This window comes from Lactuca virosa, chromosome 5 (assembly GCF_052849685.1).
Source record: "Lactuca virosa cultivar CGN04683 chromosome 5, Lactuca_virosa_CGN04683_v6, whole genome shotgun sequence".
NCBI classification, from domain to species: domain Eukaryota; kingdom Viridiplantae; phylum Streptophyta; class Magnoliopsida; order Asterales; family Asteraceae; genus Lactuca; species Lactuca virosa.
The window spans coordinates 313,963,073-314,035,161 of record NC_136430.1 but is presented as its reverse complement, the minus strand read 5'-3'; the positions used below and the strand labels follow the sequence as shown (position 1 = coordinate 314,035,161).

At 36.9% G+C, this 72,089-nt stretch overlaps 1 protein-coding gene and 1 long non-coding RNA gene across 2 annotated transcripts; both read left to right on the top strand.

Moving 5' to 3' along the window:
• Positions 1 to 32,036: 32,036 nt before the first annotated feature.
• Positions 32,037 to 33,144, top strand: LOC145117044 (glycosyltransferase BC10-like). Its single transcript, XM_079053356.1, has one exon. The coding sequence runs from the start codon at positions 32,037 to 32,039 to the stop codon at positions 33,126 to 33,128; it is 1,092 nt and encodes a 363-aa protein (XP_078909482.1). The 3' UTR covers positions 33,129 to 33,144.
• A 5,756-nt stretch (positions 33,145 to 38,900) lies between these two features.
• LOC145116925 (uncharacterized) lies at positions 38,901 to 40,942 on the top strand. Its single transcript, XR_013712385.1, has 2 exons — positions 38,901 to 39,015; positions 40,024 to 40,942. It is a non-coding gene; the product is annotated as an uncharacterized LOC145116925 (long non-coding RNA).
• The last annotated feature ends 31,147 nt before the right edge of the window (positions 40,943 to 72,089 follow it).

Sequence of the window (72,089 nt, the reverse complement as noted above, 5' to 3'; positions counted from 1 at the left end):
TACTCTGGTTTTCAACTAGAAGGGCTCGGAATGATTGCAGAGCACACACCACATGTTTCCGTTTTCCGTGAATTACTCTGATTTGTCAATGTTTTGTTAAAACTTAAATACTCTGGTTTTTATGGGATGGACATGTATTAACGATCTATTTAAAATAATAATAATAATAATAATAATAATAATAATAATAATAATAATCGTCGGGCGTTACATACATATTAATACCCGCTTAGTGTATCCATATTAGGAGGATGTTATATCTATCTTATCCTAATATTTGTTACTTAAAGATGAGAATGGAACATGTTGAAGAAATCAAAGCACACATGGGTCATACTCATAATAATCTGTATCTAATCCAGATCCAGCAGGCTGGGTTTGCTTATTTTAAGCTCACAAAAGGATCGGCCCATTTTCTTATTATTTCTCTGTTTTGTAATTTTGTTTGCTTAGTTGCCATTAAAACTTGAAAGTTTGGTTTCCATTATCCCCTATTTCCTTTTTTTCATACCAAAAAAAGTTGATCAACTAAATTAATTCAATAAATAAATTCTTCTTTAACTTAACATGAGTTATTTCAATACCATTAGAAAATAAATAAATAACAATCAAACACATGATACATGTGAAATTATACGGTTTAAGAATATGTATCAATGGTTTATCCTCAATGGTGGATTTAGTATATATCTCGGGGTAGCCCGGGATACCCCTTAAAAAAAATTTAGTGATGTAATTTTTTCTGGAATTTTTTTTTCTTATAGTATATTACGTGATTTTTTTATGTCGGGATACCCCTTTACTTGTCGGGGATACCCATTTACTTTGATCATGGATCCGCCACTGTTTATCATATACTCTTCTCGTGACCATTTTAGAAACTTTTGAATATTCTTTACTTGTCGGGCACGAATTCTTGTTTTACACTGAAAAAATGCTCAAAATCCGATCCCTTTGATTCATTTATGCCTCTTAAGAAACATTAACGAAAGAACTGATCCAACTATCCTCATTCTTTATACCATCTTACTTCATGTTTTATGTTAAAAAGTGAACTATGTCGTATAACTTTTTATCCCATTTTTGCTTGATTCTATTTCTATGGCGCTTATGCCACTTTGTGCACATTTCTTTTCATTTAGAGCAAATGATTATATATTCTTTCTCTAAAGATATCACATGGTTTTTTCTCATTTTGAAAAGCTTGAGAAAGAGCCTTTTTTATCTTCACACTAATATTGAAACAACAAATGTAATTCGTATCCATCAACTACATGAGTGTAGGTTGATTACAACATGTTTTCTTTCATAATCTTCATACAACTTTAATTGACGACATTACCCTTCACTACATTGTAGTAACGACCTAGAAATGGAAATGTATTTGCAACAGCTTGCTACCAAAATTCACTTGCATTAGACCATCTGTTATACCCACCACTAACCACTATAGTGGTGGGTGCCACATCATCACCATACTCTCTACCACAAACCATGGGATACCTACCACTAAACAAACCACTCCACCTTATTTTTTTATTTAAATTTAATTCAAAAATACATTAGAACACAATAAAACATATCTTTTATTTAAATTTAATTCAAAAACACAATAAAACATATTTTTTTTAAATTAGTTTTTTATTCAATGAAGCAAAGATTACATTAATTTAAAACACACAACATAAAATAAAAAAATACATAAAAATGCAACCACAAACAACTTAAACTAGTTTTTAAACATTATTTTAAATGACTAAATTTTGGGGACTCTCTCAATTTTCGTAAAACTTTGACGTGTTTAAACGATGTGTGTTTCGTGTCTTCATATTGGTGCATGGCCACAACAAACGGGTCGCCTTCGTCTACGTTGTTTATAACAAAGTTATAAATCCCATTGAATTCAAGACATTTAACTTTCATGTCGCGAAACTTCGAACAAATTTCATCAAGACTACGACTTTGGCAACCCATTAAATCATGGAAAACGTTTCTAACTTTTACCCAAAATTTAGAAGGCATTTCTGGGTCTTCTGAAACACCTACCCATGCTAATGCTAAGTCCTCTTCTTCATTTTTTTGACCAATTCATCTTTTTAGGAGCCATTGGTTTTGAATTTATCATGCAAAAGAAGTGTGATTGTGAGAAGAGAAAAGAATTGTGTGAGTAAAATGAGAGAATAAGTGTGGTATATAGAAGATGTTTAATGGTGTTTGAAAGGTAAAACTAAATAATAATAATAATAATAATAATAATAATAATAATAATAATAATAAAGAACATTTTAAACCCTAAAATATGACCGTTACTCAACAGCCAATCAAATTAATCGTTTCAATTCGTTGTCCGGAACATGAAGGCCCACAACCACGACCCACCATGAGCCACCGGGATGGTGTGCACGATCGTGGTTCGTGGCCACCTAGACCATGAACTCCTCCGTTGCAACCATACCGGATGGCTTTAGGTTCATCATTCATGTGCCTCGTTATGGCTTTTATTGTCTCGATTTCAAACAAATGTATGATACAATCATGCATGTTAACTATGCACTTAATTATATTGTGTTGTTTAATTATTAATGTTAAATTAAAGTAATATGACTAATAAAAATCAACAGAAATATACTATTTACTAAAACGATAGTATATCGTAACAATTCATATCACCTCTATAGTAGAGGCTCTATTGTAGTTTCAACTGTAACAATTATTATTATTATTATTATTTTATCTGAGTATTATTTAATTATCAATAGCATCAAAATTTTGAAGTTAAACTAAATATTTGTATTTGCTTTTTACTGTTTCAAAAGACTAAAGCTTTACAATATTAATTATACATAGATTTATAAACTTAAATACTTAAATTGCTGTAATGAAAAACAAATATATATATATATATATATATATATATATATATATATATATATATATATATATATATATATATATATATATATATATATATATATATAGACACTCTAATTAAATTTTCAAATATTTTTATTGACAAAACTGCAATTTTGGTCCCTAGGGTTAGCAAAAATATGTGGATGGAGTCCAAAAATTTTCCAACTTGCACCACTAGTCCAAAATCAGAAGTTTTTTGTGGTTTTAGTCCCTCAAAAAGTTGAAAGGACTATTTCGCCCTTTTAATTTCTTTTTTAATTTTTTGTATTTGTTTTAAGACCCTTTTAATTTAAAAATAATACAAAAAACAAGGATTGGCCCACCTTACCCTCACCCACTGTATCCCTACCCCTCCCATCTCTCTCTCTCTCTCTCTCTCTCTCTCTCTCTCTCTCTCTCTCTCTCTCTTCATCTTCTTCTTCCTTACTGCTCTATTTCACACCCTTCTCACAGTTTTTTTAACTAAGCCATACTAGTTACAGAGAAAAGCTCAAACACACCTGAAACATAGAAGCTCAAACACGCTAGAAATAGAGAAGCTCAAACACACATACACACATAGTGTAAGAACTTCATCACGAAAGTGTTTGAAGGATTAGAGAGAGGGATCTAACCTAGAAATATAAATCCCATGAAAATTTGGAATGGAGAAAACAAAACATTGATGTTGATTACAAATCAAAGAAAATATGGAACGAAACAAAAATGGAGGAGATGTTACTCAACGGTACCCACCATCCTCAAGTGAGAGCGAATAGTAACCATAGGAGGAAAAACTCCTACTGTATGACAGTGTTGATGTATGCTTGGCTGATGGGTTTTTTCAATTTGAAGTCTGATGAGAAGAACCCGGTAATGAATTTGGATAATTGATCTTATCTTCCACTTAAGGTGAAGAAGAAGAAGAAAATGGAGGTAAGGTTGGATAATAGATTTTCTGGGTTGTTCATCCATTTTTCAAGTTTGTGTTGAACAAATTGGAGCCCTAATAATATGTCAAGGATGAACAAAGGGACTTGAATCAAATGTATCGATCCTCATATTGCATAAATTGTATCGCATCGGGAATAACTGAGGTTCCAGAACCCTTTTGTGGCTGTGAGGTTTCTTTGATTTAAGGAACATAGAATGAATCTGGGATGAAAGCAAGAACACGATCATAGGATGAATCAGGTATGAAGCTTTAGTTTGAAGCTAAGTCGTGAAATTATCTTATCATTCAGAGGTGAATATATGGTGGAGATGGTGAAATTTGGAGGTTCTAGGTTTTCTTGGGGATGTGTGTGTGTGTGAGAGAGAGAGAGAGAGAGAGAGAGAGAGAGAGAGAAAGAGAAAAGAGAGGGAAGAGGGAAGAGGGTAACCGGGTAGTGGGTTTGGGAGGTTTGTTGTTTCTTTTTTATTTTTAAATTATAAAAATGGTAAAAGAAATAAAAAATGTAAAAAAACAAATTAAAAGGGTAATAATAGTCTTTTTATGTTTGATAGGGACCATAACCACAAAAAAAATCTGATTTTGGACCAATGGTGCAAGTTGAAAAGATTTTAGACTCCATCCACATTTTTTGGCAAACCACAGGGACCAAATTTGCAGTTTTGTCTATTTTTATTGGTTGAAATTGTATTATTTTCCGAAAAAACTGACTATATATAGTTAACTAGGCGAATTCTCGCGCGTTGTGCGAGAATAAAATTATATAGTTAAAATAATAACTTTTACCAAATTATTATTTAATTCTATTTTGAAACAAAATGTTAGTAGTAAAGCAAACATATAGTTAACATATTAATTTTATTAAACATTATAGTTTAATTTTTAAGTCATTGTGATATATACAACTATTTGATAATTTTATAAATCGTTTAAAATTGTGTAAATTATATATCAAATGAATGATAATATAACGGGTAACAAAACGTATGAACAAAATATGAACTGCAACTTTTAGTAACATAAAAATAGAAAAACATCTATTATAACATTTGTATTAAAAAGGATATATATACAACGAATAATAAAAAATATGAAAAATAAACACTATAACTTTTAATAACATAAAAACACTAAAACATCTATTATAACATTTATATTAACTCTTCATATTTAAATCACAAATCTCTTCAAATACATTAATGTTTTTAATAAGCAAAACTTTACAACCTTATAAAAGAAAGGAAAATAAGAAGTTATTAGTGATTACTAATTAATAATCATAATTTAAAAACTTTTGAGTTGTAACTAATAAATATACATATATTAGAAAACTCTTGAGTTGTATTGTGAGTTTCAAATGAATGCGGTACTTGAAAATGTGTATTTATTATTATTATTATTATTATTATTATTATTATTATTATTATATTCGTCTAAATAATTGGTTTTGATGCATCATTTTAATCCCTTCAATTATTAAACATAAAGATATTTAATTATAAATTTATAACATACATAGGTGCATATACATGTTAAACAAATCACATATAATATATATATATTTTCGTAAATGTCATGTAATTTTTGTCGTAGTAATATGGATAAATTACTTTCATATGAAGAACATATCATGATAAGTCTATCATAATTACATATCAAATGTTAAAAATTATGTTATCTTTTAAATATTGTCTTTTAAATATGTTGTGTAGGATAACCCAACAAAAAAATAATAGAAAATAAACATAATAAAAAAAACTACAATCAAATAAATAAAAGCATTGGGTGGTTGAATATATAAATAAAGATGTTACATAAACATACATTTAAATCAAAAGAAAAAACTAATATTCGTCAACTTTGCTCAAACAAAAAAAACCTATATCCGTTTTCTGAATCTTTTTTCTTCATTTAACACCATTCAACCATAGAAACTTGATGACAATTCTTCACTAACCTGCAATCAAAATATTTTTCTTTAAAAAGAAGAATCAAAGATATTTCAAGCAAAACATTGATGTTTGGAGAGTCACATTCAAGATTGAGTAATACACACAAATCACATATAACGATTAAATGAGAAACTGAATATAAAGAAAGAATAGAAAAGCTTCATTTGTTTTGGTTGAAAGATATTCCAAGCAAAACATTGATGTTATGACATCCTTCTTACATGTAAGATTTTATATAACACAAAAGACACAAAAGATTGACATTTTTATAGTAAACTTTTCACTAAATGCTAATTAAACATAATATAAGTTATAAAACTTTTGAGTATTAAATCATAATTAAGAAAAACTTTTGAGTTGCATTAGTTAAAAAAAGGGGGTTTCAAATGAATGTGGTTTGAGGAAGTTAAAAAATAAGGGTTTCAAATGCATGAGATTCAAGAAAAAATGCTAGCTTTATAAGTATGTATGATTATAGGTTGACTTTTTATAAATGTGTCAATGAGATGTCTAAGGGGTGTCTTATTAGCAGCACTCATTTGATATTGTTTATTATATGATTAATTAAGACAATACCAAATTATTAATAGTAATGATGATCTCCTTTTGTTGCCTTTGACGACAAGAATATCATTACCATAAGACTAAACTGCACAAATGGTTCCTGTGGTTTGCTCAAAATTGCCACTTTGGTCCAAAAACGTTTGGACTAGCACCAGAGGTCCAAAGTTTTCATTTTGTTGCTTGTTTGGTCCAATCAATTCCGTTTTTTTCAAAATGACGGATTTACCCCTATTAATATGATTTTCTCTTTTTTCTAAATTGTTTTTCTGATTTTCAGATCTAAAAAAATAAAAAAAAAATAAAAAATAAAATTAAATCTCTCTCTCTCACTCTCTCCATTACAAACCACCACCAAAAAATATGGGTTCATCTAAATCAGAGATACCCTCGTAAAAAATTGACCACCCATCTTTTACTACCTTTCATCTTCATCACCTTCATCGACATATTTCTAAAATCCAAAATCAAACCTAAGAAATCGAGATTGAGCCCTCATACATTCAACAAAGTGATTGAAGTATCATCGGTCCTCTATGGCCCTGTCGAAGAACGATGCATAGATCCACCATCAGCCATGGTCACCCCTGTATTCTCCCTCCTCCTTCACCCTCTACCTCCTCTTTTCAGATGTCACTTCTACATTCTCCCTCCTCTGTATTTTGTGTTAGGTTAAAACCCAAATTAGATATAACACAACCCAAAGTTATGAAGTCGAAATCGTTTCAAGCCCTAATCGGAGGAGAGAGTACCGATAAGATTGTGCATCTGCTGCAAACTTGGGGGTTTTCTTGAAAACGTCATGAGTATAAAACTGGATCTTGAAAGGATGTACATGATGCATACGTTTAGGTTAGATTTTCAACATATTTCTTTCTCTTTGATTTTATGCAAATTTCTGGGTTTGTAAACTCATAACCAAATATTCGATTGTGTGGTATTTGTGTGTGTGTGTGTGTGTGTGTTTATCTTGACGTTATATAAATCTTCAGTCATATTGATAGGTTTCATATGCAATTACAGGTTCCCATTCTCGATGGATCAGCGAGGGAATGGGTGGAAGCTATCGAGCAAGTTGGGATTGCAGTTGCTATGGATTCCAATGGCAGAAATTATGAGAAACTAGCACCATATCTTACTCAACCTGTTCATGTGTCAAAAGGAGAGTCTGTAATATCAGTATTCCCTTCTAAGCAAATTATTATCAGTTACGGAATCAATTTTCCATAGGTAAACCTAAATCCCTTTATTTCCCTTTTATAAATCAATGTCTCCGATGCCGCCTTCCGACGAACAGGTTCTGTGAGATATCAAGCTCAACCAACTTCGACGGAGGTGATGAAGACGAAGATGAATAATGAGAGGGAGATGTGGTGGCGACGACGATTCCATTTTTCCGGTAGTGGTTTATAATGGAGAGAAAAAGAGTGTGTGTGTGTGTGAGAGAGAGAGAATAGAGAGAGAGAGAGAGAGAGAAGAGAGAGAGAGAGAGAGAGAGAGAGAGAGAGATTTAATTTTATTTTTTATTTTTTTCTATTTTTTTAAATATGAAAATCAGAAAAATAATTAAGAAAAAAGAGAAAATCATATTAACAAGGACAAATCCGTCATTTTGAAAATAATCAGAATTGATTGGACCAAACAAGCAACAAAATGAAAACTTTGGACCTCTGGTGCTAGTCCAAACTTTTTTGGACCAAAGTGACAATTTTGAGCAAACCACAGGGACCATTTGTACAGTTTAGTCTTACCATAATTTATGGCTCTGTAAGTAACTCATAGCAGACATCAACATTTCGAGCTAAATCATAACCGTTTTTTCCTAGAAATGATTTTACACACTACACATCATTTTTACTATGTATAAGAATTTATATTTTATAAGATTGCACATTACAATTCTTTAAAACATAAATTGTTGTGTATAAAAAAAGTATTGTATATAGATAAGTCCGCTTCCAGTTTAGGTATTGTATATATTTTAAACGATGACATGAGTTTTGTAATTTGTCTATATCTATATATATATATATATATATATATATATATATATATATATATATATATATATATATATATAGGGTCGGTCTAAACGTATATGGGGCCCGGAGCGAAAAGAAAAAAAATAGCCCCTTAAAAACAAATATAATAAAGATTCAAAAAGATATAATTTATTCTTTACTATGAACGCGTTCAATTATATATATATATATATATATATATATATATATATATATATATATATATATATATATATATATGTAGGGTCGGTCCAAACGTATATGGGGCCCGGAGCGAAAAGAAAAAAAAGTCTCCTTAAAGACAAATATAATAAAGATTCAAAAAAATATAATTTATTCTTTACTATGAACGCGTTCAATTAGCAATATCAAGCAAGCCAAATTGTTTATGTTTTGAGCTAGTTTGAGTTTGAACCAAGTTTAGGCCCTAAAAATCATTTAGGTAATAATCTTTTATATATATATATATATATATATATATATATATATATATATATACTACATAGCCATAAAGTTTGGGCCCCCTGCAGTCGTGGGCCCTGGGCAGTTGCCCGGGTTAATATATATATATATATATATATATATATATATATATATATATATATATATATATATATATATATATATATATTTGTTTACTCAGGTAATAAAGTCATCGAAAAATGTTGAGTCCACTAAATAATAGTAAGTCGTAAGAAATCGGAGATCATAAATAGGAAAATAAAAAAATGTGTGTGATCCATGCAATTTTGTGATTCACGTATAAGGGCGTGTTTGGCACGGAGCGTTTTGGAGCGTTTGAGAGCTTCTAGCTTCTAGCTTCTAGCGTTTGACAAAACGCTCCATTTTGAACAGAAAGTCTCGTTCGGCACTACAAGTTTCTAGCGTTTAGTTTAAACAAAACGCTTCAAATCCAAATGCTACTTCATGTAGCGTTTAACAAAACGCTACAAGCTACAAGCTACCCGCTACCCGCTACAAGTTACCCGCTACCAGCTAATTTTGCCGAACACGTCCTAAATGTATTTGTCTTTCAAAAGTATTTTAATAAAAATAAAAAAAATAATAATAAAAAAATAAAAAAAATGCTTTAAATTTGTAATTTAAGTATAAGTAAGTTATAAAAAATAATAATTAAAGTTGATATATAAATTTAACTAAAATACAAGTAAACATCTGCCCTAATAAATCAAAATTATTTTTGTCTAATGACATATTCTCATTGCATTTGACATATGTCATTTTCTAAGATTTTTTTTTATTCGGTTCATTTTTTTATGATTTTTATTTTTCTTAAATTTAGAATCCACATTTTAGTAAGGATTTATACATGTAAAGTATGTGTCTTGCACCTAGTAATATCAATATGTCATTATCATGTAATGTTATATCAATATAATTTCGGTCAACATGTTATCAATTAATCAAGTGAGATAGATTTTGTAATCACAATAGAGTGATATGTAGGAAATAAATTTGGTAAAATGACATCATAAATAAAGAAAAATTGAAATTACATTCTTATTTTATTGACTTAATTACTAAAAAGAAATGTTACCTCTGGTTTGTTTAAAATCATAGGTATGGTCCAACCATTGAAAAATTGACAGATTACATCCACATGGTTTAAAAATATTGCAGTGCCCTTCCCTACTTCTTTTAAAAAGACTATTTTGCCCTTTTTCTTATCTTCTTTTATCTTTTTCCAAGTTTAATTATAGAAAAATAAGAAAATTGAAAACTTCAATCCCAACCCCCACCCTTCTTCTCCCCGTTTTTCCTTCTACTCGTCTCCTCTTCTCTGTAATGACCACCACCACCGGCGATCTCAGCCTCAATTCAATCATATAAAACCTCCATCGATTACAATTTTAAGTCGATTAACCATTAACGTCCCAAATCAAATATTATGTGCAAGCTTAAGTTTCTAGTTAGTTTTGCTACAAATAGTGGTGATCAAACAAACACATCACAAAAGTAGCAATAACAACGTCAGTTGCAGCCGCCACAATAGGTCATATTTCATACTAATTTCTAACTATTTTTTGTTAACTTTCAAATTCACCATATCAGTCTGATTCTTGTCGATTAAAGATAGCTAAAAACACAATGTTTCTTGATAAAAAATGGTTTTATGTTAGATTCACAAGGAAGAACATGGAGATTATGTGAAATGTGAAAGTTTACAGATGGATTGGTTGAAGGTTGAAAAGGATCTCCAAATCTTTTGGTGACTGTGTTTAGGGAAAAGATAGAAATTCATTCTCCGGAACTAAAAATTAAATTGATCCAATGTTGAATTAAAAAACCTATTGAAATCGATCTCCAGTTCTTTGTCTTCAATGCATTAGTCACAAAAAAACATCAAAGCTTTTGACTAAATGAAAGCAACTCAGGAGAATATCTTTTAGATTGACGTGAATTCAATCTTCAATACATAACCAATTATCATAATTTATCAACTATAGAAACTGAGGGTTTTTATTTAAGAATTTTTAGTTATGATGGTGAAAATAGAAAAGGACCAAAAATCCTAGATGACACGATCAATCAAATTTCAAAAAACAAAATTAGTGGTGAACAAAAGAGAGCGAAAATTCCATCATTTTCATTAAGGGATTTGGTTGGAGAAACAACATCATTAATTGTCACCACCTCCGTAAGGTGTTGAATGGACATTGTAGGCGGTAACGACAATGTTGATAAAGTCGTAGATGTATAAGGGAGAAACGATAGACATATGGTAGCAATAAACAACATACATGAGGCGGGGAAGAACGACGATAATGGGGAATCAGAGGAAGGAATGTTTCGAGTACTTTCTATTTTGCATGAGGTGTTTTGAAGGCTTTTGGATTCTCGATGCGGTTGCGGTTTAGCTTGGAGATGGGCTTGGTGGGCTTACGAAGAGTTATTGGGCTTTACAGATCCATCAAATAAGAATTAGGCTTAAAATGTTGAAGACTTGCATGAAGTGGGCTTATGAAGATAGGTCATGAACTCTTGTTATTAGGCTTTGACTATCCATTTTGAAGCTTGAAGATGATTGGTCAAATTTGAATCATGTGAGGTGTATAAGAGACCAATGGAATCTTGAGTAGTGGGGTGGAGTAGTTGAGAAAAAGAGCCAATAGTATTTCAGGACCATTTACGAGCGTGGGGTCTCACCCGCGTAAGTTTGTGAGGGTACCTGCGCAACTACATTTTCGACAGCGTTTTGGTCATTTAGCTCATCATTTACCTTGGGGTTAGGTTTTGCAGCCAATACATCGATATGTCCACCATTGGAATGTTAGCCTATATTTTGTTAGCCTAGATGTTTATGGGCTCTTTAGCCTTTAGCACATTAGGGTTTGGTCTTAGCTAGTATTTATTCTCCTCTTTCTTGTTTTTAGCTCTTATGCTTTTCTATCTAGAACACTTGTAATTTCTCTCTTTCAATAAGAATATGGCTCTATTATCATGGTATCATAGCGGAGGTTTGATATGTTAGAATGTTTTGTAGTAGTCGGTTGTAGTTGTTCGTTTGCCATTATTGGTTCGTTTGCTGCTTCCGCTGGTTCGATTTCTGATGGTTTGATTTTTGTCGTTTGCTTTTTGTTTGATTCGATTTGTTGTTTCCGCTGGTGTGTTGTTGTTCTTCGTATCTGTTTACTTGTATATTACTATTACTGTTCTTGTTGTGGTTATCTACCTATTGCAAACATGACTGGAAAGGATGATTCCCTTCAGTCAATCAGTACTCGATTGGATGGAAAGATTACACGTATTGGAGCTACATTATGAAGAACTTCCTTCGGGGGAAGAATGTGTGGGGCTTTGTCATTGGGACTAAAGCTAAACCTTCAATGCCTTAAGCTGAAAATTGTGATTTGTTGGTTGATATTGATAGGTTTTATAGGTTATAATTAAGACATGTGGCGAAAACAACTTAACCCTTAATTTCACATGCAACCTACTTTGGATCTAAGTTTTCTCTGTTGAAAGAAATAAACAATTGAACATCATAAACCCTAAGGTAAGTCGACTATAATCAAAATTACAATGATTAGGGTTTACATAGCTCTTTGATTATTGTTGTAAACAATCAAGAATTCATGTCTTCAATTTGCTTGGAAAACCAACACCAAAAGCTTATGTGCGTAATGGTTTGTACCCAAACCCTAACAATGGAAGACTTGAGAGGAAAGAGGAGAGAGAAGCATAATTTATGCTCTTCTTGTATGAGTATAGGCTTGGATGAAGATGAGGAACCCAGGAGGTTCTATTTATAGCTGATAGGAAAACCCTAGAAACTCTAATTTGAAATAAAATAATATTATTTCAAATCCGGCTTTATCTAGTTTCATTATTATCCACATGGGACACTCTAGAAACCTTAAGAGGCTACTAAATTTCGTTCCCCCTAGGAAGGATCTAGAATCATTCTATTGTTCAACTATTGAATAATAACAGCTTAAGTCCTTGTACTTTTAATTAATCCCAAAATTAATTCCAATTAATTTCTGATTATTTATTAATTGAATAATACTATTTCTAATTAATATATTAATCTCATAATATATTAATAAACTATTTATTGCTATTTATTAATCATATAATAAATCAATAAATCAACCTTTCTCTCTAAAAGTCATTATGTCAATTACTAGTTTTAAAGGACAACCCAAAAAGGACTTTGCTTTTAATTCAAGTACATACCAATTTAGTTATTGGCTTAAACACCTAATCCAACAGTCTCCCACTTGGATAATTCTGTAACTACAATTGCAAGTATAACTTCTAAATTAATTAAACAACAAAGTGTGCTTTCCAAAGCAACTACCAAACTCTGATCTGATCATGCATTGGTCCTAAGATAAGTGGTCAAATATTCCTCCGTTCTTCAAGATATTGTATGGACATGAGACATGGATTATAGTCAATCTCTTGTCCAAATATTTGTTTCCTGATTTCCAGATTTGTGATAACTTCATTAGACTACTAATCGAACACATCAATTCAGTCTTGGCAGTTAACAGAAGTATTTTGCCGTGAATTACCCTTAGGTATCGATATCTATATATATACATAGAGATGATTACAACAATAGATCCTAATATAAAGTATCGCATCTATATCTTTACATTAGATTATATCTGATATCTAAACAATCAATTCTTATCTTGTTTACATTTCCCCCTCAATCTTAACCGTCACAAGGTTTAGATTGTATCTTAATCTTCTCAACATATCTTGAGTTTTAGGTTTAGTAAGACCATCTGCAAGTTGATCATTAGAGGATATGAACCGGACATCCAAAGATCCCATTGATACCTTTTCTCTAACAAAATGGAAATCCACTTTCTATGTGCTTCGTTCGGGCATGGAATACTGGATTAGATATTAAATAGGTAGCTCCCAAATTACCACACCACAACATAGGTGCTCGAGCTTGATGAACACCCAACTCCTTAAGTAACGACTATATCCAAGTAGCTTCTGCTATACCATTTGCTAAAACTTTATACTCGGATTCCGTGCTTGACCTAGACACAATGGGTTGCTTCCGTGAACTCCATGAGACCAAATTAGGTCCTAGAAATACTACAAAACCTCCGGTGGACCTTCGATAATCTAGATACCATGCCCAATCTACATTAGTGAACACACTCAACGATGTAGGGGGTGACTTTCGAATTCTGAGCCTGGTAGTTATTGTGCCTTTGACAAATCGTACGATTCGCTTTACCGCCTCCCAATGAACATTAGTGGGTTTAGAAAGATATTGACACACCTTATTGACAGGAAAAGCAATATCAGGCCTTGTTAATGCAAGATATTGTAAGCCACCAAACACACTTCTATATTTAAAGGTATATTCATCATTGAGAGACGTGCCAAGGTTGAGAGCAAGCTTATATGTTACTGACATGGGAGTTGAAATGCTTTTACAATTCTGCATGTTAGCTCTTTGTAACAAATCAGTGGCATACTTGTGTTGCATTAACGTGATTCCCCCTGAATTGTGAAGTACTTCAATTCCTAGAAAATATGTAATTTGACCAAGATCTTTAAGAAGAAAAGAGGAGGACAAAGCTTTGATTAATTTGTCAACAGCCAGTTGTGAGGACCCGACAATAATAATATCGTCAACATAGACAAACATGTAGATAGAAATGTCAGCTGCGCGAAGCATGAAAAGAGACGTGTCTGCTTTGGAGGAGGAAAACCCAAAATGATGCAATTTTTCACTAAGACGAGAAAACCAGGAACAAGGTGACTGTTTGAGTACATAGAGTGCTTTTTGTAGCTTGCACACAAACGTAGGATGTTGAGAATCCTCAAAACCAGGTGGTTGTTGCATGTAGACTTCTTCATCCAGCAACCCATGAAGAAATGCATTGTTTATATCTATTTGTCGAAGATGCTAGCCCCGAGACACAACTAAAGACAGAACCATTCGAATGGTTGTTGGTTTTACAACTGGACTGAAAGTATCTAGGTAATCAACACCATATTGTTGAGTGAAACCACGAGCTACCAAGCGTGCTTTATACTTGTCTATAGTACCATCCGGATGTTGTTTAAGCTTAAAAATCCATTTAAATCCAACAATATTCACACCAGCGGGACGTGGTACGAGAACCCATGTATTGTTTTGTTGAAGTGCAACAAATTCGGACTCCATGGCTATTCGCCAAGCTGGATCAGATAAAGCCAAGCGATATGACTGTATAGTTGCAGCGGTGAAGGAACGCTTTGTTGGATCATACCAGACAGTGTCATCAGTGAATTTGCAAGGAAAAACTTGTACAACACGAATTTTGGTGGTAACACCAGGAGTAGAGACAACTGTGGTACCCTGATCAATTAGATTCGTTGATGGTGCATCGACAGGTGGAGGAGTTGGTGAACTGTATGCATAAGTTGGTGTACCTACGATGGGAGATGATGGTGTCATCGGTGTTGAAGGAGTATTTGGTGTGGACACATCTGGATCGATGATGGTTGAAGTTTGCTTAGTTTGAACCGTTGTAGAAGTAGACTGTGGTGAACAGTGAATATGCACCGATAGAGAGAGTGCAGGAGAAGAATTAGCTGCAGTTGCATCAGATTTGTTAGACAATAAAAAAGATAGGTCATAATTTTGCATATGGTCATTTGTAATTGTTAGTTCTGACTGAGGAAATGAGGTGACTTTTGATGCACAAGAAGGTGTAGCATAACAATCTGAGGATGCAAAAGGGAACCGAGATTCGTCGAAAATTACATCTCGAGATGTATATTTTTCCCGTTGTTCTATCCAAGCATTTGTATCCTTTGTGCATAGAGCTATATCCAAGAAAAACACATATTTTTGACCGAAAATTAAGTTTGTGAGTATTGTATTTCCTGAGGCTTGGCCAACATGCACAACCAAAGACACGAAGAAAAGAATAATCTGGGTTGACTTGTAAAATTCGTGTGATTGGTGTAGTATTGCTTATGGTACGGCTAGGCATACGATTTATAAGGTAGCAGGCAGTCAAGAAAGCTTCGTCCCAATAATGAAGAGGAAGAGATGATTGAGTTAAAAGGGCTAGACCTATTTCAACTATGTGGCGGTGTTTACGCTCAGCCACACCGTTTTGTTGTGACTTGTGAGGGCAAGAAACACGATGAGCAATTCCAATTTGTTGAAAGTATTTGTGGAGACGATGATACTCTCCACCCCAATCAAATTGAACAGTATGAATTTTAAGATTTAATAGGCGCTCAACATGGTTCTGAAAATTATAAAAAACTTGTTTGACATCAGACTTGTGTTTGATAAGATAAATCCAAGTGTATCTACTACAATCATCCAAAAAACTAACATAATATCTAAAACCTCCACTGGACACTTGAGCCGGTCCCCAAACATCGGTGTGAACAAGCTCAAGTGGAGAAAAGGTGACACGAACATAACTATTATAAGGGAGTTGGCGACTCTTTGCACGTTGACATGCATCACAGACAAACGACTCATTATTAAAAGAACAACCTAGTTTATTTGAACTCAAAATTGATTTGACGACCGTTGGAGTGGGATGACCAAAGCGTTGATGCCATTGAGATGAAGAGACCTTGACACTTGATAAAGCTTGACGAGAGGAGCGACTGACTGGAATGGGATAAAGACATCCTTTGCTTCTACCGAGTAGAAGTGTTTTCTTCGTGGCAATGTCCTTAACAAAGAAAACATTAGGGTAGAGTTCAATAAAAACATTATTATCAGAAACAAGTCTTTGAGCAGACAAAAGATTTTTGTTAAGATGAGGAACATGAAGGACATTTTTAAGAACTAAAGGTCAAGACAAACTTGAAATTTTTGAGTGACCTATATGCGAAATTACAAACCTGCCCCATTGGCTACTTGGACTTGATCTTTCCCATGGTAACGGTCTTGCATAGTGAGTCTATCGAGATCACTGGTAAGGTGGTCTGTAGCTCCTGTATCAAGGTACCAAGAAGTATCTGGATTATAGTTTCCCATGGTCACATTGTTTCCAATTCGGTTCTCCTCATCTTGGTAGGCATGATTAAGCCTATTCCTGCAATTTAATGCACTATGGCCTGGTATACCACAAACTTGGCAACGTGGTCTAGTATTGTTCCAACCATGACCACGACCACGACCGCCACGATAGTTTCCTCGTTGGTAATTGTTGTTACTATTGTTGTAGTTGCGTCGGGGATTGTTTTTGTTGCTGTTGGATTCCTGTCGAGATACGTTGTTGGCTGAAGAAGTAAATTCAATTGTGTTTCCCACGGTTGTAGCTTGTGCTTCATGTGCAATCAGGTATGAATAAAATTCAGGAAGGGTAACCTTCCGTTCATTGCTCATAACGGTAATTGCTGTAAACAAATCACCGTGTCCCGGTCCTAGAACAACGAGAATGTACCCAATAACCTCTTCATCGTTCATTGGTTAACCAATATTGGCTATGGTATCATCGAATCCAACCATTTTCTGATAATATTCGGCATCACTCATGTATCCTTTCTTTGTGGTTGAAAGTTGTGTGCGGATCTGAATGGAATTTCCCCGATGTTGAGCCAAAAACATGGTGTGGAGTGCAATCCACAAATGTTCTTTTGTGTCGGTACAACGAATGAGTTGGGGAAGAACGTCCTCAGTCATAGAGGATAACAAAACTCTGATGACGGATTGATCCTGAATCACCCATGTTTCATAGTCGGGATTGGGTGTTGTGTTTGGAGCTTCGTCTGTTTCTTTTCCGACAACGCTAGTTCCGGTGGTCAATGTGGCAGCAGGTGCTGGTGTAGTGCCATCCAGATGTCCAAAGAGTCGGACTCCCCATGGGATAGGAGTTACTTGAGCCTTCCATAGCAAGAAATTAGTACAAGTCAACTTGCAAGATATAACGGTAGCAATGGTGGATGATTTTACGAAAGAAGCCATTAAAGAGATACTCTTTGACAGAAGGTCAGAGAGTCGAGGTTGGAGGAAGGTTTTTGAGATGTAGGGATCACGGATCTGATACCAAGTTAACATAAGTATTTTGCCATGAATTACCCTTAGGTATCGATATATATATATATATATATATATATATATATATATATACATACATAAAGATGATTACAACAATAGATCCTAAGATAAAGGACCTCATCTATATCTTTACATTAGATCATATCTGATATCTAAACAATCAATTCTTATCTAGTTTACACTAGCTGGGCCCAACGCTATAATTTCAACACCAAATCACGGAGGGGCCCAAAGATATCGCTTTTCTTGTCAGGGCAAAAGGAACGAGTAAAATTTGACTTATATGCTTGTACCTTTTACTCACCAAATCATGCATGCCACTACGTTTTATAACATCAAGTTACTGATGTGTTTACATAACACCAATGCACAACTGACTTGTAAATCAAAACTCATATATCTCCATTTTAAGAATATAAGATATTATTTTCTCAGAATTACTCGTGATAGAATCCATGAAGTAATTCTCTGAGCGTGAGTTTATCCAATACTCAAATCTCCATTTTTCTAAGTACTTATGAACATTGCAGCAACACAATTGCAATGTCTAATCTCCTTAGACAATCTACAATCCAATTGATGACATTGTTCACTCACTACTTACTTGCTAAAGTAAGAGACTGTGGAGTTTCAAATAATCAAATCATTCAAGAAGTAAAACATGCAAATCGAAACACAAGAATAAATAATTAACTAAGGCAGTAAACAAACTCATAAATAATCTCTATTATTTAATCACCAAAATCAATTACATTTATTTTGTTACAAGTTTCAAACTAATCATCTAACTACTAAAACTAACATCATCTCTCAAACCAATACTCCTAGCATGTTGACTGTGTTTAACCCTACTCATAACCTTCGTGAAAGGATCTGCAGGATTGTCTTCTGATGACACTCTCTTTAATATGAGATGACCTTCTTCAACTCTATGTCTGATGTATTGTTTGACATTTGTCTGAACTCTGAAGTGTTTAATGTGTTTTGTTGTCATCCCAATAGTACCAAGTTCACCCCTAGTAAATCATGCAAATTAAAACTATATGTCACACCCCGAACCAGACGGCAGAAACGTCTGGGGGCTCGTGTGACTAACAATTGAATAATCATCACAATGAATATACATGAAACATAACACATTCATCACCAACATTACATATTACAACCATCATTGTTCACATCAAGTACATTGTTAAAATACATAAGTTCAAATTGTTAAAAGTACGATAAGTGATGTTATATAAAGCAAAACCATACACACTTGCAAATCTTCCAGCTTCACGATTACCTGAGAATACAAGTTATTTTGAAAACGGTCAACATATATAATGTTGGTGAGTTCATAAGTAGGCTTGAATAAAAGTCTTTGTATCCTTTGTAAAACCCCAGAAAATCCGATATTTTCTGTAAAGTGTCTGAAAATGATGTGAAAATCGAGTATAAATGCATGTGTGAATTTATTAGATGTAACATATACGAATGTAGTTTTGATATCTTTGTATTGTAAGTAAGTGATAAATTGAATAGTAGTATTTCCCCAAAAAATCCGATATTTTCTGATTTGTTAAAATGTCGAGGTTCCTAGTACCGTTAAATAAGTTGTTTTGTATTGACACAATCGAATGGTTAATCTTCGAAACGTTACATTGGTATTGAATCTCTATATGAGCCGTTATAATCATACATGATAATGACTAGGTTGTCTGTCTTAACATTTTTCCAAATGTCGGTATTCGCTCAAGGTTTTGTCGCCCTAGACTGGCCTAGTCTAGCTGTAGCGAACAACTAAGGTGTGGGGGGGGTCACCCCGTATAGATCTATACACAAACTCTCGCTCTCCCTCCAGGAGACTCTGATTATAACTACAAGCTACGATTGTACACTCAAAGGTGCCAACCGCCACGTCTCACTAGATTCTCAACCTTTCGTACTATGTTTAATGTTTACATGTATGTTGTATGTTATCAAATCTAAAGGTACATATATAAGTATACGAAATTCAATAGTTATGTAAAGGTATAATTTCAATCTACTAAACATTTAAGTTTCAGTCCAAGCCCAATTAACATGTAAATGGGTCACAAAGGCCCAATAACATGTAAGTGGGTAATTTGGGCCCAATTGGCATGTAAATGGGCCACAAGAGCCCAATAAACATGTAATCCATAACTTAGGCCCAAATTAACATGTAAGTGGGTCGCAAGGCCCAAATAAACACGTCATGGAAAACGTTGGGCTCGATATACACTTAAATGGGCCCTTAGGGCCCAATGGCCAAGTAACATGAATATTAAGTCCAATAAATAGTTATCGGCGTATTTCGTTCATTTGTTTTGTTCCGTTGTTTGTTTTAGCTCGAGGTTTACTAGATTGATGATAAGAAGCTTTCTTTTTGTAAAAATGACATTTTTTGCCAATAATCCTACAATTTTTCAATTAAGGCCCAAAGTTTTGTAAAATGACATTTTAGTCCATAATTTATAAAAATTTGCAAATTTGTCCCAAATGTTTAGAAATTCACAAATTTAATCCAAAATTTTATATATTGACATTTATGGCCTTGTTTTGCAGAAAATTGCATTTTCAGCCTCTTGTTTGTAAAAGTTGTCGCTTTCGGCCCAATCTTTGATAAAAGTTACATTTTTGGTCCAATTTAGGAATAAATGCTATTTTTACCCCAAAATTTGGTTTATTTACATTTATGATTCAAACTTTGGCCAATTTACATTTTTAATCCCCAAAACCTCATTGTTTCGCAATTTTGGGCCCAAAACCGTGAGGCCCAAATATTTGGCCCATTAAGCTAAAATTTACATTTTTGGCCCTTTGGAAAGTAGGTTTATCATAAAAATCCCTTTTTATACAAGTACGACTTGTTTGGTCCCTATAAAAACATAAATGTCACTTTTTGCCCTTATCTTTTGTTTTCTTGACAAGTTTTGACATTTAACAAGGTTTTTTTGTTGAGATCTTTTGTATATTAAACATGTAATCACTTTTGGCTTGATAATGTGATGTATATAATGTCATAGTTAATAGATCTTTGTTCAGTATTACTTAAAAGTTCGAGATTTGCTAAGATCCAACACATTTTTACCAATAAACTAAGAATTCACACAAAACATGCATATAACACATAGATCTACACATTTTACTTGCATTCTCCCCCAAAAATCATATGAAAACCGAAAACAAGGGGGTATGAACTCACCTTTGCTTGATGTTCTCGGTTTTGAAGAAGAGTGGAAAGGATTTTTGGTCCTAGCAGCACCTTGAAGTGGATCTCGAGATTATGAAGCTTCTAAGGTGTGATCATGGAATAAAACTATGTAAGGAGGAGTTTTTCATGTTAAGATGGAAGAAGATACTTGTATTTGACAAAAACTTACCAAAGATTGGAATGATTTGATGAAGATCCTTAGGACTCTAGCAAACTTTCGAGATCTTGGAGGAAGAAGGAGAATGATTCTTGAGAGTGATAGAGAGAATTTGGTGTAGTGTGTGTGTGGGGGGGTTTTTGCCTCTCGACCGAGGGTAGAAGAAGAGAGGGGAGAGAGGTAGTGAGGTGACTTGCATGGAAGTATGGGGGATCTAACATGGATACATGATGGACAATATGGAGGTGGCACCTCCAAAGTCAACCCCCCCGCCCTTTCCATTTCATTTTTTTAATTGATGTTTGGCCGAGATTAATGAGCCAAGAGGGTTAGGGATGGAATAGTTTGAGCCCATTAACATCTAGCTAGGATTTTTGGAACCTAAACATAAAATTTTCGGCCCATTGGGCTCATTAGATAGCTCATGGCCCATTTTGAAAGAAAAAGGGAGTTTATGGCCCATAAGGCCCATTAAGGGTAAACTAATTTGTTTTGGACCCAAAATGGCCCAAAAGGATAAGTTTTATGGAAGTGGGTCCAATTAGACTCCAAATAAGGTTTCCAAGCCCAAAATGGTTGAATTGGATGCTTATTGGTCCATTAGGACCAATAAGGAAATCCTAGTCCAATATGGACTTAAACCATGGTTCTTAGGGCTTCAGATTCTTTGATGAACATCATTGATGAATCTAAATGAGCATTGAGTGATATTTACTGGGAGTATATGTTTTACAATAGTTGAATGATTACACGAAAATAGAATTTCCTAGCAAAATGCTAGTTGTGACACTATAAGATCAAAACTGACATTTAGTCATTTCATGTAATTGAAAAGGGATATATAATTATTTAGCTTGTAATATATATATATATATATATATATATATATATATATATATATATATATATATATATATATATATATATATATATATATATATATATATATATATATATATATATATAGAGTCAAGATCAAATAAGAAGGAAATTTTTGGTAGGAAGGTAAGAAGTTTTTTTTCTACATATTTTTTTAACGAACAAAATAAATGAATCACTAGATGATTCACAAGAAAAAATTCCCAAAAAAACATCTTTATGATTCATTTTTAAGTAAATTAAGAAAAAATTCACTTTTATGACAATTTTAGTGAATAACAACATTATCATTGTATAAATGAATCATCAATATGTTTTTTTAAGAATTTTTTCTTGTGAATCATCTTACAATTGAATCATCTAATAATTCATTTTGTTTGTTCGCGAAAAAAATATGTAGAAAAAAACTTCTTACCTTCCTACCAAAAATTTCCTTCTTATTTGATCTTGACTCTCTCTCTCTCTCTATATATATATATATATATATATATATATATATATATATATATATATATATATATATATATATATATATATATATATATATATATAAACTTTGTATAAGCCACAGGGAATGAAGTATGTAATTACATAAGACTTGTAATATATCGAATACAATGAATAATGTAGATCAAAACAGTCATTTCACCTTGCGGTGTTCTAGCTTACAGGATAGCAGGGGTGCTATGGGAGAACGTCCTAAATAAATAAAAAAACAAATTTTCAGTATACAAGTATAATGAAAAAAAAACACCTAAATAAAAGCAGTTAATCATATTAAGATTTGCATATGCTAAATTTAGGCCAATACTTACAAGGCTAACCATCACAAAAAGGAAGTTCCTAAATTGCACAAATGACCTATTCAATCATCTTTTTGGGATCATAATAAAAAACAACCTATTTGTAACACTTGATTCTTGATTTAGGCATTTTGGCGGATACATTTATACCAAACTGTTTATTTAAGGATTCATGTTTTAGAGTTTTTAATTGTAACTCCCAAGTCTCGATTATGCTTTTTCCTATACTTTGATTGGTGGTTTTAAAGTCCAAGGAAAGGTAGAAGCGAACGCCGAAATTTGGAGGAATGAATCACAAAATTTTGAAATCTGAGCATTTGTTCAGAGGGCGCCAAGGCGCTTATTTAGAGGACCGGAAGTTCCTAGGCCCATGGGATGAAAGAGTCTTTAGAGTTTTTGGGTCTATTTAAGGCACATTAACCCATAGGGTTTAATCATTCTCAGCCTCCATCAACCTTAGATCGACCCTTGTGAAACCCTAACCTCCTATTATGGGATTTGAGCTCATAATCTCTCATTTCATCCACTTTTGGTGCTTATTTGGGTGTTTTGATGAAGCTTGAAGATCAAAAAGGTTTTATGCGTTGCAAGAAAGGTTGTTCCAAATGTAGATTCATCAAATTCACTCCATTTCTAGACTTTTGTTAGTATAAAGTTCTCATCTTGCTATATAGTTCATTAGATCTTGTTATATGTAGTTTTTGGCACCTTTTTGTCATTTTGCTTATATCCTTGCATTTGAGATAACTCCAACACATTTTGAGCACTTTGGTATGCTCTCTAGACCTTTGGACTTGGAAAGGTGGAATAACTGGAAAACCGAGAAACATCAAAGTGGGTCTAGAAACAGAAAACCCAAAAACCCGGGAAAACTGTAAGTTTTTTGTAATTACTTAGTGGGTTGAACTTTGAAATTTTTTAGTTTTGATATCTTGAATTCGGGGGATTGTAAGTCGTTGAATAAAAACTAAAAATCAAAAAAATATAGTTTAAAATCATATACAAACTCTAAATTATATTTTGGAAAAAAAAAACCTCATAGTAATTCGACTTCAAACAATTTAGATATGCATATTTTAACATTCAACATAATACAAAAAAAAGCTGAAAAACAGAAAATTTCCAGCTTTGATATTCTGACTTTGGGGGACTTTAAGTCAATGAATATGAAACCAACAATGAGAAAATTATAGTCTAAAATAATGTACAAACTCTAAACTACATGTTGGAAAAAACCTCATGCTAATTTGATGTAACGCCCGCAGATCTGGGCTAGTCAATTTAGAGACAATGAACATCAAAAATGAGTTTTTTATGGAAGATTATTTAGAAGGATTAAACTTAAACAAGTTATAGTACATGTCACAAGGGTTTCGTACATATAAAGAACGCCAAAATCTGAGTTATAACGAAGAAGTTATGGCGCGTCGAAGTTTTACGGCGAAACCGACACGACACCGCGTAACGTAAAAAGTGAATTTTTGATAAACTAATTTTTAGCCTTAGATATCTAAATGAAAATTTTAATATACGTTAAACCAAGAGTGTGCATAAAAAGAACGTCAAAATCTGACTTCGTATGAGGAAGTTATGATTTTTCTAAGATTTGGCATAGCAGTGCACAACCCGAAATTCGAATTTTAGATCGATCGATTTTTGGCCAACACAACCTAAATGAGAATTGAATATCTCATTAATAGTAGCGCAACGGTAAAAATACAGACGAAAACGGACGTCAGATGAAGAAGTTATGAATTTTTAACGGACTTTTCCTGTCCCGGCCTGTTAAAAATATAACTTTAAAAATAAAGTCAAAATTAGCCAACGGAGTCTAAATGAAAGTTGTAGAGTACGTCTCCACCTACGCGTGGATATAAAGAGCGTCAAAAAAGGAGTTCGTATGAACAAGTTACAAATTATAAAAGCATATTTACGTATTAAAATAAAGTATAAATCATATATACGTACACATATATATACATATGTATATATCATTAGAAAGGTATCGACGATGCGGTCATTATAAGACTAGTGTTGAATACTTTCGAAATTAGTTTAGTACAAATATCGTTAAATCTATTTAAAATAGTATTATAAAGGAGTGTTTAGTTATTTATATAACTATAAGGTCATTAAGTAACTATGAGGGTAGTTTTTGAAAATTCAATAACTATAAATAAGAACCTTGGGCTCTCATATTTCTTGGACCATTCTCTTGATTCAAGAGTCTTTCCCTTCTTATCTCCCGAGCATTTTGGTCCCTCGTGATTCGACTTCTCTTTCTGTAGTTTTAGTATAGTAAGGTGAGCGATGAAGCGCCGCACGAATCTTTCTTAGAAAGATTCAGCGACGAAGTTCTGCCCATGCAGAGCTCGGCTCCTAGCTAAAACCCCCTTGTAAGTAAGTTATGCTTATCATATTTTAAATATAGCTTATATTTAAAATTAGTATTGTTATTATGAACTTATAATAAATATTTGAGCTATTATTATGATTTGTATAAGTGTCATTATAATATCTTTTTTACTACTCGCGGTACAGGGAATCTGGTTTAAAGGGCCGCATAGGGTTGTTGGATTTCAGAAGTGTTATATGCCAAAATGGTCCTGCCCTCCGGTGTTTTATGTTTGGCCCTGTCTGTATATAGTGGTTGGAAAATATTGTTTAAACGCTTATATAATAATAATAATAATAATAATAATAATAATAATAATAATAATACTAATAATTAGTCACGGTAAATACTAGACTAAAATCTAGTGGTAATAATACTAGGTTTCGTCGAAGGAAATTATTTTTAAGAAGCGAAGCGCTGTCTGTGTTCGGAATCACCACCTTAACAAGTGAGTGCATAGTCCCTTTCATGAACATAATTTTAATATAAGTATTGATTGAAGTATTAAATATATGTTTATATGCGAATTATTTGATGTTGCCTGAAATACGTGTTAAAGAACGTACCTGATTATATATGATGATTTAGGATCAAGAGTAAACCTAAATTAATTATGAGGAATATTGGGTAGTATCTTCTTACGAGTACGAGTGAGTTATACTCAGAGAATAGAACTTTAATATATGTCATTGATCCGGGAGCATGGATTAGACATAGTCATTGTCCCTAGTTTGAGAGTATGGATTGGACATAGTCAAATAACATTAATCCGGGAGTATGGATTAAGACATAGTCAGTTGTCCTTAGTCCAGGAGTATGGATAGGACATAGTTATTCGTCACTAATCCGGGAGTATGGATTTAGACATAGACACTTGTCCCTAATCCGAGAGTATGGAATGGGCACAATTATTGATCCGAGAACATGGATTAGATCCGGGAGTAAGAGGTAAAATCTAAGGTCCGAGAGTATGGATAGTCTCGTTGTGAGGATTAACGGGGTGGGGTAAGAGTTGATTATATATATGGGGAAATTGTATATTTTGTGAGTTCTAAATTATATATATGATATAACATTGTGGGATTGAAGTCCCTATGTACTCACCAGGTTTCCCAACCTGACCCACTCAAACTATTTGTATCACAGGTGTCGATATGAAGTTACATTACACTGAGAGATTAAGGAGATATAAATCACTAGTGATAATGAATGTAAGTTCTGTTTATGCTTATGTTTCTGTATTGACGATGACATCCCAAATGTTTTAAAAAGAATAAAATACATTTCTTCGGAAATGCTTTGATAATACATTTATCATGTTTTCTGGGAACAAATTCCGCAACACTTTTCTTAAAAATGTTACTCTGATTTTCAAACAAAGCATAAACAAAATCGGTCTTTTCTGGCTGTGAAAATGGGAATGTCACATTTGACTTCAAACAAATTAGATATGTTTGTTTTAAAACTTTCACATAATACTAAAAAAAAGCTGAAAAACATAAATTTTTCAGTTTTTGATATCCTAACTTTGGGGGAATGTAAGTTAATGAATATGAAACTAAAAATGACAAAATTATAGTTTAAAATTATGCACAAACTATAAAATACACTTTGGAAAAATCTCATGCTAATCCGACTTCAAACGAATGAGATATACATGTTTTAAACATTTCATAGATCCAGTTCTGGCCCTTAAAACCGGTTTTGGTTCCTAACACCAGTTCTGGTTCTTGAACATGGTTTACCCGAACCCGAATGACTCGAAACCCGGATTACCCGGACCCTTGATAAAGTCATTCTTTAAACCCAGACCGATTCTGCATATTTCAGTTCTAACGGTTTTGGTTCCAGTTTTAAATATCATCCCTAGTTTGAACCACCCTAATGGATAAAGTTGGAAGCTTTATCCATTAAGAAGCTATTGGGAATCATATCTGAAAGTTGGAGGCTTGGACTTAATAGATTAAGTCGAAAATGCTTTCTAAATCTAGAAAGACGCCCTACGTCTTTTGGAGAGCGTCAAAGCGCCTTTGAGTTTTCCTGATGCATGTCTGAATTGTCTGAAACCCAATTTATTTGTCACGTAGTGGGCGTTGGGCGCCTAGAAGAGGGCGCGAAGAGCCTTTTGACCAGAAGTTTGACTTTTTAACTAAGTTTGACCTTGGGTCAAACTTTAGGGTTTGGGCGGTAGACTAAGTTTTGACTTTTATCTAATATCTATATGTTACAGTATATATCCGTTGTATACTAGGATGTAGATGTATTATGGTATGCAGATTAGGCAATTAGGCTAGCTTAGTCTTTTTCATGTTGATTCTTTTGATTGCTAGAAAGTATGATATGTGATATGCTATGTTTGGGAGTTAAAGGTGGATCGACACGAGAGCTGAGAGCCTAGATTACTCGCGTTCGGTGTTAGATGTGCACGAGAGCCATTAACCATTAAGATGACTAAACACGCACTACAACTGTTAGTTGTGACTAGACGTGCACGAGAGCCATTAGTCGTAGTCATTCGGATCGGCACGAGCACTGAGAGACTTGTTTGTATGCGGATCAACACCAAAGCCGAGAGCCTTTGTTTGTGTGTATTGTAAGTGTATTGTGGTATATGGTATATTGGGAAACTCACTAGACTTTATGATTACAATCGTGTATTAAATATTTTTCAGATACTTCTTCAAATGGTGGGAAGGGCAAAGCCTAATTGTATACGCGCATCGACTTTATGTTTTGAGATTTCCGCATGTTCTGTTTATAATCTGATTTGGATATTCGGCTTTTGATTATCAAAGTATGGCTTTCTTACGAATGAATGAATGTTTTGAATGAGATATTAACTTTGAAAAAACTAGGGGTGAGCAAACCCAAACCAACAAACCGAGAAACCGACTAAAACCGACGAAACCGAAACCGAAAAAACCGAAACCGAAGCAAAACCGACGGTTAGGGTTTGAATTTTTTAAAAACCGAAAAGGCGGGTTCGGTTTCGGTTTTTACCCAGAAACCGACCCATCCAACCCGAGAAACCGACTCATACTTGATTGTTTTTTGGTTATAATATACTATTTCAGGCTTTGGTTGTAACTTGTATTAGACTATTTGGTTGTAAGACTCATGTTTTTTGAAATATTTAACTTCAATTTGGTGTTTTTAAAATATTTAACTTCTTGCTTCATTTCTGGAAAATGGGTTAAAACCCAAAACCTGTGGGTTTAAACCCAGAACCCGTGAGTGTATGGGTTGAACCCAAGAAACCGAAAAACCGACCAAACCGACCTTAGAACCCAAGAAACCGAACCGACCAGAAACCGATCCTATTGGGTTTTGAAAACCAGAAACTGAACATTTATGGGTTGGGTTGGGTTTGGGTCCAAAACCGACCCATGCACAGCCCTAGAAAAAACGATAAGTTGGTTTTGAAAAATGAAAAGTTACACTACTCAATTTTTGACTAACCATCGGAAAAAACTACCTAAGGCTATAGGGACTGGGCTCGCTAAGAGCTCTCGCCAAGGCATTCTTAGCACTTGCAACACCATCCCCTACCATGTGCTAAGGGGGGTGTTAAGAAAAACTCGTTATTTGCATAGCCAGAGGAGAGAGGAGATAGAAAATAGAATGATGGGTTTTGATTGGTTGGTTTTTGTTTTGTTTTTTACTTTTTACTAAAATAAAATCTATTAAACTAACACGCCACCACTCCCTATCTTTTTACAACTTTGATGCTAGCACTCATTCTAGCTTATATGACATGAAAAAATCTGATGTGGCAACATGCTAAACATGCTACCACTCCCTTCAGCGTTTCATGTAATTTGTGTAAGGGGGAGACCACGTAGTTGATGTGAGTCACATAGTTCACACCTTGGTCATTTTGTAATGAATTTAAGTTTGTAGAAAGCATTTCTTATCCACTTTTAATTGCTATTTGGTACTTTTATCTGCTTGATGTTTAATTCTGATACATACAATGCACGATCTAGTTATATTCTTCATATTTATTCTTAAGACTCGTAGTGTCATTTTTTGTATTATTATACGGTTGATTTTGATAAACATGGACATAAAAATCTAGAATTAAAGAAAAAATTGTTTTCGGCAGGACGAGCGTAAAACATTTTATTTAAAAAAAATGAATCTAAAAATTACTTTAACGTATAACAAAAAAAACTCTTGTATAATTTATTAAATTTACTAAAATATCCTCAAAAAATATACTGGCGCCATTACGATTGGTATATCCTTTGAATTGAATATCAAAATTGATATTTGGATGCTTCCACATATTTTTATCTCCTTATATTTGTTAGATATCAAGAAAAATTAATTTAGTAGTTTAACTTTATTAAATATAAAATGTAACCTTTATTTTTCATTTTATGTAATAATTTAAAACGTTTATAATTTTTTTTCTTTTTTTTTTTAAGTTTGAATATCAAATATAACATTTCGATATTTCAAAACAGAGATTTTGTGTCTTTTTATTTGTCTTCTTCAAGAAAAAATTGTGTTAGTACTACCCACTCCTATTTTTCATAATTTCCCTCATTTCTTCCTTCATTCCTTCATTCCTCTCCAACCCTACTCCATTTATTCCCTTATTTTTGGAGAAATGAATAGTATAACACCATTTATTCCCTTATTTGGTGTTATACTATTCATTTCTCCCAAAATGGGGATGAACTTTAAGTTGTCAATTTTAGTCCCTCTTTTATATATTTATACATTTTTAGTTTATTTTTATCTACTAATTATGATTTAAATTTAATATTTGATACTTATAATATTATGTCATATATTAAATTATATTAATTAATTATAAATATAAAGTTTATTTTTTGTTTATCAAATTCATATTAAAATTTAAATATATATTGAAATTTTAAAACACGATAACGTATTTTACAAAAGTTTATAATTAAGTGTTATAAATATAATCTTATTTATTTAATATTATTGTAATGATAAAGTATAAATTATATATTTGTTAAAACTAAATTAATAGAAGGGGTATATTTGACAATTTATATAAGTCAGAAGAATGGAATATACTTTTTGGAGGTAAAAATGTGGTAAAAAATGGAGTAGGGTTGGAGATGAAACACTATTTACCTTATTTTTTACTCTATTTTTTTTGGGGGGGGGGGGGGGAATGAGAGTGGGTTGGAGATTAGGGGTGTTCGTTTGGATGGATCGGTTTGATCCAATCCAATCAAATGAATCCACATTGATTTCGTTTTTCAAAACATGAATCCGAATAGTCCAAACTAAATTCAAATCTGATCCGATCTGATCCAATTACAATTCAGTTGGATCGGTTTTGTAATTCAGTTTTTAAAAACTAAAACATTTTAAAACGAAATATAATTATAATATTACCGAATTTTACACAATAAGAAAAAAACAAATTATTTAGTTACGATTTGAAATTTATAAGCAACTATTATGAAGGTATATTATATTTTAATATTTTATAGATAATTTTTTTTTGAGAAAAAACGTATATTAATATTTTTTATTAGGTGAAACTTTTTGAACCTATTTCAAAAAATAAATTACAAAATTACTAATAAATAGTTATAGATATATATTAAAAATAAGTAAATAATAAAGTGTTATTCGGTTTTTTTGGATTATTCGGTTCATATTTTATAAACCATAACCAATACGAAATCCAAAATAATAATTCGGTTTTGTCGAAAACCAATCCAAAAATCCAAATATCTGAACCAAATAGTCCAATCAAAATTGTCCAATTGGACAATTCAGTTTTATCCAAATACTGAACAGCCCTATCGGAGATGGTCTTAGTAGCTTAATTTTATCACCATAATTTAACCATACTTGGAATGTTCAAAGTCTGGGAGTTTACTATTAGATTTTTTATGTTGTCATATTATTTTTTATTGTTGTAATAAAATTATGGATTATAGCTATAAAAAATCTAAATTTTAAAAATTATAGTTCAAATTAATTTTTGATCATTATGTTTTAATTTTACTTTTTTACATATGTAATTTTATATATTTTAAAACTAGTTTTATCAAATATCTCCTAATCAAAATACAGGCTAGGAGTCATGATAATTAAGATATTTCATATTTGATTATGGATGCTGCTATTAAAACACCTTTCAGACACCATATTTTTATCAAAAGTCAAGTAATATAGGTAACTACTTATAATCATATTTTTCAAAAAACAATACAATTTCAACAAATAAAAATATCTTAAAAACTATATAGGGTGTCTAAATAATAAAATAAGGTGTCTTTTTAGCCGACACTGATATCACTTTTTTTCTTCTCCGGTTTTTAACAACGTAGACAACATTTTTGTGAAAAATATTGATTAAATCGGGTAACAAGTTGATAAATAATGCATGTAAAAAAGTGTATTACTATAATACATACGAATAACAATTTAATAACATGACCAGGCAAATGAAGGAATTTGTTATTACGTTATGAATTTAAGTATTCAACACACAAGTTAATCATCAATCCAATTCTAAACTTTCAGAAAACAACAAGAAAACTTAACATGATAAACGTTGAGAAGGGAGGGAGCATATCATGGGAATTCGAAAACTCATTGAATAAGAGCTTCAATCAAAATCAAAACGTATTCTGCATTCGGCTCTACTCCATTCCCCATTAAACTTCATTACCTGTGTCATCCATGTCCCCAACTCCTCTCACTCTTCTCTGCGCCCTTCTTCTCACTCATCCCCTTGCCATCGTTTTCACCATTAACACCGACCTCACCACCACCGTTTCCCCACCACCCCAATTGCAAAAGCCCAACAACAGATTCATGGAAGAAGAGATGGATGATAACTCGCTTTTCCACCTGGCCTCTCGTGTCAACCCAAACCCATCACCCGCCGGAGCACCAAAGAAGCTTGCATTCATGTTCCTCACTACCGACCGGCTGCCATTAGCGCCACTCTGGGAGCTCTACTTCAACCGCACCAAAACAAAACACTTATACAATATATACATACACGCCGATCCTAATCTCCGATATGACCTACTCTTTCAAGGAGTTTTCAGCAACCGCACCATTCCCTCAAAACCCACCCGCCGCAACACTCCAACACTCGCCGCCGCTCATCGACGGCTACTCGCCCGAGCTCTACTTCACGACCCGGCGAATTACATGCTTGCCCTGCTCTCTCCCTCTTGCATACCTCTCCACTCATTCGATTTCACCTATAAAACACTGATGAGCTCCAAGAAGAGTTTCATAGAGATCCTGGAAAACGAGGTTGGCGCGTGGGGAAGATGGGCAGCGCGTGGGGAAACAGTGATGCTTCCGGAGGTGTCATATGAAAGATTCAGAATCGGGTCACAGTTTTCTGTATTGACACGTCATCACGCCAGGGTGGTTGTTGGTGACACGCGTCTATGGTCCAAATTTAAGCTGCCGTGTCTGCAGGAGAACATAGGCAGGTGTTACCCTGAGGAGAACTACTTCCCTACGCTCTTGTCCATGGTGGATAGGAGAGGATGCGTGCCAGCTACGCTGACCTACGTTGACTGGAAGCGAGGCCAACATGGTCACCCGTATACGTTTCAGGCTTCGGATGTGGGTCCGGAGTTTATCAGAACACTCCGGCGACGACGGCCGAGATACGGTGACGAGGAGATGAACGGTTCTGATGCGTCTGTGATACGACGAAATGATCCGTTTCTGTTTGCGAGAAAATTTGGGGCGGATACGGTGGGCGCGTTGTTGGACATTGCCGACGACGTCGTATTTAGGGAGTAGAGTGTTTTTCGTAAATAAAGGCAATAACTAAGGGTGAAAGGCGGGACCAAACCCGTGCTTTTGTGCTTTGATTTAGCAATACTTTTCTCTAAATTAAATAATTAAATAGAGAAATTAAATATCCTCCTTTTTTTTCCACGTAATTATTTTCCTATTCACTTTAAATGATAACAATTACAAGTGTTTTGAAATATAATTAATTTTATCAAAATATAAACATGGTACAATTTCAAATGTGTTACAATTTCAAATGAGTAAGAAGATAAATAGGAAGAAATGGTAGGAGAATATTTAATTTCTCAAATAAATAACCATCAATTTCGTCAAATGGTAACTAAATTTATCTGGATTGAATATCTTTTTTATAAACAAACTTATATTATCTATCGTTGTAATTTATAACTTCAAAATTTAGTAGTGTATACATAAAATCTTGCTAATCGGTGTAACTATAACATGAAATAATAAAAACATAATAGTGCAGCAGCACACGTGACTGGCGTAACCCACTTTCGGAGGCTGGGAATACAGGAATAGATAAAATTGGTTGAAATTACAAGTATAGGGTCTAATATATACTTGAAAGACACTTTTTACTCAAAAATTGACAAAATGGTTTTAATATAAAACCTAACAAATTTAACCCCAATAACAAGTTACAGTTCACAACAACAAACAAAACACCAAGGTGCAGTTTGTTTTTTCGAAGCTAAAATTCATAAAGTCTGTGGACCACCTCTGCAATCCTCTGTATCAGAAGAGGTATCAGAAGAGGTGGAACAAACGGTTGCAGCCTATAATAAGAAATATGTTTGTTTTTTAACATCTGCAGACTGCTGCATTAAACTGACATTTAAATAAATTAATTTTATAAACTGGAATAGTTCTCAACACCGAAATTTGAATAATTCTAGTCTTAAAACATTGAAAGAATATTAAAATGAACATGTAAAAAAAATATATATATAAAACTTCTAAAAAATCTAAAAGAAGCTATCAATTTTATTTTAGAAAAAAAAAAACTAATTTTAAAAAACATAAAAAAAGGAAATAAAAAAAAATTAAGAAAGTATTGTAAACGATGTCTACAAAGTTCGTAAAAAGTTACACACGTTAAAAAAATGCAACTGAAACTGAAAATATTATTAACAGAAACAGTAAAAAAAAACTTAAAAAAATCACAGTTTTTTTAAAAAAAAAATCAAGTTATAAAAAATTGTGGAAACTATAAAAAGAAATTGTATCAAATCCATAAATAAAAGTTTTAAAAAATCAAAGTTTAAAAAAACACTTGGAGAAAATGAAAGGTGAAGAGCTTTGAAGATGTAAATCAAGTGTTGCGCCGCGCAGAACACGCGCAGAGGTTTTGTAATCTGAAGCCTTCTAAAAAACAAACTGTTGCGAGAGGGCAAATGTTGCGTGTGTGCTGCGTCGCGCAGCAAGAAGTGGTTTGAATAGATTTTTTTAAAAAAACAAACAAAACCTAACAGAAATTGATACACATTATCTCGTGACCTAAGATGGGCATAGTATTGGAGGTACCTTCAAGATCACGAATCCTTGCATTGTGGGTTGGCAAGATGATGGTTGAGAGGGTTCACCGCCTCCTTGTAACGGCTCATCTCTTTCTCTCATGTGCACCACCAACTTGTATCACGTTAGTACTTGTACATTAAGAGTGGGTTGGAAGAGATGAATTGTTTGTGTTGTGGCTGCAACGGATGGGAGTGGAAGGAGGAAGAAAAGTTTATGTGACACTCAGATTGCAAGTGGGTTGGAAGGGTTAAAGGAGAAGGACTCCCTCTACCCTAATGATTGCTAAATAGACTTTAAACGAATTTGCACAGTACAAACCCTAAAACTATGAAGATGAAAAACAAGAGAGGGAATCGAGAGAGTTTTGTGTTTATGTGTGTGTGTGTGTGTTGAATTATTTGTGTTATGTATGAGATCTCGCAGTTGCTTCAACATTATATATCTTTGGGGCAGACCCATGGCAACCCATAGGCAACAAAGATCAGCGTGTTGCTTAAGGAATGCTAAAACGTGAGTGTCATCCTTCCAAGTTCCATGTTGACACCTTTCAGCCTTCAACTTTAACTCTATGATAATCAGCGATCTTTGTCAACCTAATCCAACAGAAACCTATAAAGTCTTTAGTCCAATAAGCTCTTTTAGTTGAACATAGTCGAACAATTCCATAAAAATAACACATTTAAAAGTCAATAGACCTATAAATCATTAAACATAAAATAATCACGCACACACTCACATAATTTATAAAAGAATATATGTTTGATAAATTTAGAATTTTGATGGGTAAAATACAGAATAACACAACCATTTATCTACTAATACTCAGAAAACCGTTATATTTTGTTTATATACAACCTTACATTTTTCAGTTACCTTTCACACTAACCCAAATATTTATTTTTTTTAGAAATTACAGATTGATTGTGACATGACATTTTTTTTTGTTTTTAGTTTAATATAAAAACAAAAATAAGTGAAGTTGCCTATTGTTTAAGGTAAAACGTGAGAAATATATTATTTACTCAACGACCATTTACTCAAACAAAAATAAGTAACATCATTTATTTTTTTCCATGTCAACCTAAAAGAAAAAAAAGATAAATGTCATGTCACAAAACATCCGATAACTTCTTAAACAAATGAATATTTTGATAAATCTGAAAGGTAAATAAAAATATAAGAGTTTTCTGTGTATAAATAAAATATAAGAGTTTTTCTAAATGTTGATTAGATAAATGGTTGATTTGTTCTGCATTTTACCCAAATTTGATTGTAAAATATATGTATTTTCAATAGGGATAAGCATAGGCAGGTACGCACCTCATTTGGCAAGAACCGAAACCGACAATTCCTAGAAAGTTAGAACCGGAACCGGTCTAGGCAGTTCTTAAATTTTTGAAACCAGTCCCGGAACTGGCGGTTCCGGTTCCAAGAGTAGGTAACCTAGTTACATGAATTTTATTAACTTTTGTCTATAAAACCGCAATTTAGTTGGGTCCAAATTGAATCAATTCGGACCAAAGATAGACCAATATATTTTAAACCGGTCTAAATAACACACACATAATCATACATTATATATATATATATATATATATATATATATATATATATATATATATATATATATATATATATATATATACCGGTACCGGTGGGTACCCAGCTGGTAGCGATTCCGAAAAAACGAGAACCAGAAACGGAACCGCTTAGGGCGGTTCCATCACTTTAGGAAACCAGAATCGGAACCGCTTAAGATGGTTCTAGTTCCAGAATCGGCAGTTTCGAGGCTGTTACAGTTCCGAAAACAGGTACCCAGATGCCCTATAAACAATTTGGAAGCATATCATGACTTATCATAGATCAAATCATACCTAGTAATGATCTATATTTTCCTTTATAAACACAATGTTACGCTATGGTGTTTCAAATGGAGTTAACTATGTAAACAATTTCACAGTTCGAGGATATTTATATCTCTCCAACAAGTACAATATCAGGAAAACAATCATTTAAATGATAATCACCAGTCCAAATATCATTACAAAACATTGTGGTTGTGTCGTTACGAACACACTTCCTAAGATGAGAATGAAAAATAAGTTAGGGACCAAACGCGCAAATTACCGTAAACCATAGGGACCATTTGTGTAATTTACTATATTTTTTAGTAAATTATACGAATGGTCCCTATGGTTTGGGGGTAGTTTGCGAGCTTGGCCCCTAACTTATTTTTTTAACTCGAAAGGCCCTACTCTTTGTTTTTGTTACGCGCTTGGTCCCCACTAATTTTTTTGGTACGTGCTTGGTCCCAGTCTTACCAAAAAAGACCATTATTTAAATAGGAAAAATGATGAGGTATGTAAGGTAAGGTGAGGGGGTGGGGTTAGGGTGTGTTTATTTAAATAAATTAAAAAATCAAGAGCAAAATAATTTTTTTAGGTAAGACATGGATCAAACGCGTAACAAAAATAAACAATAGAGACCTTCCGAATTAGAAAAATAAGTTAGGGACCAAACGCGCAAATTACCCTAAACCATAGGGACCATTTGTGTAATTTACTAAAATATAGTCGATTAATAGAGCTAACAAGTTAGCCCACACCAAGTTGATTTTATCTCATCTCCACAAGAAAGCAATCGACCACCATTGTCATGAATATATTTTTTTTTACCAACACATTACAATTTACTTTTATCGACAAACCATTCCACTTGTATAAGAAAGTCAAATTGAACTCCATGCAAAATGCCAATATATCCTTTTTCTTTGAAGCCATCACAACAGTCCCAGCCCAATACATTGACGAGTTGGGCTAAGGCACATCATGAAATCAAGTAAATGGGGGCATAATTTTTGTTTAATAAGTATTACGGAGTACTATGTACATGCGCGGAGCCACCTTAGGACCAGGGTAGGCCCAGACCCACCCTCAAACTTTCAATATATATATATATATATATATATATATATATATATATATATATTTTGCATTTAGAAATAAGATATATTTTGGTGCCAGTTATTTAAAAGGATAATGACTTGAGAGGGTAACCAACTATATCATTTATATATATTTGGTCACTTAATTTTTTTTGGTGCTCTGTTAACCATGAAACTTGTTATTTCGTTCAAAATATACCATTATTACCGGGTATTGAAGGTTTAGCCGGTCAACTTGAATTTTCCGGCGAAACTATGAATTTTCCGGCGAATACAACCTGAAAATCGAAACCTAGGTTCGAGTTCTGGCTCTTCATCCATGGCACCTTCAAATACCCATCACACCTCTACCTCTGTCTTCATACATGGAAGATCTCGAGTTCATCATCTGGACCTTCAATTTCTGATTGAAGAAGATGTAAGTGTGTGAGTGTGTTCTAGAAATCGTTTCGATTTATGAACCTTCGATTTATGATGAACGAAGAACTCGAAAACTAAAATTGTTTTCAGAAACAGGCGAACAAATGGCAATGAGTGTTCTTAAAATCGCTTTTAAATATGAAATTGTTCCTAAAACCATTTGGCCGGAACACCACCGGATAAGACGACCGGAATGATACTCGCCGGAAACCTTCAATACCCGGTAATAATAGTATCTTTTGAACGAAATAACAAGTTTAATGTTTAACAGAATACCAAAAAAAGTTAAGTGACCAAATATGTACAAATAATATAGTTTGTTACCCTTTCAAGTCATTATCCGTTATTTAAAAACCATTTGGAGTTCACTTGGCAATGAATAAGGAATTATACCACTTTTCCATACATTACCAGGTGGATACCTTTACCTCCTTACATATAGTGTGTTATTTTTTAAATAATTTATTTTTTAAGTTACACTTTGGCCCTTCATATTTAGAAGTTAAATTATTTTAGTAAGTTAGTTTTCAAAATTTACATATTTCACACCTCAAATTTTATAAATTTGCATAATTCCATTTTTATCTAATTTAATTTAGTTTTTAGTTTTTCTTTTTTAAATTTACACAATTTCATTTTCACTTTTCACATAGGGCCTTCAAAATCAACGGACCGGTCTTTTATATATATATATATATATATATATATATATATATATATATATATATATATATATATATATATATATATATATATATATATATTTCAAATATTTTATAAGTAACACCCTAAATTTTTTTTTTTATCCACCCGTGACTATGTATATATATTATGTTGACCCAAACTTTAGGTCTAGTCAACTATGGTTCGTCTAGAGATGATGAAGTCGTGACCACGTGAGAAGCTGAGAGCGCCAAATAACTTTTGAGAATTGCAATCGCCAAATCGCCATCTGTAATACTCTTGAAAATTGAAAATCGTACGTTGGTAAGTAGATGTCGTCGAGTCGATATTTGATAGTGATTTCTATTCTCTTAATTTCTCATTCTAAATCAGTAAATGAATGCCTGATTTCTATTCTCAATTTCTCATTCTAAATCAGTAAGTCGATATAGGGTACTTTGATTTCTATTCTCTCAATCTCTCTAAACTTCTTGTGCTGCCTACGTTCAATCCATCATCTTAACTTGTTGTCGAGCTCGATTACTTTTAACCTGCAATCTGAATTCCGAGTTCTGGACTTCAATCAATCTTCTAAATCTAGACTACTGGTTAGGCATTACAACCTGAAGCAAGACAGCAAGAGGACAACGATTTGTTTGAGTTCTTTTTCTATTTTCTTTACTTAGTTTTTTCTTATCTGTTTATGATTTTTGATTTCTTTTCATTCATCAACTGATTTGATTGTTTTTTTACTTGTTGGAATCGTACAGTAAAAAGAGTTATAGTCAAAAAGATTTCTCCTTTATTTGAGCTCCAATTTATGAGTTGAAATCTGCTCTGATTTGTGTTTTTGTTCCTGTGATGTGAATCGGGAGGCATTTAATATGAACTTTTAGAATATCTGCTACTTTATTCCATATTTCTATTGTTGTTATAATACAGTAAATTTTCTCAATATATTGGACTTTGGAGTTGTCATGGTGGTTTGTTTTCATGTTTGGTGCTATTCTGATTTTTACATTGACTTTAGTCGCTAAATGGGAAGTCAAAAGTTAGTTGTTGCTCCTGGTTTTTGTGGGGAGTTCACAAGTTGGTTCCTATTCCTAGTAATGCTCAGAAAGTAGGATCCCATGATTGGTGTTTCAACAAAGTTGTTTAGTTCTGTTGTATAAAAGTTCGTTGACTTTTGCTGTTGTGTTCACAAGTTTGTTGCTATATTGGAGAGTTATATTACTTGTTAGGGCTTTTCTTTGGGTTGTTCACATATATAATTCACTAATTTAATTGTTTTTTGTGCTTCCTCGTGGCTAATATTGTCCACTGGTGTTGCAGGCCTGGCAATTGGGTTGGGTTCGGGTTGGCGGGTCACGAGTTGGTGGGTTGGCGGGTCAGAATACATTGACCCAACCCAACCCATATAATATATGGGTTGGTGGGTTGGCGGGTCACGGGTTGGCGGGTTGAAAACATCAACCCAACCCAACCCATATAACCCGTATAAGTATATTGGTTCGTGGGTCAGTGGGTCGAACCCAACCCGTATAACCCATTTAATAAGCAACACATTTTAAAATAAAATAAAAAATACAAATAAAATGAATTCATAAAGTCTTAAACATTCAACATAAAGTAATAAATAGGAGTGACGACGACGAGTGGTGTGCGACAGCCGGAGGACTAGAAGACGAGTGGTGTGCGTACCACACTATGACAGTCGATGACTTGATGCCTCAATCGATGGAGCCGGGAGACACGGAGTCGTGAGTTTGGAGACTAAAGACTAAATTTCTTTTTGATTAGGGGCTTCTTAGGGGCTAGGGCATGCTGAGTCGACTCGAAGATGTTTTGCAGTTTTGGAATTTGGAAAACGATTAAACGATAATCAAATATTCAAAACTGATATATATATATATATATATATATATATATATATAATCGGGTTGGCGGGTTGACCCGCGAACCCAAACAGGTAACCCAACCCAACCCATGAAATAAACAGGTTAACAGGTTGGTGGGTTAGCGGGTTGGCGGGTCAAAAATCTCAACCCAAACCCGTTTATTTTCGTGTTGGGTCAGTGTCGGGTTGTAGGGTTGGGTCGAGGATTGTCACCCCTAGTGTTGCTGTTTTCTGTTTGCTTTTGTAATCATATATATGTTTCCAATTGTTTGTCTGTATCTAAGGTTTTGTTGATTGGATCGGTTATTGAAGCATCCTTGTAAAATAATATTTTAAAGTTGAAGTCATATTTAAGATGTACAAGACTTAAGAAAGATCGAAAGGTGTGACAACTTTTATCATTGAAAGTTATTTTTGGAGGGTGTTTGGAATTCCTTTTAAATCATCATTTTGACTTTTAACTTTTTCAAAAAGTTAAAAATTACTAAAAGGTGTTTGACAAATTGAAAAGAACTTTTAAAATCAAGTATTAGTCAAGAAGGAAAAGTTGTGACTTTTAGCTTTTATCACTTAAAAGTCATAAAAAGCAAACCAAACACATTTTAAATACCATCTTTAGAAAAAGTTCTTTTACAAAAAGTTTTTTTTATAAAAAAGACTTTTATGTTTAAAAAGCAATCCCAAACACACCCTTAGCGAGTGTCAAATGTGATAGAATAATTTGTATTTTTGCTTCAAGAATGTCGTAATAAGTTGTTTTAAGTCAAAGTTTGTATATGTTAGTTTGTATAGTCTCTTTAAATAAAAGGTTTTGTTACATTGTTGCTTTCTAAATTATATTTCAATTAAAGGTTCGAAGTAGATCAATACCATTAAAATGGGGCATTTTTATACGGTTTTGCCTGGGGCATAAAAAACCGCTAGACCAGTCTTGCATCGCAGTCTCCCATTCACCAAAATGATACTCATGGTTTTCCTTCCCCCACCTACCGAAAAAAAAAATGGAGATATGAGTTAAATAATTCTAAATATCTTCATATCATCATTTCTTTTTCCTTCTTTTGCTTATTGTCTTATGACATACATAAAGTGCTGTCTTTTAACTATTTTAACGACCAAAATCACCAAATAAGTAGGCATAAAATACATGTATGTACATATATGTAGTATGTCTACAAATACATTTACACTTTTTATCCAATATAAATATGGGACGAGGAGATGGACTGACGGAGGCGTCCACCCTTAATGGGCCATAATATGTTTCTAGTTTGGTCTACTGGACTTCTTTCTAAAACTGGAGTAAAAAATTCTTTCTAAAACTGGAGTAAAAAAGTAAAAAAACCATCAATAGTTATAGGTCTACAATCAAAAGTAAAATTTTTTTTTTTTTAAATTAAGTCACATATATATAATCATTATAGCCGTGTTCGATTAATATCTATATATATATATATATATATATATATATATATATATATATATATATATATATATATATATATATATATTAGAGATTTATTTTTCAACCACATTCATTTTTGAAACAACCAATTTTTCAACTTCTTTTTAAATTAATACATTAAATCCAATATTATTGTAATATCAATATCAATTCATTATTCTCAATATAATATACTTAGTTTGTCAATCTAAATATGGTGTTAAATTCAAAACAATAATTTTTATAATATATTCAAAACCTTTTTTTTTCTAAATAGTTAAAAAGTTTAAATATAAGATATAAATCAAAATGTCAAATTAACAAAAAAAAGTTGATCAAAAAATAATTTTTATAATAATAATTTTTTCCTTAAAATAGATAGTTTTAATTAAACTAAAAATATTAAAAGTTTGAATATAATATTAAATATAAAACATGTATCAAAGTATAGTTTTAAAATTCATTAAAAATAATAAAGGAATACATATAATGCTAAATATAAAACCTAAATCGTAAGTCCAAATTCAAACACAACCTATAGATATATTTCATTAAAATAATATCACATAAAATATGTCTATTTAAATTGACCTTTATTTTTATTTTCACGGGTAGCGACTATTAAAATGATGCGACTTTAAATAGAATAATATGATATCTATTATTTGATACCCATAAATTCATTACGAAAGTAATTTCGTACAATCATATTTGATAATGTATATCCATTATTTAAAATACTTAGAATATTTTATACTCCTTCCGTCCCAAATTCATAGTCCATCTTTTTCTTTTCCATATGTCGCAAAATGATAGTCCATTTTCATAAATAAATTGCATCTTTACCAACATACTCTTTTAAGAAACAATACATTAGTAATGGTATTAAATGCATAATAAGTAATATCTTTTCTTTTTCTTTTTTTTCCTTCACTGCGTTTTCTCTAAACAACTAAGTGGTTGGTTTTTTTGTTTAACTTTTCATTGTCGTTTTCAGGTTATTGGTTTTTCTCCTTTCTATTGTCGTTTTCAATTTATTGCAACAGTTGTTAGATTTTTTAGTCAAAATCAAAGTCTCAATTATTTTAAACAGTAAACTGACTCTTGTATCTCCTTTAGAAAACCAAAACAATTTCTTAAATTGTTGTGATAGTTGACTAAGGTTACTGTGCGATTTTTTTTAACTTTCCAAATCACAAAATACAATACACTTACAGACACACAAAATACAAAAGACCAAGGTCTATCAAATTCTTTATTAGACAGCCAAATACAATAGAGCCTCGTCTATGAGAGTTTGATCACATTTAATTTGGAGTGGTAGGTTACCTTCCCGTTCCAACCTATTCTTACCAATATGCGGTATTTGGTAATTGTTGCCGCCTTGAACCTATATGATTTCCTTCATACACGCTTTGTAACGTCCCAAAAATCAGAGTAAAATTTTTCATTTTTAAAACATAACCCCATAGTTCAATAATTACCAAAACATTGTTTTACAAACCAATATAAGTCAAAATATCAAATCATAGTATCTCTTAATCATAAAAAGTTGGATGATGTGTACAATTACGCCTTCGCCTTTCCCCTCTCGTTAGAAGTACTTGAAACATTGAAATCCAAACTGTAAGCCATAGCTTAGTGAGCTTCACAAAATACCATACACCACAGATAATACATATATAATACATAACATGCATACAGGGTCTGTTGGTCCTTGACCTCAACCCAACCATATCGGGTTTGTTGGTTTACAGCACAGAGCAGTAACACCTCAACCCAACCATCCAGGGTTTGTTGGCACGTGGCCTCAAACTAACCATCCACGTTTGTTGGAACGTGTCCTCAACCTTACCATACCGGGTTTGTTAGCCTCTAGTCTCAACCCAACCACCCAGATGTCGACATATACACAAACAAAGCACACATATGACTATAATAGCAATCCTACATCCTAGTATACATAAAATCAATAAATGGGTCGGCCTTGGTGCCTTAGACCCATTGGCATAGTGAGAGAACTCACCTCACCATCAAGGAGTAACTGTACAAAACTTTGTAACACACACACACACACACCGGCTCTACTGTGCGCCTAAACAAGAAACCGAGACCCAATTTGTAATGTTAGTCTATAATACTCCCAAAAAACCTAAAGTCAAACTTGGTCAAAAGTCAACTGTCAGCGATCAACGACCAAAAAGTCAATGGTCAAAAAGTCAACGGTCAGAAGTCAACACAAACTGAGTACGCCTAACATACTTGGCTCGTATGCCCTGCGTACTCTTGATCCTGGTCGGGCTTCTAACGGCGTACGCTCAACGTATGCGATGGCTTAAAATCCAACCTTTAAGAGCTTAATCCCTTAAGTCATTTCTTCCAAGTCTCAGATCTAGTCTTAAAACATATCCTAAACCATAAAGTTTCCAACTTTATGGTTTTACATGCCTAGAACAAACCCAACAACAAAACCCTAACTATTCTTAACAACTAAAGCTCTTAATGACTTGCATGGAAGAATCTCAGGGGCCAAGATCATATTTTTATGACTCAAGACATGGAAAAACGTCCAAAAGGACAGCCTAAATGCTCTATAGCATGCCATGCACAAGAAAGTCATAATTTGGGGACAAAAGCTCATAATATCACCATGCAAGCTAGATCTAACAATTTAACCATAAAGGTGGGAACTTTTTACCTTCTGGAGACGGAGAATGATGCAAGACTTCCCGATCCAAGCTTGCTTCTAGCTTCCAAACTTCACCACCACCTTCTTCTTCCTTTGGAACATACAAAAACACACTCCAAGGTCTCAAAATGCACTAATGGGGGCTAGGGTTTGCAAGAAAACGTCTTAAATGATGGAGGCTGGAAATAGGGTGCGGAGATGGGGCTTAAGGATCAATATATATGGTTCAAACCCCCAAGATTAGGGTTTTCCTCCAGGCCGAGTGCCCATCGTACACTAGTGTACGCCTAACGTACTCCAAAACGATGACGTTTTCTTTAATGAACCTTACGCCCAACTTACCATCCAGGTACGCCCAACATAAGGACCAAAACTGAAAAATTAATTAAATAGAGGGTAGGAAAGGGAACTAACCAGGACTCAGGTGTAGCACGTTTGTAGAGTTAAAAACACATTGTTAAGTTGTTGAGATTCCATTCTTTCAAAAGATGTTTCAACTGCATGAACCAACTCATTAATTATACCCAAAACCTCTTTCTCTTGAAGTGATTGGATTACTCGAAAAGAATCTAAGGTCTAACACATTCAAATCCGGACTATTAGGGGCTGAAAACTTAGACGGATATCAAATCTATCTCGAGATGCCGCTTCAAGAAACTCGATGTCATTAACATCAATATGGGGCTTTACGTTGTCTTGTTGAATAAATATGGGACCAAGTTGACTTCCCAGCCATTTAGCTCTAATATCCGGCAAAGCGTTTTCTATCAACCATGACCTTGTTACTTCTTTAGTCACCGATAAAATAGGCTTTGTCTGCAACGTTCCCGCAACACGGTTTTTGCTTGAATGCTTAGCAGGTTCTAATCTTGTAAACAGGTAAATACCGATTTTTCTCGAAAAAATTTCGTCACCGGATGCATCAAATCTTGGTCTTGCCACAGATGCTAGGAGCATAACCTTGGTGATAAACTTTTTTCTTTGACATGTTCTTAATGGTTCATCCTCGCCGGAGACAAGGTAGTAACGTCTTGATGGTTTTGACATGTAAAATCACTTCTCGTCAATGTGGACAACATTGAACATATCATGGAATGTGGGAATTTAGCTTGATAATGACTGACTAACCTTAGATAAAAAAAATTCTAATCTTGTTCTCTTATTCTCATGAGTAAGAGTCGGCTTGATGGCATTTGTGTGTGGTCGAAGGGCACCTTCCTTGATTCGTCTATGCATAGTTGATTTAGAAACATTTAAACAATTTGCAAGAGACCGTATAATAATTTGACGACGTAATGGAACATCTAAAACTTGATTTAAATTTACTTGCACCCTTTTTCTTCCAACAACCATTTCCAAATTTGAAGATAGATCAACTGGTAGTCCTTGGTCAAACTGAGATTTAGCTTGATGCCAAATGCGACTAACAGTCCGGTTCGATACCGAGAAATGTGCAGCAACAGTACCTATGACGCCCCTTTTTAACTCTCTAGAGTCACTTGCTTGCAATAAGGCTTCATATATATAGCACAACGTTATATAACACTAATGTGTTGTCCTTTAGTGACTATAATCGTGGAATGCTCCATACGAACTTGGAATAAACATAACCATTTAAACTATAGTAGCTCTAGCAGCTCCAAATAAACCATAATTTAAAAGAAGATAAACAACAACTGGTCGTGGCATACAAGAGACCAACTAATCTTTTGTCACTTCAAAAGGTAACTGAGTAAATGAGTCAACATTTTAAGTATGAACAAGAAATTCTCAGCATGCAAGAGTCTAACATACGAAGTACTACAAAAGATCAACTTTGACTTTGAGGTCACCCATACAAAAATTGCTAGCTTGTGCCGAATTGGAATCATAAAATCTATACCCAACAATAGCAGATAAACAAAAAATGTGTTCTAAAGTCGAAACCAACAGTAGCAATAAAATGAAATTTAGATGAACTTACTTGCGATAATCAGATTAACAACAATTAGAAATCAGAGAAACAGCAAATCGAGCCCATGGAATGAGAGAACCGCCGAAATCAAATGAATTGTTTGCGACCTAACTTATGAAATCGTCGAAGAATCGAATCTACAAAACCCACAGAAGTGTTATGAATGTTTTTTTGGTTCCGTTAAAGACGAAAAATCGAACATATAATGATTGAATCCGAGAACAAACCAACAAGTTTTCTTAATGTTTTTTTAGTGATTGAAGTTGTGAAATCGTCTCCTTATTTTTAGAAAGATAGTGTTTGGTTGTAGAGAGAGAGAGAGAGAGAGAGAGAGAGATAAATATATTGTAACGCCCGTGTTTATGGGCTACGCATTAGTATAATGATGTAATAGTCAAGGTCAACCATTGTAACTCATTTTGAAGTAATAAAAAGGAATTACTTGAATATTATGTGAATTATGTGATTTTATGTGCTTATATAATTGTTTATAAAGATATAATAAATTAAGAATGAAAATAAGCACCAAAAATAAAAGTGTAGATAAACCCAATATCTATGAAGAAATTGGTAATGGTCGTGACAAGGATTCCAGAAATATAAAGAATGCTGAAATCCGAGTTAGAACGAAGAAGTTATGACCCGTCGAAGTTTTACGGCTAAACCGACACGACACCGCGTAACGTAAAAAGTGAATTTTTGATAAACTACTTTTTAGCCTTATAGATCTAAATGAAAGTTGTAGTATACGTTAAACCGAGAGCGTGCATAAAAAGAACGCCCAAATCTGACAGGAAGTTATGATTTTTATAAGATTTGGCACAACAGTGCACAACCCGAAATTCGAATTTTAGATCGATCGATTTTTGGACAATGCAAACTAAATTAGAATTGAAGATCTCATTAACATGAGCTCAACGATAAAAAGACAGACAAAAACGGAGTCCGTATGTAGAAGTTATCAATTTTACACGGTCATTTAACAGTGTAATCTTCACATATTGTTAAATTTAAAATCAGTTGAGAATTAGCCGACGGAGTCAAAAGGAGAGTTGTAGATCTTGTCAATACCTACGCGTGGATATAAAGAACGTCGAAAACGGAGCCCGGTTTTTAAGAAGCTTTTCGGCTCAGAAGCTCTGCTCCAACGGAGCCCGGTTTTTAAGAAAACCCGCTGTAAGTGAGATAAGCCTACCCTATTTTAAATATAGCTTATATTTAAATATAATATCGTTATTATGAACCTATAAATAAGATTTATCAGTGATTCAAAGTTGTTATACTGATTGATCTACTTACGGGGATGATGTCTAGGCTGTGATTTAGTGAGGTGTTTAAAGTGAGATTTCCAAACAGTATACTTCGTATACCAAACGGACCCTACCTCTGATATGATCCTACCCAGTTGTTCCTTACTTGATAGATCATGAAGTAGACTTTGAGTTAATGACGAATCTAGACTAATAGTTAGTCGCAATAAAAATTAGACTAAAATCTAGTGGTAATAATATTAGGTTTCGTCGAAGGAAATCATATTGTTAAGAAGTGAAGCGGTGCTCGAATTTTGAGTCGTCAGTTTAACAAGTGAGTGCATAGTTACTTTCATATTACACATAGATATGAAGTATTTAATATAAAATACGTGCTATGTGTGCATATTATTTGCGTTCTTGATATCTATGTTGGATGAACGATTTATACATGTTTTAAATGATTTAAACTGTATACGTATTTTATATCTACAAAAATGTTGGAAAAAACATGGGTAGATGAAATAGTTGATATATTATAAAATGATGAGAGGCCTCGATGTTGACGATGCTCCAGTCATCTAGCGGAGTATAGATGACGACCACAGACTATTCTAGACAGTTTAGTGGAACGCTAGCAGGCTCACAACCTGTAGGTCTTTGTGAACGATGTGTTCACCGGTGTACTCCATCCCCCTCATGGTTGCCTTACAGACATTTATTGCTGAGGAACCCCCTTAGCAGTAGTGTCCATCCCGATGATAATCCTTAGGCTAGGTCCCTTGTGATAGGTGTTTTAGGGACGTAAAGTGAGGATAACGGGAACGGGTAATCCGGTTGCTTGGTTTGATGAAATTAATAAACTTATTTATTGTGGGCTAAAAACCCTATGTGCTCACCAGGCTCCCAAGTCTGACCCACTCAGTTTCTTGTAGTACAGGTAGTGGCACAAGAGCATAATTGGATGACTTGATGAGGGATTATGGATCATAGGCCAGTAGATATAAATAAATGTTGTAAGGCCTAGTTGTTTTGTTTATGCTTTTGATCTGTATCGAACATGAAATCCCGAGGTTTTAATATAATGATATACATTTCTTTGGAAATGCATTTATAAATCTTTATCATATTTATCTTTTGGGAACAAATTCCGCAACATAATAACAAATCAAAGAAGATGATTGGGAGAACCAGACATCCCGGTTAAGGCAGGACTGTTCACAATTGTATTAGGGATGAATGTAGCCTGATCAACTACATTTCTTCGTAGTACAACTATCACATGCCCTGGAACGATCGCGATGGTCAGTAAACCTAAGGCATACCCTATTGTTGAACAAGAAGAATGCATCAACCCAATTTTTATAACAACTAAAAAATATTTTAGGATTAATAATAGTTTATTGATATACGCCCCCTTGCAGACAATATGGCTGGGTTCCATCTCCCTGGAGATCCGTATTTCCCCAATCAGGGGAATAACAGATGGCTAGAGGAATCCGACGAGGAGCCTGAAGAGGATCCCATGGAAGAAGAGGAACCGGAAGAGGAAATCGAAGAGGGACCTGCAGAACCTGCGACATACATTGAAGAGGAAGAGTCGGGTGGTGACAGCAGCGATGATTCGGACACTGAGTCTGTACTCATCAACCCCCCATACCCAGTGAGGGTGCCAGCTCACCGAATGGGCCCTAACGGCCCTACCCCTCCCTGGGGTATCGACATTTGGAGATGGAGCAGACAACAGGGACAGCGACCCCCGTTTGGCATGGCTCGCCAGTTCTATGACTTGAGGGAGGGAGGACCGGCTGACCGAGCACTTCCTGTCATGGTGAGATGATTACGGAACACTGGCGACCTGGCCCAGGACACGGCCGAGCAACTGAATCAGATGCGAGCCGCAGTGGCCCGGGCGGAGCGATAAACTCAGGAAGTAATCCATAACTTTCATATACGTCAAGCGATGTGGGAGGATCGACTATGAGCCACAGAACGACAGGTGGCGCGTCTTCAGGGCGCATCCACATCATCAGCCCCACCACCCGACGCATCTCAGAGCACTTCGGACCAGTAGACTTCCCTACTAGTGCTATGTTCTCTTATGTTCGCTATATTATGTACTACCGACTCCATGTTTAAGTGATTACACTACATAGAGTCGTTATGCTGCCAAACTTTATGTATGCTCTTTCGAGCAAATTTTCATGTATCAAACTACGGATATTATTAGTGAAAAATATTATGTGTTTTATGGTGATGTTGTGACCTGCTATGTGTTTTATACTATTATTGTTTGGTGTGAATATATGGGAACAATTAGATACAAAAATCGATTCACGAAATTCTCAACTTAAAAACAATACATACTCAACATCTTTCTGTTCCGTAACAGCAAGACGCCTCAAAGGCCAAACCGCGGAAATAACCAACCACCGACACCACCGGAAGTCAACTCAGCTGCGTTTCAAGCAGCTGTATCTGCTGCAGTCACAGCAGCCATGGCGCAAATCCACCAAGGGAACAATGGCGGAGGAAACGGGCAGGGAGCTGAAAGTTCAAACAATGGAATAAATCAAGGACCTACCAAGACATGCTCTTACAAAGACTTTACCAACGCCAAGCCACGAACCTTTAATGGAACGGGAGGTGTCATAGCCCTAAAGAGGTGGATTGAGAAAACTGAATCCGTCTTTGAAATTTGCGGGTGTCCAGATGGGTGCAAGGTCAAGTCGCAGCATGTACCTTTGTTGATCAAGATCTTTCATGGTGGAACAGTCACATCGAAGCCATGACCCTTCCAGTGGCAAACGCGATGCCCTGGGAAGAACTGAAGGAAATGATGTTGGCAGAGTACTGCCCTAGAGGCGAGATACAAAAGATGGAACAAGAATTGTGGAACTTGACAGTTCAAAACTCCAATATCGATGCATACATATCCAGGTTTAGCGAGCTATCCGTTCTGTGTCCGGGTATGATCACCTCAGAAGGGAAAAAGATTGAGAGGTTCATCTGGGGATTGACTGCACCTATCCAAGGGAATGTCATTACGGCAAACCCTGAGACATTTGATAGCGCCAAAAGATTGGCCAAGAAACTGTATGATCATGGCAGCAAGAAGAGTGTTAAGATTGTGGAAGCGGATGTTAAGAAGGAAGAAGAGAATAAGAAAGGGAAGAACAACAAGAGAAGAGGTAAACAGAACTCAGAATCATCTAAGAAGCAACAGACAATGACTGTCCATGCAACAACCCAAGCTACCACAGCACCACATGCTCCAGCCTCATCCACGCCAAATACTCCGAAACAGTACACAGGGAATCTTCCCAAGTGTAATAAATGTAACTACCATCACCATGGGGAATGCAGAGAGATGATGTGCACAAGATGCAACCGGAAGGGCCATACAGCAAAGTATTGTAGGACCCGGCTTCCACAAAACCAGATGCCCAACAACAACAACAACAATAACAACAACAACAACAACAACAACACAAAGGATGGAGCCAATTATACCTGTTATGGGTGCGGGAAGACCGGACATTTCAGGCGGAATTGTCCCAATGCAAACACCCAGGCGACAGGAGCAGCAAGAAGAGTACTAACTATGGGACAAGGAGAAGCGGTTCAGGATCCCACTGTCGTCACCGGTACGTTTCTCCTTAACCACTCATATGCATGCATCCTGTTTGATACCGGGGCAGAGCGAAGCTTTATGAGTAATAAATTCAAACACTTGCTAAAACAACAACCCCAAAAGCTTAATGAAACCTTTACGGTGGAGATGGCTAATGGGAAAACAGAATCAGCTGGGGAAATCTATGTAGGATGTACCCTAACTTTAAATCAACATGCTTTTCAAATAAACTTGATGCCTGTAACTATTAGGAGTTTTGATGTGATTGTCGGCATGGACTGGTTGAGCCCCCATCATGCCGAAATTATGTGTTGCGAGAAGGCCGTTCTCCTTCATCTCCCTAACCACGAAACCCTAATTATATACGGGGACAAACCCAGTACGAACCTTCGTCTTATCTCGTGCATTAAGGCACAAAAGTATCTACAAAAGAAGGACTTGGCGTTTCTGGCACACATAGTGGATAAGTCCAAGGAAGAGGTCAATATTCGAGACATCCCAGTGGCTTGCGACTTCCCATATGTCTTTCCTGAAGACCTTCCGGGGATACCCCCAGAAAGACAAGTCGAGTTCCGAATTGACCTGGTGCCAGGAGCTACGCCCATTGCCAAATCACCGTATAGGTTGGCTCCTGCGGAGATGCAAGAACTGTCAAGCCAACTTAGCGAACTCTTGAGCAAAGGATTCATCCGACCTAGCTTCTCACCCTGAGGAGCTCCGGTCCTCTTTGTTAAGAAAAAGGACGGATCCTTTAGGATGTGTATTGATTACAGAGAACTGAACAAGCTCACTATCAAAAATCGCTACCCACTTCCGCGAATCGACGATCTATTCGACCAGCTCCAAGGAGCAAGTTACTTCTCTAAGATAGATCTGCGATCCGGATATCACCAACTCAAAGTCTGGGAAGAGGATATCCCCAAAACCGCTTTACGAACTCGCTATGGACATTACGAATTTGTTGTAATGCCCTTCGGTCTAACGAATGCCCCTGCCGCATTCATGGACCCGATGAATCGAGTCTGCCGACCATTCCTCGACAATTTTGTCATTGTTTTCATCGACGATATCCTAGTCTATTCTCGAAGCGAAGAGGAGCATGGCCGACATCTCCGGCAAATCTTGGAAACCCTACGAACTGAAAAGTTATACGCAAAACTCTCTAAGTGTGAGTTCTGGCTCCTTAACGTGAACTTTTTGGGTCATGTTGTCAGTCAAGAAGGGATACATGTGGACCCTTCTAAGTTCAAAGCCATAGAAGGATGGGCGGTCCCAGCGACACCCACAAAGATTCGTCAATTTTTAGGTCTCGCAGGCTATTATAGAAGATTCATTCAGAACTTCTCCAGAACAGCCAAGCCACTTACCCTGCTTACACAGAAGGGCGTACCATTTGAATGGACAGAAAAGCAGGAGGTTGCCTTCCGAACTCTGAAGCAAGCTCTCTGTAGTGCACCAGTACTATCCTTACCAGAGGGAACTGAGGACTTCGTAGTTTACTGCGATGCTTCGAATCAGGGTTTAGGCTGTGTACTCATGCAGCATGGGAAGGTGATAGCTTATACATCCCGACAACTAAAGACACATGAGGTGAATTATACCACCCATGATCTAGAATTAGGAGCTGTGGTCTTCGCCTTGAAAATTTGGAGACACTACCTTTATGGTACCAAGTGCACCATTTTCACCGACCACAAGAGTCTCCAGCACATTTTAAATCAAAAGGAGTTAAACATGAGGCAGCGAAGATGAGTTGAGCTGCTAAACGATTATGAATGCGAAATCAAGTACCACCCAGGCAAGGCTAACGTGGTAGCTGATGCCTTGAGTCGGAAAGAATACTCAAGTCGTCGTGTGAAGACTCTTTCAATAACCATTCAATCCCATCTGTCCTCATAGATCAAAGCAGCCCAGTTCGATGCCATGAAGATAGAAAACAGAACAAGCGAAGCATTACGTGGAATGGAAAAGAACTTGGAAGTCAAGGAGGATGGAACATATTATTTCATGAACCGAATTTGGGTCCCTAAACTTGGGGGATTCAGAGAAGTAGTCATAAATGAGGCTCATAAGACACGATACTCCATCCATCCGGGTTCAAATAAAATGTACTTGGATATCACGCAACAGTATTGCTGGCCTAACATGAAGGCAGAAATTGCCACATACGTTAGCAAGTGCCTCACTTGTGCTAAAGTGAAGGTAGAATATCAGAAGCCCTTGGGACTATTACAACAACCGGTAATACCCGAGTGGAAATGGGAAAGAATTACTATGGACTTTATGACCAAATTACCCAAGACAACAGATGGATTGGATACCATATGGGTAATAGTCGACAGGTTGACAAAATCCGCCCATTTCCTGCCAATAAAGGAGTCATACAAGATGGAATGATTGACGAGAATCTACATCAAGGAAATCGTGAAACTACATGGAGTACCAATATCTATCATCTCAGATCGAGATAGTAGGTTCACTTCACGCTTTTGGCAATCATTTCAGAAGGCTATGGGGACACAACTCGATATGAGCACTGCTTACCACCCACAGACGGATGGTCAAAGTGAGCGAACCATTCAAACGCTTGAGGATATGCTTCGAGCATGTGTGATAGACTTTGGAAGGTCGTGGGATACCTACTTACCTTTTATTGAGTTTTCGTACAACAACAGTTATCACACAAGCATCAAAGTTGCTCATTTCGAAGCATTATATGGTCGTAGATGTAGATCACCGTTGTGTTGGACTGAAGTAGGCGACACTCAGCTGGCAAGAGGGCAGACACCAAGCAATGCATTAACAGGACCAGAAATCATACGCGAAACGACAAAGAAAATAGTTCAAATCAAAGCTCGACTTCAAGCATCGCGAGACCGACAGAAGAGCTACGCTGATAAACGGCGAAAGCCCTTGGAATTCCGAGTCGGGGATCGGGTATTGTTAAAAGTCTCTCCCTGGAAAGGGGTGATTCGTTTTGGGAAACGGGGAAAACTAAACCCACGGTACATTGGACCATTTGAGATTCTTGCCCGAATCGGTCCGGTGGCTTATAGACTGCAACTACCTGCTGAACTCAGCAGTGTACACCCCGTGTTCCATGTTTCAAATTTGAAAAAGTGCTTATCCGACGAGACTCTCGTCATCCCGTTAGAAGAAATCGAAATCAACGAGAATCTCCTGTTCATCGAGGAACCAGTTGAAATCATGGACAGGGAGGTGAAGCGTACTAAGCAAAGCCGCATTCCAATAGTGAAGGTTCGGTGGAATGCGAAACGTGGACCGGAATTCACATGGGAACGCGAAGACCAGATGAAGCAAAAGTACCCTCACCTATTCTCGCATTCTCAACTCTAGCTTCAAAAGAGAATTTCGGGACGAAATTTCCTCTAACGGGGGGATGATGTCACAACTAGCATTCTAGCTAGGAAATTCTGTACTCTTGTAAACATTATCTGCTGTAAACTCGTAAACCCTAATTCATGTTATGCTTGAAGTTCAACCTATGGAAGCACATTCAAACCTAGATTCATCAAGTAAAGTTGAAAACCCTAGAAATCCCGGTTTAAGTCCAACATGGACTAGGATTTCCTTATTGGGCCTAATAGGCCAATAAACTTCCAATTTGACTATTTTGGGCTCAGAACTCTTAAATGGGCTCTCATTGGACCCACTTTCATGAGACTTAACCTTTTGGGGCTTTATAAGTCTAAAATGGACTAGTTTACCTTTAATGGGCCTTATTGGGCCATAACAATCCAATAAGCCCTAAAGAGCCACAAATCCATTCTTTCATGCAAGATTGGGCCGTAATCCACTCCAAAGGCCCAATGGGCCGAAAACTATCAATTTGGGCTTCACATTACGAAACTCAAACACTAAGGCCCAAATCTTTTCTCTTCCTTCTCTCTCTCTCGGCCCAAGTAGAAAACAAAAAAAAAACAAAGAAATGAATAAATGCCCATGACACCTCATTGTTGTTTAGGGGTTAATTATGGGATTATCCAACATACATCCAAGACAAATCTCATGTTCCCATGCATTCATCTCTCTCTTCTCCTTCTTCTTAATACTTACGGCCGAGAATCAACACACACACACAAAACATTTCATACTCTCTCTAAGTAAAACATTCAAGAACATCCCTTCCCTCTCATCAAGACTTTTCGAGAATTATAAGCATTTCAAGGAGATTCCATCCAAAAATCACTTCAAGCTACACTCTAGTGGTAAGACCTTGCAAACATATTTCCTTTCTACACTCATTCACTCTTCTTACCACCTTAAATTCATGATCATACTCCTATAAACATACTAAGTTCGAGATCCACCCAAGAAGGCGTACTAGGACCAAAAGTCTTCTTCTTATCTTCTTCACAAACCGAAACAACTAAGCAAGGTGAGTTCATACCCCTCTATTTTCGGTTTTCACATGTTTTATGGGGGAGAATACAAGTAAAATGTGTAGATCTATGTGTATTTGTATGTTATGTGTGATTTCTTGTGTTTATGTGGTAAATATGTGCCAAAAATGAAAGATATTTCGAGATCTATAGTTCAAGAAGGAAAAATATGTGATCTAGGATGTATTACACTTAACAAGTTAAGAAAAACTACCATATAAGGTTTATAATAAGCATGTTACAACATAAAACTCATTATTGGACTATTTTTGTCAAATAAACAAAAGTTGGGGAAAAAGTTGTCATTTACGGTTTTTACAAGGCTCAAAAGGTCAAAACAGTTTAAATAGAAGTTTTTATGAACATTATGCTTTTCAAAGGACTAAAAATGTAAATTGTAGCCTATTGGGCTAAAATTTTGGGCTTTTCGACCCATAGTGTAACATCCCAAAATAAAAACCATAGAATGAGTAACTCAAAAGTCAAGTAACCGTGTCAAACAAATATTCTATCAATCATATCTAAATATCTGAATAAAACTCCCAGGATAAAATTGAAACTGTGGTGTGTGCAATGCCATCATCCCGAGCTCTTCCCCTTACTTGCGGAAGTACCTGAAACCAAAACTGAAAGTGTAAGCACAAAGCTTAGTGAGCTCCCCCAAACTACCACATACCATACAATAACATATAAAGCAACTACTGGGCCTTGCCCACTGCATCGGACCGAAGTCTGGAAACTGCATCGAACCGAAGTCCGGAACTAACCAGGGCCTTGCCCTCTGCATCGGACCGAAGTCCGGAAACTGCATCAGACCGAAGTCCGGAACTAACCAGGGCCTTGCCCTCTGCATCGGACCGAAGTCCGGAAACTGCGTCGGACTGAAGTCCGGAACTAACCAGGGCCTTGCCCTCTACATCGGACCGAAGTCCGGAAACTGACTGAACATAGCATAGCATAATCATAACTACTAACATAACACATATACTGCATACTGCATCGCACCGAAGTCCGGATCACATAACACAAAGACATGCTTGAATCACAAAGACCTCAAGCACACTGAACTACTGCATCGGACCGAAGTCCGGAACTACTGCTAACTAAACGGGCCGGCATTGTGGCCGTAGACCCGTTCCTACTAGAAGGAAACTCACCTCGTAACACTGGCTGCTGAGGTGCTAAATATGACACTGTCTGACTGCTGCTCCGGAACTCCCCGGCTACAAATCCCATAAACACTAAATCAGATACTGATAACTACTCTCAGGGTAAAATGACTATTTTACCCCTAGTCAAAGTCCACATCCTGGTCGAAGTCAACTTTCATTTGACTGGACTCGCCGAGTTGGGACGCCAACTCGCCGAGTCCCTATCATCCTTTCTAATCCTCTACCCGCTTCTACTCGTCGAGTTTGGCAAAGGCTCGACGAGTTCTTCTTCGATACTAACATCTAGTTCATCATCATCTGACTCGCCGAGTTGTATGAACAACTCGTCGAGTCCTCCTTCATCCTATGAATGAGATCAGTCCTGGACTCGCCGGGTTGTATGAACAACTCGTCGAGTCCCTCCATTACTAGATCTGAGCCTTAACTCACGAGTCCATTACCTACTCACTGATTCCACCTTAACTCTCAAATGGGGAAAAATCGGGGACTCGCCACTCGACTCGTCGAGTCTGAAGAACAACTCGCCGAGTCCCATGCATGTCATCACTAAACAGTCGATTCTGCTCGAATCCAGTGCATTCCACTCATAGATCTGGGCTCCTAGGGCTGGTTTTTCACGTAAAGTTTCTAACTTTACGTGCATGCATGCTAATATGAAGCTTAAATACCCAAAATAAGCTAAAGGAAGAGATCTAAGCTTGGAATGGAAACTTGGCTCAATAAAGGTGGCAACCTTGAGCTTAAGAAGCTCTGGAAAGCTCAGATCTGAAGTCCATTCAACATATTAACTCTTAATTCGACCTTAAAGTCTAGAAAGGGATCAAAATCCACAAAAGTAAACTTCTCAAGAGATCTAATTGATAATAAGCAAAGATTCGAGCTTGATACCTCAAAGAGGACTGAAATGCAACCAGAAATCCGGATCTACTTGCTTCCCTTGAGTACTTCTCTTCTCTCTTCTTCCCCTAAATCTCCAAATGCACCAAAAACCTTCACAAGAGAGAAAATGCTCCAAAAATGCTTAAGGACGGCTAGGGTTTCGTATGGGACTCTTTGTGGGTGAGGGAGGCTGGTCTTGGGGCACATAAGATGTTTAAATAGGGTGCAAATCCTTGAAATTAGGGTTTCATCCAGACTGGCATACTCGCCGAGTCCGGGGATATGGACTCGTCGAGTCGCCGACTTATATCGCGTACAAATCCCGTCTCTACTCGACGATTCGGGCTACTGACTCGTCGAGTACCCCTTAAGAAAAGAAACAATACTTTATTTAAATCACATACGAGAAATGGGGCGTTACAACTCTCCCCCACTTATCTCAGACTTCGTCCTCGAAGTCTGCTGCTGCTAAATCTATAAATATCTCTGGGTAATGATCCCTCATTTCCTCCTCGGCCTCCCACTTCCATTCTGAACCCTTCCGGTGCTGCCACTGCACCTTCACAAGCTGGACTACCTTGTTCCTCAAGGTCTTCGTTTTCCGATCCAAGATCGCAACGGGCCTCTCAATATAATTCAAGCTGCTATCAACCTGAATATCCTCCAAGGGTACAACTGCTGACTCGTCCGCCAAACACTTCCTTAACTGAGAAACATGGAAAGTGTTGTGGATCTGGCTAAGCTCTGCTGGAAGATCCAACCGATAAGCAACCTGACCTACCCGGGCCAAAACCCTAAACGGACCAATGAACCTGGGCCTAGCTTGCCCCTCTTTCGGAACCTGATAACACCCTTCCAGGGTGATACCTTCAGGAGGACCATATCGCCCACCTGAAACTCCAAATCCGAACGCCTCCTGTCGGCATAACTCTTCTGCCGACTCTGCGCAGTCTGCAGTCTGCTACGGACCTGCTGGATCAACTTTGTGGTCTTGAGTACCACCTCTGTACTCCCCATGACTCGCTGGCCGACCTCACCCCAACAGATTGGGGTCCTGCACTTCCTCCCGTAGAGCATCTCGAAGGGAGGTCGGTCTATACTGGAGTGATAGCTGTTGTTATACGAAAATTCCGTTAACGAAAGATACGTATCCCAACTGCCACCGAAATCTAGTACACATGCCCGAAGCATGTCCTCGAGAGTCTGTCTCACTCTGTCCATCCGTCTGAGGGTGGAAAGCGGTGCTGAAATGGAGACGAGTCCCCATCTCGTCATGAAACCGCTTCCAAAACCTGGAAGTGAACCGAACGTCTCGATCTGATACTACTGATACAGGCACTCCATGTCGTGCCACTACCTCGCGCACATAAATATTGGCTAGCTTCTTGGCCGATATGCTCTCCTGAATCGGTACGAAATGCGCGCTCTTGGTCAGCCGATCCACTATGACCCAAATCGAATCAACTCCACGTGCGGTCCTGGGAAGCTTAGTGATGAAATCCATAGTGATATGTTCCCATTTCCACGCGGGAATGTCTAACGGCTGCATCTTGCCGTGGGGTCTCTGATGCTCTGCCTTGACCTTCCTGCAGGTCAGGCATCTCTCCACGTACCAAGCTACGTCCCTCTTCATGCAGGGCCACCAATAGTCGGGTCGAAGATCTCTGTACATCTTCGTCGCCCCTGGGTGGATGGAGAACCGAGACTTGTGAGCCTCGTCCATCAAAACCTGCCGTACTCCGCCCCAGTACGGTACCTATACTCTCCTATGAAGGGTCAACAATCCTCGACTATCATAGTCAAAGGAAGCTACTCGGCCCACAATCTTCTCACACTTCTGCCTCTCCTCCTTCAGGCCCTCAACCTGTGCCTCTCTGATCTGCTCCAACAATGGAGTAATCACTATCATCCTCAGACATATATCCCTGATCGGGGCTGCTATCGCCTTGCGGCTCAGGGCGTCGGCCACTACGTTGGCCTTGCCCGGATGATAAAGGATCTCACAGTCATAATCCTTTACCACGTCCAACCATCGGTGCTGCCTCATGTTCAGATTCGGCTGATCCATGAGGTACCTCAAACTCTTGTGATCCGTGTAAATGATACAGCCGGCCCCATAGAGGTAATGTCGCCAAATCTTGAGAGAAAAAACTACTGCCCCCAACTCTAAGTCATGTGTCGGATAGTTAGCCTCGTGAGGCTTCAACTGTCTAGAGGCATAAGCTATCACATGCCCTCGCTGCATCAACACTGCTCCCATACCTGTGATCGAAGCATCACAGTAAACTACAAAATCCTCTACTCCCTCTGGCAGGGTAAGAATCGGCGCCTCGCACAATCTCTGTCTGAGGGTCTCAAATGCTGCCTGCTGCTCAGGCCCCCAGCGGAACACCACCGACTTCTTGGTCAGTCGGGTGAGTGGAACTGCTATCTTGGAGAAATCCTGGATGAATCTCCTATAGTACCCTGCCTATCCTAGGAAGCTCCGAATCTCAGTTGGAGACCTTGGGACCTCCCACTGCATCACAACCTCTATCTTGGCCGGATCTACTAGTATACCCTTTTGGTTGACGAGGTGTCCAAGGAACTGCACCTCTCACAACCAGAACTCGCACTTGGAGAACTTTGCGAAAAGTCTCTCCCTCCTCAGCGTCTCCAGCACCTCTCTCAGGTGCTCCTCATGCTGCTCGTGAGTCTTGGAATAAACCAAGATGTCATCAATGAACACTATCACAGACCGATCCAGCATCGATCTGCATACGCGGTTCATGAGATCCATGAACGCGGCTGGAGCGTTGGTGAGCCCGAACGGCATCACCACAAACTCATAATGACCATAGCGGGTCCTAAAAGCGGTCTTCTGCACATCCTCATCCCTGACCCACATCTGGTGATATCCTGACCGTAGATCAATCTTGGAGAACCAAGATGCCCCCTGAAGCTGATCAAACAAATCGTCTATCCTGGGGAGTGGGTAACGGTTCTTCACCGTCATCTTGTTCAACTCCCGGTAATCTATGCACATACGGTGCGACCCATCCTTCTTTCTCACGAACAGGATCGGGGCTCCCCATGGTGAAATACTTGGCCTGATGAAACCCTTGTCTTAGCAGCTCCTGCAGCTGCGTAGACAACTCCTGCACCTCTGGAGGAGCCAACCGATATGGTGCTTTGGCTATCGGAGCCGCACCCGGGACCAGGTCAATCCGAAAATCAACCTGTGTCTCCGGAGGTATTCCAGGCAAATCCTCTGGGAATACGTCCGGGTACTCTCGTACTACTGGCACATCATCAACTGTCGCCTTACCCTTCTCCCGGGCATCTATAACATAGGCGACGTACCCTGCGCAACCTTGTTGAACGTAGCGCCTCGCTCTCGCTGTTGAACACAGAATCGGTCTGCGCTGTGGCCTCTCGCCCTGAATCACTAACTCTCCCCCACTGGGAGTGCGAACCCTCACTAACTGCAGCTCACAATCAATCACCGCCCCATTGGGGCTTAGCCAATCCATGCCCACTATAACCTTGTTCCCTCGCAGAGGAATAGGAACCAAGTCTACTGAAAACTGCTCATCGAATAACCGAAGCGAACACCCCTTATGCACTCTCGCGACCCTGACGGTCCTGTCGTCCGCTATTTCCACCTCGAGTGGACAATCCAGCTCCCCCGGAGCTCTGCTAAACCTCTTGCTAAGCGCAAGCGAAACAAATGATCGGGTAGCCCCCGAGTCAAACAATACTGTAGCTGAGATGCCGTTCACTAAGAACGACCCTATATGACAACATATAACCATAAGAAACAATCAATATCAATAAAGAGATGAAAGGAAGATACATACCCATCACCACATTAGGAATCGCTCGCGCCTCCTCTGCTGTCATCTGAAAAGCTCTACTCTTCGCCACTGGCGCCTTACTCCGGCCCTGACGGCCGTCTGTAATCCTCAATGTTGCAGGGGCAGGTGCTGACACCTTCCCTGCTGCTGCCAAACTCGGACACTGGGACTTTTTATGACCCCTATGATTGCAATGGAAGCAAATCAGATCAGATGCTGTGGTGGTGGTGGTAGCTGTATAATCTTTGCTCATATGCCCAGTCCGACCGCACTTGTAGCAACCGGCACTCCCTGCCTTGCACGCCCCATCACACCGACTGTGGCTCTGCTGTCCTCTAGATCTGTGATATGATACCTTGGGCTTCTTGCCCGAACTCCCTGTGCCAGATGCCGCCTCTGGCTTCCTCTTCTTCTCCATCTCTAGATCAATCTCTCTCTCTCGAGCCCTCGTAATCATATCATCTAGCGTTTTACAGCTGGACCGACTCACAAACTGGCGGATATCACTCCGCAACATCTCATGATAACGTGCCTTCTTCATTTCCTCATCAGCTTCATACTGAGGAACGAGAAGAGCCCTCTCCCTGAACTTGGCGGTAATCTCCGCCACTGTCTCAGTAGTCTGGGTGAGATCCTGAAACTCCCTGCCTAACTGCTGCACCTCAATAACCGGTGCAAACTCGGCTCTGAACCTGGTAGTAAAATCAACCCAAGTCATCGCATCAAGCGCTGCGTCATCCCCGATGACATGCCCGATCTCCTCCCACTAATCTCGTGCCCTGTCCTTCAGAAGACAGGATGCTAGTCTGACCTTGTCCCCCTCGGGACATCTGCTGGTGCGGAACGCATTCGCGACATCCGCCAACCACCTGGTACTCGCAATGGGATCCCGTGCCCCATGGTAGTCTGGAGCTCCACAAGCCCGGAACTCCCTGAAGGTGAGTGTGCGCGACCCCATGGTCGTCACCTCAGCACGGAAGGTGCTCAACCTCTCATCCATCAGCTCCAAAATACTCTCCTTGATCGAACCAAAGATCACAGGAGTCTGCTCAAGTATGATGCGAGTAATCTCTGAAGAGAGAAACTCCCTAGTCTACTCGTCCAAATGCTCGGCTCCCGAGCGTGATCCTGATCCCTCCCCGGCACCTGAACTGCTGACTGCTGGTCTTGGGCGTAAAGCCACCATTCTCAAAACACATCATAATAAACGTCAGGAACACCGATATATCTCGAGGGATCACTACTACTACAAGTTTCCTGGTCTCATCTCAGCTTTCCTTGGTTCAAGTACGGATCCTCTAGTTTCAGTAGTACGAGCCCATACTACCTTCCACATCTATCCGTACTTTCCTCAAGTACTGCGTCGACTCCACCAAGTCACTTCTACTACTACTGATCTCTGCTACTCTCATCCTAGGCTTGGCCTAGGGAAATCTCTGGCTCCACCCAATCCAGTCCTCAGCTGCTGAAGGCCTCCTTGTAATGCTAATTAGCCATCACCTGAATACCATCACAGGCGACGAGACTCAGATAATCCTTCGAGTAAAAGACTCGTCCCTACAACGGTTAGACTCAAACAAGAGTTGCGCAATAGGGCCAAATCCAGCACTCTGAGATTATTCAACCCTGATCACATGTGACGTGACGTATTCACCTAATGGCTAACTCCCATCACTCAGAGTCCTACAAAGCACAAAGCAAGCAACATTCGGACACAAGAAACTACTCAAGCAAATCTATCCTCATAACGAGAAACTGTACTAGCATACAATGCTAAGCTCATACTATCAGGCATAACCTAAACAGGCTATCCTACTGCTGTCTACTCAATACTAGCATGCAATTCTCAATAAGCCGACACACATAAGCAGGCACATAAGGCATCCTCCTAGATCCTTAGTCCTATTCTAGCATGCTGTTCTATTGAAACTAAAACTGATAATCATAGCATAAACTTGTATGGGTAATTTGGGAGTACTTACTTGGGCTCGGCTGATCGCATGCACCACACCCTTATCCTTTCCTCAAAACCCTTTTCTTTTTAAGTTTCTTTTTCAAAAATTCTTTCGAAAACATTTTTCTTTTGAAAATCTTTTACCATTTCCTTAGTTTGAGTCCAGTCATACTTGAAAGTGTGCCTGAATCCCTCAAACCAAGGCTCTGATACCAACTTGTAACATCCCAAAATACGACCCAAAAATTTTTGTTTCAATATTACTAAAAATCACATCATTGTATGACATACGTACTAAAAACCATAGAATGAGTAACTCAAAAGTCAAGTAACTGTGTCAAACAAATACTGTATCAATCATATCTAAATATCTGAATAAAACTCCCAGGATAAAACTGAAACTGTGGTGTGTGCGATGCCATCATCCCGAGCTCTTCCCCTAACTTGCGAAAGTACCTGAAACCAAAACTGAAACTGTAAGCACAAAGCTTAGTGAGCTCCCCCAAACTACCACATACCATACAATAACATATAAAGTAACTACTGGGCCTTGCCCACTGCATCGGACCGAAGTCCGGAAACTGCATCAGACCGAAGTCTGGAACTAACCAGGGCCTTGCCCTCTGCATCGGACCGAAGTCCGGAAACTGCATCGGACCGAAGTCCGGAACTAACCAGGGCCTTGCCCTCTGCATCGGACCGAAGTCCGGAACTAACCAGGGCCTTGCCCTCTGCATCGGACCGAAGTCCGGAAACTGACTGAACATAGCATAGCATAATCATAACTACTAACATAACACATATACTGCATACTGCATCGGACCGAAGTCCGGATCACATAACAAAAAGACATGCTTGAATCACAAAGACCTCAAGCACACTGAACTACTGCATCGGACCGAAGTCCGGAACTACTGCTAACTAAACAGGCCGGCATTGTGGCCGTAGACCCGTTCCTACTGGAAGGAAACTCACCTCGTAACACTGGCTGCTGAGGTGCTAAATCTGACACTGTCTGACTGCTGCTCCGGAACTCCCCGACTACAAATCCCATAAACACTAAATCAGATACTGATAACTACTCTCAGGGTAAAATGACTATTTTACCCCTGGTCAAAGTCCACATCCTGGTCGAAGTCAACTTTCAGTTGACTGGACTCGCCGAGTTGGGTTGCCAACTCGCCGAGTCCCTATCATCCTTTCTAATCCTCTACCCGCTTCTACTCGTCGAGTTTGGCAAAGGCTCGACGAGTTCTTCTTCGATACTAACATCTAGTTCATCATCATCTGACTCGCCGAGTTGTATGAACAACTCGTCGAGTCCTCCTTCATCCTATGAATGAGATCAGTCCTGGACTCGCCGAGTTGTATGAACAACTCGTCGAGTCCCTCCATTACTAGATCTGAGCCTTAACTCACGAGTCCATTACCTACTCACTGATCCCACCTTAACTCTCAAATGGGGAAAAATCGGGGACTCGCCACTCGACTCGTCGAGTCTGAAGAACAACTCGCCGAGTCCCATGCATGTCATCACTAAACAGTCGATTCTGCTCGAATCCAGTTCATTCCACTCATAGATCTGGGCTCCTAGGGCTGATTTTTCACGTAAAGTTTCTAACTTTACGTGCATGCATGCTAATATGAAGCTTAAATACCCAAAATAAGCTAAAGGAAGAGATCTAAGCTTGGAATGGAAACTTGGCTCAATAAAGGTGGCAACCTTGAGCTTAAGAAGCTCTGGAAAGCTCAGATTTGAAGTCCATTCAACATATTAACTCTTAATTCGACCTTAAAGTCTAGAAAGGGATCAAAATCCACAAAAGTAAACTTCTCAAGAGATCTAGTTGATAATAAGCAAAGATTGGAGCTTGATACCTCAAAGAGGACTGAAATGCAACCAGAAATCCGGATCTACTTGCTTCCCTTGAGTACTTCTCTTCTCTCTTCTTCCCCTAAATCTCCAAATGCACCAAAAACCTTCACAAGAGAGAAAATGCTCCAAAAATGCTTAAGGACGGCTAGGGTTTCGTATGGGACTCTTTGTGGGTGAGGGAGGCTGGTCTTGGGGCACATAAGATGTTTAAATAGGGTGCAAACCCTTGAAATTAGGGTTTCATCCAGACTGGCAGACTCGCCGAGTCCGGGGATATGGACTCGTCGAGTCGCTGACTTAATTCGCGTACAAATCCCGTCTCTACTCGACGATTCGGGCTACTGACTCGTCGAGTACCCCTTAAGAAAAGAAACACTACTTTATTTAAATCACATACCAGAAATGGGGCGTTACACATAGGCCCAAATTTGCGAAAAATATGGTTTTAAGGGGTTGAAATGGTGAATCTCTCAAAACAGTGGGTAGAAAAATGAATAAATCTATTTCAGGGGTTAAAATGACCTTATTTGCCAAAAAGGATTAAAAATGTAAAGTTTTTGAATTTTGGGTAAAAAGTGTAAAAATTGCGAAAAGTGTGGATTTAAATACAAATCTTTTAACTAAGGGGCTGAAACTGTCCAAAAATAAAACTTTGGGCTTAAAACATTATTTAATTAAGTATTTAGGCCAAAAATGTCAAGAAAAAGAGTTCAAGGACCTAATATGTCATTTTTCATAAAAAGGGCTAAAGATTGCCAACTTTACCAAAATAAGGGCTGAATAGGTCAAACTAATATTTTTGGTCAATTATGTTAATAATAAAATAATTGGGTCAAAATACACAAAACTTTATAACTTATGGGTTTTAAATAGAAAAATAATTATTTTTATAAATCTATGAATCGTTATAAAACAAATTCGTGATTTTTACGACATATCGATTAAACAACTTCGCAACCAAATACTACACAAAACAAGTAAACATTCTAATGGATGGGCTTGAGAGATTCTAATCATGCTTATTGGGCCTTCGTGACCCATTAACATGACTTTTGGACCCAACATAAATAATACATGTTATTGGGCCTCCTGTGACCCAATTACATGCTTAAGGGACCCTCAATGGTTTTTACATGCTATTGGGCCTCAGTGGCCCATTAGCATTACTAGTAAGGTCCAAATAAATCATATGCGAAATGGGCCAACGCGCCTTTCGTATTCTCGACAGCCTTAAATAACATACGAAATCAGTAGGGCCTAGTAGTCCTCTTCTCCTCGTCTGTTAGGCTTACCTTCACTTCAAGTAAACTGAAATCAGGTCATTAATCAAGGTTAATCAAATTCATGTGGATTAAGTGAGTAATAACGGGTGACACCAATAAGTGTCGGTCGTAGTCTGTAGTTGTAATCAAAGTCTCCTGGAGGGAGAGCGAGAGTTTGTGTATAGATCTATATGGGGGTGACTCCCCCACACCTAAGCTGTTCGCTACAGTTAGACTCGGCCAGTCTAGGGTGACAAAATCTTAAGATCAATCCCGGTGTTCAGGAGAATGCCAAGACAGACGAACTAGTCATTATCATGCATGGTTATAACATCTCACATAGAAATCCGATATCATTTAAGTAATCTGGGGAAATCATATTCATTCGTTGTGACGATACAATAATACAAAGCAATCATAACTTTTTATCGGAAAACATCGGGTTTTCCGGGGAAACCAATCTTATTCACTTGTACTTTCAAAAACTATAATGCAAAACTACTCATTTATACACGTTTTGAAATCATTCACGCATATACTTACAGGATCATGACAACATTTTCATGAAAAGTCTTATTACAGAAAATATCGGATTCTCTGGGTTTTACGAACGACATAAACTATTATTTTACATCAAACACACTTATGAACTCACCAACATTATATATGTTGACCGTTTTCAAAATAACTTGTATTCTCAGGTAATCGTTAGAACAAGGAAGCATCCAGTGTGTTGAAAGTTTCTTTTGTAGTTGCTAATCACCAAACACTTTATATTTTGGGATCATGTAATGTAAACCATGTACTTGATGTAAACAATGTCAGTTGTACTATGTAATGTTTGGTGATGAATGTGTTATGTTTCATGTATATTCATTGTGATGATATTTCAATTTAATTCACGCGAGCCCTCGGACATTTCCGCCGTCTGGTTCGGGGGTGTGACACAAAGCATAAACAAATCGGTCTTTTCTTGCCGTGAAAATGGGGATGTCACAGTTGGTATCAGAGCATTAGTTTAAGCGAACTAGGAATTTGTAGGATTTCTAGACTTAAACTTAGAATGCTAAGCGATGATTGTGAGATGAGTGTCTGCTATATTTTAGACACGAGCACTAGCTTATTTTGGGAAAGATGCCTAAATTGCTTTTATGTGCTAAATGATTTATGATATAGCTATAAAGATACCTTATATGCTATTATTTGATCGGATCTATGGTTTGTTGCCGACCGGATCTGGAAACCTTATGTGTTCAGGATTCAAAAAATTCGAATACGATATTAGAACTGACATGTAACTTTTCGGAGGAACAAGGAGGATTTATACGTATATCGTAAATAAAGATTTCCCTATCTTAATATCCTCATCTCAAACTTCTACTTGGTGCCTACTGGACTCTCAAAGATAGAGAGGTTTGCTAATGGGTTGTCAACGGACTTTGGCCCGATGGTCAAAATGACAACTACTTTGAAGACAGCCGTTAGAGCAGCCAAGAATGTAGCGAACCAGTTAAGGGGGAAGGGTCTGGAGAGATCTAAGGTAGGAGAAAAAAAGGAGTTTGATGGATCTTCAAGATCCAACAAGAAAAAAAACTTCTCAAAGTCTGGTTCTAAGAAGTTCGGAGGTGAAGCAAGATGGTGCGAGAAATGCAAGAAGAAGCACCATGGGAAATGTGACGGAGAGGTCACTTGTTTTAAGTGTGGAACCTGGGCACTATGCCAATGAATGCACCCTCAACAAGAAAGTATGTTATGGGTGTAATGAGGAAGGGCACATTTCGAGGGACTGTCCGAAGAAGAAGGAGGCAACAAGGCCCAATATTCCACCGAAGCCAAAAGCCAGAGCTTTCCAGATGACCCTAGAAGCCGCGAAGGATGCAACAGATGTCGCTTCAGGTACCTTTCTTGTAAATGGATTGCCTGCCAATATATTGTTTGATTCGGGAGCAAATTACTCCTTTGTATCACATAAATTTGGTGGAAGACTAGCATTGCCTTTAGATAAACTTAATGATGCCCTAGTTGTAGAAGTTACCAGTGGCAAATCCATACCTGTTAGTGATTGCATTAAGAACATCGTCATCGACTTAAACGGAAACGAATTCCACGAAGAGCTGTTACCCATTGAGTTGAATGGTTTTGACATCGTTCTGGGAATGGATTGGCTTAGCGCCAATGGTGCTGAAATACTATGCAAGAAAAAGATAGTAAGAGTAAACCCACCGGGGAAAGAGTCACTTATGGTGTACGGGGACAAACGCAAAGTGGATTCTGGAATCATTTCCCTAATGAAAGCCAGAAAATGCTTGTCCAAAGGATGCACATCATACCTGGCATTCGTGATCGATGCTAAGAAAGAGAAGAAAGAGTTGCAAAATATACCAGTGGTGTGTGACTATCCGGAAGTCTTTCCCGAAGATCTTCCTGGATTACCACCTGATAGACAAGTAGAATTTCAGATAGACTTGTTACCAGGAACGACACCAATAGCGAAAGCACCATACCGATTAGCACCAACAGAGATGAAGGAGCTTATGACACAACTTCAGGAGTTGCTGGACAATGGTTTCATTAGACCTAGTTCATCACCCTGGGGAGCTCCAGTGTTATTCGTAAAAAAGAATGATGGAAGCATGAGGATATGCATATACTATAGAGAGCTGAACAAGGCAACGGTTAAGAACAACTACCCTTTGCCAATGATTGATGACCTATTCGATCAGCTGCAAGGTTCGAGCTATTTCTCAAAGATCGATCTTAGGTCAGGTTATCATCAGCTGAAGGTGACAGAGCAGGATATTGAGAAGACTGCATTCAGAACAAGATATGGACACTATGAGTTCTTGGTTATGTCGTTTGGACTAACCAATGCTCTAGCAACATTTATGGATTTAATAAACAGGGTTTGTAAACCATTCCTCGATAAATCTGTAATAGTGTTCATAGAGGACATTCTGATTTACTCAAAAATCCAGGAGGAGCATGGCAAGCATCTACGAGAATTGTTAGAAGTGTTGAAGAAGGAGAAGATGTATGCAAAGTTCTCCAAATGTGATTTCTGGATTCGAGAAGTCCAATTCTTAAGTCATGTGGTTAACCAAGAAGGGAAAATGGTTGACCTAATGAATATTGAAGCTGTGATGAAGTGGGAATGACCAAAAAGTCCCACGGAGATTCGAAGTTTTCTAGGATTAGCTGGATATTACCGAAGGTTTACCCAAGGCTTTTCTTCGATAGCTGCTCCATTGACAGCTTTGATCCATAAAGGAGCTACGTATACATGGAATGAGAAGCACGAAGAACCATTCGAGAAGCTAAAGAAGAAGTTGTGTGAAGCACCAATTCTTTTTTTGCCGGACGTACTTGAAGACTTTGCAGTTTATAGCGATGCGTCTGGAGTTGGGTTAGGATGTGTTCTAACCCAAAGAGAAAAAGGTGATAGCATATGCATCAAGACAATTGAAAGAGAACGAAAAGAACTACCCCACTCATGATCTGGAGTTGGCAGCGGTAGTATTCGCTCTAAAGATATGGAGGCACTATCTTTATGGCACGAAGTGCAAACTTTTCACTGGTCATAAGAGTCTCCGGTATCACTTTAATTAGAAGGAATTGAATATGAGGCAACGACGCTGGCTAGAGTTACTCAAAGACTACGACTGTGAGATACCTTACCACCCTGGTAAAGCAAACGTTGTCGCTGATGCTCTAAGTAGAAAAGTAAACCTTGAAAGGAAAAGGCCAAGAGCGTTGAGAATAGAAGTTGTCTCGATGATTGTGGAAAGCATTAAGAAAGCTCAAGAAGAAGCTTCAGAGAAAAATGACTGAAATGAAGAACATTTAGGCAAAACGTTGGTGTTCGGTACGAATAATCAAGGATTAAAGATATTCCAAGATAGAATTTGGGTACCTAAGACGGGAGGAATAAGAGATCTTCTGATGGAAGAAGCTCACAAGACCATGTACTCGATTCATCCCGGTAGCACAAAAATGTATATGGATCTAAAACCCTACTACTGGTGGCCGACGATGAAGCTCGATGTTGCAAAGTATGTGGCCGAGTGTGTAACGTGTGCAAGAGTTAATGCAAAATATCAGAAACCATATGGGAGTTTAGAACCTTTACCTGTACCCATGGGTAAATGGGAAGATATCACCATGGATTTTGTGACTAAACTGCCCAAACGAAGAACGGTCACGACATGATTTGGGCGGTCGTGGATCGTTTCACCAAGAGTGCATACTTCATAACAGCCAATGAGAGGTGGTCTATGGATAAGCTTGCAAATACTTACGTGAAGGAAGTGGTAAGACTTCACGGTGTTCCTTTAACGATTGTATCAGATCGTGATAGTCATTTTACGTAAAAGTTTTGGAGGAGTCTACAAGAGGAAATGGGTACAAAATTGTGTTTAAGTACAGCTTACTATCCACAGACTGATGGTTAGAGCGAAAGAACGATTCAAATACTGGAAGATATGCTAAGAGCATGTACCCTAGAATTCCAAGGAATCTGGGATGAGCACTTACCTCTGGTAGAGTTTTCCTACAATAATAGTTTCCACTCAAGCATCAAGATGGAACCTTATCAAGCTTTGTACGGATAGAAATGTCATACGCCGTCTTGTTGGCTTGAGGCTGGAGAAAAGCAGTTTATGGGCCCCGAGATAGTCCATCAGACAGCTGAAAAGCTGAAAGTGATTAGGGAAAGGATGTTAGCAGCTTAGGATCGTCAAAAGAGTTATGCTGACAAAAAGCGACGACCGACGACATTCGAAGTTGGAGATTCGGTTTTGCTTAAGGTCTCACCATGGAAGGGACTTATAAGATTCGGAAATAGAGGAAAGTTGAGTCCAAGGTTTATTAGACCATTCAAAGTCCTTCAGAGGATTGGGAACCAATCTTACAAGCTATAACTACCAGAAGAACTAGATGGTATTCATAACACTTTCCATGTATGTTATTTGAGGAAGTTTACGGGAGAAGTTTTTGACATAATTCCAATTTCAGAATTAAGGATGGATGAAAATATGAGGCTAATCGAAGAGCCTGAGGCAATTGTTGACCGTAAGACTAAGAAGTTAAGACGCAAGATGGTCAACTTAGTGCTTGTGCGTTGGAAACATATGAATGGGCCGAACCTCACCT

Coding starts and splice junctions, on each gene's coding strand:
- LOC145117044 (XM_079053356.1), top strand. CDS start 32,037: ATGTCCCCAACTCCTCTCACTCTTCTCTGCGCCCTTCTTCTCACTCAT.